This window comes from Equus asinus, chromosome 6 (genome assembly GCF_041296235.1).
Source record: "Equus asinus isolate D_3611 breed Donkey chromosome 6, EquAss-T2T_v2, whole genome shotgun sequence".
NCBI classification, from domain to species: Eukaryota; Metazoa; Chordata; class Mammalia; order Perissodactyla; family Equidae; genus Equus; species Equus asinus.
This window is the reverse complement of record NC_091795.1, coordinates 86,277,505-86,336,464: the sequence shown is the minus strand read 5'-3', so window position 1 is coordinate 86,336,464 and position 58,960 is coordinate 86,277,505. Positions and strand designations below refer to the sequence as shown.

The 58,960-nt window shown below is 43.2% G+C and overlaps 1 protein-coding gene across 1 annotated transcript; it reads right to left on the bottom strand.

Annotated features, from left to right (window-relative positions):
- Nucleotides 1-220: 220 nt before the first annotated feature.
- LAPTM4A (lysosomal protein transmembrane 4 alpha) lies at nucleotides 221-18,119 on the bottom strand. Its single transcript, XM_014848040.3, has 7 exons — nucleotides 16,789-18,119; nucleotides 9,020-9,140; nucleotides 5,847-5,923; nucleotides 5,623-5,745; nucleotides 2,499-2,594; nucleotides 1,864-1,962; nucleotides 221-833 (listed from the first exon to the last, which is right to left on the bottom strand). Exons 1-7 carry the CDS (start codon nucleotides 16,897-16,899, stop codon nucleotides 759-761), a joined length of 702 nt encoding a protein of 233 aa, XP_014703526.1. The 5' UTR covers nucleotides 16,900-18,119; the 3' UTR covers nucleotides 221-758.
- Between the last annotated feature and the right edge of the window lie 40,841 nt (nucleotides 18,120-58,960).

Here is a 58,960-nt window from a genome sequence, read left to right as displayed (position 1 = left end):
AATATCAATTCCTGGCCTGTGATTCAAGTAATATCTTCACCATAACTTTAAATAATACTTCTCAGTTCTTGGATTAAAGAAATGCTTTCTAATTAAAAGTCCAGCACTCCATATTCTCGAAGTACCAAAAAACCCTGGCAGTCTGAATTTATTGTAATGGAAAATGTTAGGTTTTAGCTACAAAAAAAGGGTAATGGCTTTTTAAAAAATGACAACAGTAAATGTTTAAGAGATTTATTAAAGCATCTTATCACAAAGACGGAAACATACAAATTAGAAACATGCAACCGTCATCTTCCACAGTCAAGTTAAAATGTTATATATTTTTCCTGTTTTCATAGCTGAAAACTTCAGATCTTATACCCAACTCACTCGCCCTGAACATCTAACTCATCCTTCCTGAAAGTATCCAGGGCAGCAAATAACCAAAATGCAAACTATTACATAAAGAAAGTGCAAAGTTAAAAAGACAATGTGTAGAGAACACCCCCTCCCACCCCCGTCAAAGGCAAACAATAGCACTTCGCTCTTGCTTAACCTAGATTGTCTTCAAAAACTACTAAAATTTAATAGACTTAACAAAAAAAACTGACTTTTAATAGATGTCCAAAAAGCTTGTTAGTGTTTGATAATAAATGCTTAAACAAAGGAAAACGTATTTTATATCAAACTAGTTTAAGAGCCCTGTATTGCAGCATTCTATAAAATAAACAAGACAAAAAGCTGGTGTAGGGTTTATTGACAAAGGCAGAGTTTCCTCAGGCAGGTATGTAAGGAGGCGGTGGTTCTTTTTCCGGCATCTTCACTGCCATTTCATAGGTTGGCAAAACATACTGAAGAGAGAAAAAAATTATATCGGACTTAATTCTCCTTTAAAAATCCTACCTGGAACAATTAAGCTTTCAGATTTTATGTCCTATCGGGGCATACAACCCACAGGGAAGAGCTGAAGAAAATGTTAGCTCAGTAGTTCCTGAGAGCAGAGATGAATAGCAACCTGGAATGTCACATGCAGGTGACATGTCTGATCCAAGACTGCTGGGATGGAGGGAGGGCAGCAAACGGGCAGAATTTCCCTTCTGATCTGACCCTGAGGGTACCAGGACACCTGAGAGGAAGCATGTGCCACTGCTCTGCCCGGTTCCAGGGTGACTGATAAAGTACCAGTGGCAACTACACCTCAGGGGCTGAGGATCTAGGTTAAGTGCCCCATTGAACCACACTAAAGGAAGCCTCTGAGATGCCAGATCCTGAATTTCATCAGAATCTGTAGTCAGAGCATCAGGTACTTACATCATGTCCTCTATAGGAGTGGCCTTCTAACCTAAGTGACTCCAACTGTGACAGGTTGGCCCTACATGGACCACGATATTCTACACACTGAAAACCTGGGAAGACAGGACAGTAGCGACTCAAGGGCCCCGAGAAGGAAGCCTCCCCACAGACTCAGGGAACACACTGCATTCCTCTCCGCACAGAAAAACCAGCTGCCCTTTGGATCATATGGATGTTTTTTTGAAAGCAACACATGCTTTGATTGATAGTACCCCATCCTTAGAAATGCCAGAAGCCACAGGTCAGGCATGGCTCACACTGCTGTTTCCTGTGACCTGCCCGCAAAATGCAACCCTCTTGGAGACCACTTATGAATCAAATCTAACAGCCAGGGTGAGTGAGATGGGCAGCACAGGGTGCCTCTCACCCGTGTATCCAGGATGCCAACTGGGAAATGCGAATCTTGTGGATTTAAGCTACTCATGCCCTAAACCACAGTTATGGCACTGAAGAGAAAGTCAAGATGCAGGTTCTTGGGAATCATCAGTAATGGCTAGTGAAGTTTTAATATATTAAAAGGTCATTCACCTGTGGCGGTGCTTCAAAGGCAGGGTATACAGCAATCTCTGGCATGTTTCTGTTGTTGATGTATTTATAACAGTTCCAAACACAGTTGATTAGATAAGCCTAAAAGAATACAAAGAAAATTTACATATGCTAGAAACTCAACAGGCTACCTACTCTAAAATTAAGGTGACTTATAATGCTTTCCTCCACATTTTCTCTACAGAAAAGGGAAGTGACCTCCAATTAGACCTAGCACAGGCCAGGCCCTTTCTCTATTTGCTCTCATTTAAATGCCACAAGTTTTATCATCATCATTTTACAGAGAAATCAGAGATCAGTTTCAATTCAGGTCTGATAACCATCGTGCTGCAGAAGAAATTCTGTTTCTGAACCTTGAGAATTTTACTAGATTTTCAATTCAAATCATGAACCACTTCCAAAAACATAATGATATTCCTTACACTTAGGAAGGATCCTGGCATTTCCAACCACTCTCTGGAAACAAGGGGGAGGACATTCCCTAAAAGCTACTCTACTACTGTGTCAGAATAAACACTGTCACTTCCTGTGAACTGAAAGGAGATAAGGCAACAAAAGGTTTAGGTAGACAGTCTCACAGCCTAATTGGCCCCCCACATATTTAGTCTGCAACTCACCTTAAAAATGATGAATAAGGCAAAGAATGTAAGAACAATGAACAGGAGGCTGCTGGAGTCCAATGCCAGGAGGTCATCTTTATAGGGAAAGTCAGGCTATAAAAAAAAAAAAAGGGAGGGATGAACAGGCAGAGTGGGTGGGTGGACAGACTGACTGACTATTTATGTGAGGAAGATAGTCCCTGAGCTAACATCTGCGCCAACTTTCCTCTACGTTTATATGTGGGATGCTGCCACAGCATGGCACGATGAGTGGTGTGCAGGTCTATGCCCAGGATCCAAACCTGCAAACCCGGAGCCACCGAAGCAGAGCTCGTGAACCCCATCACTCTGCCACTGGGATGGCCCCAAGAGGATTTTTAGTGAAACTATTCTGTATGATACTACAGTGATGGATAGATGTCACTACACACTTATCCAAATCTATAGAATGTACAGCACCAAAAGTGAACCCTAATGTCAACTCTGGACTTTCGGTGATAACAATGTATCAATGCAGGTTCATCAATCGTAACCAACGTACCACTGTAGTTTGGGATGTGGATAGTGGGGGAGGCTCTGAGTGTATGGGAACAGTAAGCATATAGGAACTTGCTTTACTTTCTGTTCAATTTTGCTGTGAAACCAAAACTGCAAAACTGCCCTAAAAATAAAGTTTATTGGGCCAGCCTGGTGGTGCATGTGGTTAAGTTCGTGTGCTCCACTTTGGGGACCCAGGGTCCACAGGTTCTGATCCCAGGTGCAGACCTACACATCACTAAGCCATGCTGTGGCAGCACCCCACATACAAAATGGAGGAAGACTGGTACAGATGTTCGCTCAGGGACAATCTTCCTCAAGCAAAAAGAGGAAGACTGGCAACAGATATTAGCTCAGGGCCAATCTTCCTGACCCACCCCCTGCAAAAAAAAGAGTTCATTAATTAAACACATACACACACTCTTATAATTCAGCCACGGCACTTGCACTTTGTGATAACCTGGAAAGCAAGTAAGAATACAAACAAAAGGCACCAAAGTCAGAACTGATATTCTAATAAAAACTTATAAAGAGAATTTAACTCAAAGTGCTTTTAACCCTTATTATCACTAATGCATGCGATGATCGCTTAAAATACATTTGTTTAATACCCAGAATACTCCTAAGAGTCTAAGCCGAGTTCATTTTCTCTTTACTTTTCACTATTTTACATCGTTCTGGCCTGTGGAAAGTACAGGACTCCAATCTGCCCCTGGGTCACTGAGTCAAGAAGGCAGGAGGTGCTGAGATTTACCTAAGTTTTACAGGCCATACAGTCCTACGGGGGAAATAATTTTTCTAAAAACCAATCATCAGTCTCAAAGCTCATCAGAAGGGAGGAAAAACAAGGCATGCCCCTGGTTATAAAGCCAGGCAAAACTGTATGCTTTATTGCAGACATACTATGTTCTACTGAGAAGGATCAGCTCTGTTTAGTCAAATATTTCTTGAGCATTTACTGTGTGCAAGGCAACGAGCTAGGTTCAGGGAGAACGGCATCACAAAAGGATAATTTAGGATTTACAAGCTGGCCAACAGAGAAACGACCCTCCAGTCTGAAAGATCAAATGAATACAAGAGAGGGGAGAAACCACAGGGGTCTGTAAAAGGAATTGTAAAAAATTCATTTGGATGTTTTTCTTTTTATGATGCTCATTTAATTTTTTGAAACATATCCATTTTTAATGGAAATGTCAACACAAATGCCCAAATAATTTCACATTTTCATAAAAAATACATAGAAATCCCAAAGGACAAAAAAAAAAGAAAGAAAGAAAAAGAAAAAATAATGCACATACAAACCCCAAACCCTGGCTAAGTATCTCCCTGGGATAAAACTATTCTTTAAGGCTTCATCTATAAATAAATGAAAAGGACAGAGGCTGTATGGGACCAGGTCATGTGGGAATGCTCTGGATTTTATTCAAAAGGATTGTAATTTTTCAGCCAGCGATGACACGATCAGAGAGAACTACGCTTAGGAAGCCTCTGACCACTGCTGAGCAGGCCAGCAGGCCCTGGCCCCGGTTACTTCTCTCCAGCCTCAGCACACGCTGCTGCCCCTCCCTTACTCTGTGTGCCAGCCACCACGGGCATCTTTTGTCCCCTGACTGTCCATGTCCTTCCTGCCTCAGGTGTCTCTCTTACTTGACCATTTTCCTCTATCTTAATTCGTATTCAGACTCGAGTGCATTTCGAATCTCAATTCCCAGCCCTGGTCTGACACCTGTGCGATATCCACTCACACAGCAGCCTACACTTTTCCTTCACAGCTTGTATTGCAATTTTAATTCAATAACTGTCAGTTTTCCAATTCCTTCACTAGAAAGTTAAGTTCCACTGACATATCCCTAGGACCTAGCAGACTGCCTTGCACATAATAAGCAATCAACAAGTGTTTTTCGAATGAATGACAAATTTGGTGGTATGCAAAATGGACTAGACAGGAAATCTGCAAGTGGGGAGAAAAGCCCTAAAAGACAGCATTTTTTAAATGAATTTTCATTTATCTGGACCCCACACCTCAACCCAGAGCAGTCCCTGCGCCCCTCCATCATTTGGCATTAATCTAAGCCCCTCATTTTCTGCTGTCATGTGACAGTTCTAGCTCGTCACCACAGATAACGTCTTCATGTCTTGCCTCCCCAAATACGTGGTGTGCTCCTTGAAGAGAGGAAAGTTATGCTTACACCTACACCATTCACCAATGGTTCGCCTAGAACAAAGTGAAGGATACAGCAGACACTCAAATATTTGCTACGGATGCCTGCAAAGACAAAAAGCTAATACTTTAACGAGTGCCAAACACAGTCAAATTTTTATACTTGAAGTATACTCAAAACGAAAGCTGAAGTACTCCCCGAGTTCTATGACATCCATTTTAGGGACCTTTAATATTGGATTATCCAAATGGTATGGTAAGAAGATACTCTATTTTCATCTTACTGGTTTCAACATGGTAGTTAAGCGGAGTAACAGTTATGATTTTAAAATACTTTTAAAAATAAACAGGGTAGGTTAAATAAAAATAGTACCTAAAGCTGACTCAGAATTTCAATTCAAATATTTTACTTAAAAAAAAAGTTTAATTAGCATACACACTTACTAATTGATCCAGATATTCTTTGATTCTTGGCAAATAAGTGAGAGAACTGATAGCAACCAGGCAACTGAGAACAAAGTCAAAAAGCCGGTAACAGAAGAACGGGATCAGCCAACCCACTTGATACTGAAAAAACACAACCGCAACATCACATCACATAGAGGAAATTAAGTAAGTACCAAGCAGTAAACGTCAAGCTCTAAAAGGTGAAAACACAGGATACTTACAGAAATTGCTCCATATACCAGCATTGAACTGATTATAAACATAAGAACAGAGACGGCAAAAAGAACACAGGCATTATCTAAGAAAACAAAAACAAAAATCTAATTAAGCTACTTACATAACAAAAAGAACAAACTCTTCATGACAAAATAATGTTTTAAAGCTAGCTTTAAAATGGCTAAGTATTTTCAAGACTGGCTATGAAAAAAAATCTAAGGCCAAGAGGGTTAAAAAAAAAACACAACAAAAAACCTGCCTCAGCATTAAGTAATGAAGCTTGAGAAATTCACGCCTTTGTTTTTCTTGCCTCTTAAATTGCTACAACTCACTGACACTTATTTAGGCGGGCACATGAACCAGGTACTTTGCTAGAGAAACATCTCTCCCCAGAGTCTAAGAGTCTGAGGACATGTAAAGAGATCATTTTAATCCAATGTAGCAAGTGCTACAACAGAAGCAGAAACAATTAGCTTTGCCTGGAAAATCAGGGAAAAATACAAAAGAAATGACACAAGCTGGGTCTTGTGAGACGAGGAGGGTTCAAGTGGAGGAAAAGGCTGGCATCCGCTTAAAAGACAGATGATTAAACCAAAGAATGCCACATACGCCCCTTCTCGCCTTAGACGCATCATTTGAATGCAAGGTTTACCTTGAACCCTCCCACCTCTCCCTCATTCCAACGTCCACACTCAGCGCTCCACATCTCTTCACCTTGGCTTCTCTGCTGTACGTGCATCTGTCGTCTTCTCTGTTCCTCAACTCTTTCTCAGGTTGTTCCCTTTCTCTACATTAATCCACAACCAAGTAATTTCTCACAAAACAACCAAGTAATTTCAAACAATACAAAATCACACATTTTGAGATTCTTAGCACAAATCTACAGTTGAATCTGTGACTATGAATAGACATTAAGAACCCAAAGGGCACGAATAATGATGAAAGATTCACGTAACTGCTGAATATTCACACTACTGGATAAATGTTACATATCATCTTGTCACTTGGCAGTATAAACATCGTCAATATTTGCCACTAAAGTAAGTCAGAATAGTCCTCTTTAAATTTTCCTAGAGGATATAGGATAGCTAAATATTAAGAATTTAAAGGACCTTCCTGCTGCAGCATGCAAAATGGCACTGAAGAGGGAAGAATTCAGATATAAACAAAAGACAAAATCAAACGGGAGAGGTACCATCAAACTTGAAAGCAAAATTTATAATTCAAACAATCAGCTTTCAAAAATCTGTTATGGAAGACTACACGCTTATTTCCATTTCTTAAAGTATCGAAAGAATAATTCAAGTGAAGTTCAACGTCTTCCATTAGAGCAACAAACAACACGATAGGGGGGAAGTGGGGAGGGGGCGGGCAATACATATAACGCCTGCAACAAGAGACGCTCCAGGATTTGGGAATCAATAAAGCAAACAAAATATGAGGGCCAGATGCCTGGAGAGGAAGCTCAGGTTTCCAGCCCCAGCAGAGCCAGGAACCTCCTCTACGAGGCCCCCACGCGTTTACCGATTCCCGAGGTGAATGTAAATAAAGTTAAATTCATATTTGAAAAACAGCTTGCATATGTTGCAGTATTTCAGCATATATCCAGTGTCATATCCTGTTTAGTTGATTAAAAATAACTAACCAAGAACCTCATTATTTAAAATCTGTCACCAGGCCAATGATCAGAAATTAACTTGTTATTTTAACACTGGGACGGAGGCAAAGTCAAATTTCAACTTTCAAAGAAACACAAACTACCAATGACCAAAAACTACGTACTTTTACATTCTCTCAAGAATAAGGGCTTTGGCAGAATTATAATCAACAAAAATATGACAATACATCCGATTCTCTCTACAGCAGTCACAATACTCATGCAACACGCAATAAACGCATGACTTCACACCTGCAGCTCCAGCCAAGAACGCCAGCTGGACAAACTACAAGAATCTCAAGAACCATAAATCTTTTTCTACACCTCGACTTTAAGAGAAACATACATGACAAGGGAAAATGCTGACATGAGCAGGTTTAGTAAAATTTTACAGCCTAAAGTAAAATCATGAAAATACCAAAAACAGCCACTAGAAGCTCAAATTTTATTTATTGTTCTACTTTGGTTTTTAAATAAAAACAGACTACTCAGAAAAAAGCAAATGATAGAAGGGATGTTTCTAATACGTTCCTGGTATTTCTTCTATCACATCTGACAACAAAATTAAAGGATTATACTGTATCTGAAAAGACAATCAGGAGATACTATAGAGTATGACAGGTAGCCACAAAACCCTGGCTCTTAGAAACAGAAGTCAGCCCTGTGGACAATGAATCATTTGAATTACCAACCAAATTTTTTTAAAAAACAACTTCATAAATGGATGGGAGAAGGTCATAAATGTAATGAAGCTCAGAACTTTGTAATAAAAGCTTAGAAATCTAAGAATATGATAATTAAGATCCCATAATATTATAAATATAACACACGTGAACTGGAACATTTTTCTGAAGTGAAATTTTTAAAAATCAACATGCAGAAGCTGTTCGCACTGAAAAGTCTGAAGTATAATTTCTGTTCAAATACTAAATTTCTAACATAATTTGTAGTAATATAAAATCATAGCTACAATTTTTCCCACCTGTACTTCAGAGAAAGATAATGAAAACACTGCTATCGGGGAATAAATAGGTTTAAAAAGGTAATTTCCATGAATGTCCCAGGGTTACACTATTTTTACCTCCAATGTCAAGTCTTTCTTCATCTAAACAATAGAAATATATTTAGAATTGTGACTCTGAGCAAAAGATGTCACCAAATATTCCAATAATTCACATTTTATATTTTACTGTGAGTCTATTTTCCCCACGAGCAAATCTCCCATCCTCTACTACACATGTCAGCTGACCCTCAACGGCTCATGGTCTTCTTGAAATCCTTCTTCCCCTCTTATCTCTACAGTACCCAACAAGGCACATATTTCTCAAAAGTCTTCCGGGACTCCATTCCATTTTCTGGCTGGAAATGCTCACTCTTAATTCTATCTTTGAAAAACCTACAAAAACACTTTTATGCCTCAGCAAGTAGAATAACAAGCATAATTCAATCAATCCTCCCCTAAATAACAAGTGTGTGCGTGCGTGTTTAATTAGCAGGAGATATTTTCAAAGAAAAACATACCAGCCATTCTCTCAGATGAATAATAATTGCCAATGACTTCATACTGAATGTTGACGGCTGGCATTGAGTTTGGATGAGTCACCTCCACAGTCAGCAAAATTGCCATCAATAGGTTTACCACCTGTGAAAGACATTTTAGCAATTATATTATTAACCAGGAAGCAGTCTTCAGCACAATCTTTAGATGTCTTCTCATATTTAAAATTGTTTTACTTGCAGTAGCAAAGATATAAAATAGTAGAAGACTGTGAGATACAATATGCAACACCACCACAAGAATAGTTTAAAATAAACATTTCATAAAGTGAAAATATAAACTTAACGTTAACCATTTCGGAGAAATGATGTTTGATTGCTCCTGTGTAATATCAATATAACAGAATAAAAAGGCACAACAATTAAAAATAAGGGGTCACCACAAACTGTTCATGTTCAGAGTCACATATTTATTTATATACCCATCTCAGAGCGTCTGTGTTTGAAGAAGCTACAGTTCATCCAATACACTTATCCATCAGAGAAACACAATGCCCGTCAGATAAGCCTGAAACCCCTCCACAGTTATCTCCCACCCAGCGATAGAGAACTATGTCCTCTTGAACCAGACTCAAATGCTTAAGAGACTTTCCAAGATTTTGACTACATCACTTAACTTTCACCTACTGTCTTAACTCTGTCTTTGAGACTATCTGCTCCCCCTTCTGAATAAGTGCTCCTCTAAAAACTAAGGGCAGCTGACATGTGTCTCCAAATACTGTCTTTTCTAGAATAAACATTCAAGTACTTAAACCATTTCTCTAACTAGCACATTTTCCAGCTACCTCGCTATCCCTCTTTGCTGTCCTCTATACACATGCTCCAGTTTGTAGGACATACTACTAAAATGAGATAAGCCTAGTCAGAACACACCAGGATCTTGGTCCCCACACCCTAGCCAACAGATTTCAATTCATGTGTCCTGAAATCACACTGGCTTCATAAATTTTTAGAATGTCACATGAGAGTAACTCCCTAAAACCCTCTTTTTCACACTTCATCCTGCTAAGCTACCACCTCTACCTGGACAGCTGGATTCAGAAGCCCAAGCACAAGCCCTAGTATATTTGCAATCAAATTTCATCTTACTACATTCTTGCCTGTCCAGATTTTCTCCATCTAGATTCTGACCCCCTACAGATTCACTCTCTCCCCCAGCTTCCTGCATCTGAAAATATGATCACTGTGTAATCAGTATCTCCACCTAAGCCACCAGCAAAAAGAACGGGCTGAGGACAAAACTGCCAGAGGCCGTCCTCTTCTCATTCATCAGCAACCTGTGAAGAAAACTCTTTATCTGGCCCAGAGGAGCATCCTGAGACTCTGTCAAACATCTTGCTGAAATCTCACAGTTAACAGCTGGTGAATTTTCCTACTCTACCAGAGTTGTAACTCGAACAAGGAAATTATTTATGCTCTAGTTGTAGTAAATCCCTAGGGTGTCCTAGGAGGCATCACATCCTTTAAGTGCTCAAAACAGTCCCGTTTCCGACTCAATACAGAAACCTCCCCTAGGACTGGAGTTAGGCCTCCCTAACTAAAGTTCACAGAATCTGTTCTCTCCCCCTTTGAGAAAATCTGAACATTTGAGACTTTCAAGGGCTATCTGAGCCTTATCAACAGTATTTTAAACAAACTATTATGTAGCTCTTTCCTGTTTACCCTGAACAACACGTATACATAGCTTATCAGCTGAAGGCATTTCACATTCTCAAAGAGAACAGCCCAAACTTTTATCTTTAAACAAGATAAGGTTAGGCGATCTAAACGATGTTACAATATCAAATTCAGAATCAATTCACATTTCTGAGGATATACTATACACTAAGTACATTTACACATATTACTTCACTTATTCCTCGCAACCACCTAGCGAAGAAAATATTCCTAAAGCCCACTTGCGATGGGGAAACTAAGGTTCAGCAAAGCGAAATAACTTGTGTTAAGTTCACTGAGCTGAGAGAGAACAGAGCTAGGACACAAACCTGGTTCTTAAGACAGCCAGCTTCTTAGCACTACATGGTTACTTACCACCATTCCTAAGCAACCCCGGCTTTGAGGTCTTCCCAAAAGAAACCATTATCTAAGGCCATAAAATGTTTATACTTTACTCTCCAAATAAACATGGTCAGTAGCATGCCTCTTTCCTTGCACTGCTCAGAGGCAAGCACTTGAGCTCAGCATTGGTGCTTCAACTCTCATCCTTCAGCTCTTAAAAGGTCTCACAAGGGGCAATCATATTTGCAAGGAGGCTCCCCATTTGAGGGCTTTCTTTATTGCCCATTTTTATTGCAGCGGGTTTTAGCCAGCATATGTGGTGTATGTGTGCGAGTTAACACGATTAGGTGAATTAATTATGGAAGAATCAAATATATCTACTGAAACATTACATACTCTGTGTACGGAAATCAATTTGAAATCAATTCAGCAAGCTCTTCTTTCCTAAACACAATACAGTCACAGTTAAAAAGCCCTGCACAGTACAGAAACACATTCTCATGTCCAGAAAAAGATGGAAACTTAATTACTAAATGAAGGAAATGACACACCAAAAATATTAATTTAATTTTCTCTTCTTAAATATTTTTATCACATGTAGGATTTATAAAAATCTTTCTTCTTTTCCATGGCTAAATCACAGACTCATCCACTATTTTCTTCTTGTAGCATTCGTGACACTCCAAATTTCAATTCATTTTGAGACACACCCCTGAATATGAAACAAAATCAATCAGAGGTCTAATCAAAATGACCAAGAAGTGGTAAAATAAATTTCAACATTACATCATTAAAAGCTCAAACAATTTTTCAAATCTTCACTGAATTAGTAATAGTTCATTAGAATCCTAATTTACATATTAAAGTACTAATTTGGAAAACCTATCCTTGAGATCTCCAAAGATTCACCACTGAGCACCTATCCTGTGCTCATACACAGGCCCCGTGCTATTTACTTTTGATTAGAGTTTATATTTTTACTAAGTTGCATGTAGCATTTATCAAAATATACATAAAATTAACTTGATAATCTTGCAATAGAAAATTCCTCTGAAAAATAGCAACTATGTACAAACAATTCCAGAATATTTATTCCTGATTCATTTTTCCCTTTTACTGCATTGGAAATAAAATTAACAAGAAAGTAATTAAAATCATGATTAACTTCTAAACCTAGTAATATGGAGAGGTATGAAAGGCAGCAAATAATGCTAAAAGCACGGGCAATCAACACAGCAGTCAATGTGGGAGTGGCACTGTCAATGGAGCGGTCAAACAATACAGTTTGCATTATTTTTGTAAGCCTTCTGCACACCTTATATAAGTAAACAAACAACAAACCCAGGTGTGTTCGATTTCACTGGTTACAAAGGAACAGTATCAGATCCATGGAAGCACTTGGCCTCAAGGAGAGTAATTCCTCTTTGCTTTCTCATTTCATTGCCACACCCATCCCAGAAGATTCTTTGAGGACTGGTTTTCGTTTTTGTTTTAAATCATTATTCTTTAGTTTCCCATAGCATATTTTGCCACAACCCAGTATCTGCTGAAACTATAACTAAAACAAAGTGTCTGCTTCAGAGCATCCTGATAAGGCAGAGAGAGCGCATCCACACGGAGCCAGTCTACAACACCACATCAGCAAAGAACAGGCAGCAGATGGAGACCAATATTGACTACCTTTAAAATCTTGTTAAATGTATATTTTATATACTACATATATGTGTTTGTTGTTGTTACCATTACATGCAGTTTCAAATGAGTCATTCCTATCATTTTTTGGAGGAGACAATTCATTTAACAAATGTCTAATGAACACTTCAAGTGTTCTAATTAATAACTTAGCTACTACACATATTTTATTGAGCAAGACCTATCACCTTCCTCCCTCAAGGAGGACATCTTGTTGTAGGGGGAGAAAAATAAGAAAGAGATAATCATACTAATGTGCAACCAGTACAATTTAATAAGTACATACAAAAGGTATGCAGAAACTTTCTAGGTACACAGTGAGGAAACCAGAGCCCTCTGGCTGGGAGGTAAGGAAAGCTCCACCAAGAACACATGTGAGGTAACCATTAAAAAATTAACTGGAATTGACAAAATGTTGTTAAAGACTGAAGCTGGGTGATAAGTAAAAGGAAGATTTTTATACTATTTCACTATTTTTGTTATTTGAGATATTCCTTAATAAAGATTCAAGAAAGGACTTGCGAGGAGAAGGAATAGCATTTGCAAAGGCATTGAGGCACAAAACAAAACGGGAAAGATACTAACTTTGAAACATAAACAAACTATATTTATTTAAAGGAGTCAGGAGTGAGGGAGGAAAGCTGTCCGTGTTTTTCTCTAGGCTACCCAACCTAAGTTTATCATTGAGACACTCATGTAAAATTAGCCATACGTTAAATCTTTCCAAGATCTAAAATTATAACAAATGCTCAAAATGTCCTCTTGCAATAGCCCATTAACCCTGAAGGAGGAGACCCCTGCAGCAGACGTTTAAGCCCACTTTCAATCATTTAATAAACGTTTGAACTTACGCCACCTAAGAAACTGTTGTTTAAAATCATCTCACTTCAAATTCTTTAATAAATGATAGAGAAAACCATTTCAGGAACACCACAATTTAAACTGGAGCTCATTCTGAAATTTAATATTACTTAACCAGGTATTAAGCTAGGCATGCTTCTTTCAAATCTAAAATGCCAAAGGCTAACGCTTCAGGGTTGGTGCACCTAATAACTGGCTCTGGCTTCTCTATGACCTGCTGCACTATTTAATACCACACAACTAATGCTTTAGCATATACAGTGCTGCAGTTGCCTTAACACTAGACCAGTAGAAGCAGTTGCTAGAAAGCAATGATACTGTGTCAGATACAAAGTCACTGACACAACTTCTGGGCCCGATAGGAGGCGGGGGCTGCACCTTCAGGTTCCAAACAGCACAGAGGCAATCTAAAGAGAATCATAAATATTCTCCCACCTAGAACAGAGGAGGAGAGCATCTTGGCAAGGTAGCTGGAGAGGGAAGTGACATTCTACCTCACTCACTTCCACATTGCTTCTCTATTTTAGTAAAGAAGCTTCTGGCAACAAAATGCACTGGTTGGACAAGTTCTCTTTGTTTAGAAATATTATACTACACTTTTGTGCAGGTGGTCTTGTTTTCTAAATGTTACACGTCTCCCCAACTAGGCAGAAATTGTGTCTTTATATTGTTCTGGTACTGAAGCCACACTTTTTGAAAGTCACCAGAAATACCGTGATCAACAAAACCAGTGACCTTTTCCAGTCCTTAATCTGATTTGAATCTGATAATACCGATCACAATCTCCTTCTCTCTTGACACTGTACCATAAGTTTCATTTTTGTACCTGTGCTCCAAAGTTCTTTGTAATGTTATAAATACTATGGACAGATGGATGGATGCCATGTTCAAAACAAGAAACATTTGGGAGCCTCTATTTCACAGGTAATAGTAATACAAAAGACGAATGACACACGGTCCCTGTGATTTGGTCTTGTTCTATGTCCACCACAGCCTTTTACATTGTAGATGATCAATAAATCTCTTAAGACAGATTAATTGACGAAGCAATTTACAATGTTCCACTAAGAAAAGTCCAGCAAAGTAAGAACAGCTATGGCATCTTTTTAAAATTGTGAAACTAAAGCATGGAAAAAAGGAGAGACGTGGAATGTCTTCACATGCACTGCTTCCAGTAGGGAACAGATTTAAACTCTTCACCCCCTATTTTGGGAGAATACATGCCTTTACTAAAGTTTTTCTCTCTGCATTTTCAGGTTCACTATTTATAATTCCCACTTTTCCCTGCTATTCCTTTCATTTTTACGAGCGGACCCCACTGCATAAAGAAAAACCTGCCTACAAAAGACTGGGAAGAAACACAGCCAATTACATTCAGATGGCTGAAATCGGGATGGTGCTTATTTCCTTCTTGAGAAGTTAGAAATCCTTTGTTCTGTGAATGGAGGGAAAAACCCGAGAAGAAAAAGGAAGATTAAGTTTGCAGGCGCGAGTCCCAGGCAGCTGGACTTTCTCAGTTAAGGAGGAGGGAATCATCTTCTAGGGATGAGGGAGGCAGGGTTGAGTAAGAGGCTTGAGGACCCTAAAGATTTGAATTATTCATTTAGGAGAACGGAAGGCAGAGCTAAGGAGGAACAAAAGAAACTGAAGACCCAAACCCTTAGCACAGCGGAAAAAAAAAGGAAGTTAAATGATTGATGTCCAGTATTACAAATCTGTTAAAATACAGAACAAGAGGGGGTCTTTGCATAAAAATGTGATATAATTATACCAATAAGATGATGTTTCTGAAATATAAAGCTACCGGAAATACCAAAATAAATTTAATAGGAGTAAATAAGCCTATACATTCAAGTTTTGTTGTTGTTCTTTTTAATGTACAGTAATGAAGCAGGCCTGCAAAAAACAACAGGGCAGTCAGGAATAATGTGGAGGTCAGGGGGTCCCCTGGGGGTGGGCCATGAAACAGTATCTGCCCAACTGAAGAGGATTCTCATCTGGTGTTTGTGCAAGTGGTAATGATTTCATGGCACTGAGTAGGGAAGTAACGAAGACAGACAAAGACAGAAACAATATCTGTGATAAAGCTCTTCCCTTTTTGGCAGTTCACAGAAGTTATCAGAAACTGTGTGGTATCACTAATGGCACAACCTCCCACACCGAAAAAAAAAAAATCACAAAGTGATTAGCAAAAGTGGCCAAGTCGACAATGTGAGAAGTTTATAAAAGCTTCTGTAAAGTCTTCATAACCTAAAACTACCTAAACAGAATCATAGTGAGAAGTCACAGACAAACGAGCTTCAACGTGTACGAGACTGGAGACAGTAGTAGGAAATCACAAAGTGGTACCAGTGAACCACCAATTAACAACGTCGTCAACTTGGTTATGACATAGAATTGCACAGATCTTGGAATCCAGGAAATGCTAGCATATGTGGGCAAAATACAGCAGGCTCTCAATAAAGGTCTCCTAAAAAACGGACCGGGTCTAACACGAAAAGCGTCTAATAGGCAGGGACGAGTTGCATCAGGAAAAAGCAGATCGAGTGTAAATCCAAGCAAAAGGTACTGCCTTTAACAGAATGTCTAGACTCACAACAGATGCCTTTCTGCCTACATCACAAACACACTGTAACAAACAAGGTCCAGCAACCACAGACAACTGCGTTACAATTGGATCTTTCCTTTCCTTTCAAGCAAGACATATGTCGAAACTAGGCTGCATTTATCAAGCGCTGCTCCCAACTGTTTCGTTAGGGGAAAAAACTCCAGAGACCAATGGTGGCGGTGGGGGGTACGGGGGGGCTTTTCAGATCACGAAGTACAAAAAGAACTGAAGTCTAGTAACTTCCAGAAACCCCCACCAAAAACTAGCACCCTCATCTCCTCCCCCGCGCCCCCCGCCCCCGCAACGCCTCCGCCTTTCCCGATCCCGCTTTTCCCCTAATTCTTGCCAAACAATCTCCCCATTCCCTCCCACCCCCACTCCGATTCCTGGACAGTCTCCTCCCTCAAAGTTAGAGCACCCCAAACAGAAGCTCCCCTACACCTTCTCGCCCCACCCAACACCCCGTTTTCAGTCCCACCTCCTCCCAGGGAACACTCCCTTTCAGCCCGGGCTCCCCCACTTCTCGCTCATGCGCATTCCCCGCAGGGCCCCTACCCTCCCGTCCCGCCCTTACCATGTACCAGGTCCCCAGGATGATGGTCTCGGTGCGGACATGGCAACAGCCGCAGCACCGGTTGCTGTAGAACCGGTCGCTGCGGCTCCGCTTGAAAGTCATGGACACCATCGGGAAATCGCGGGCCTCCTTCTTGGCCGGGCCCCTGAAAAACGCTTTGCGCCCAGCAGTTGAACCCAGACAGCTCAGTCACCGAGTCCAAAACCAAACTACGCGTCTTCAAGCCCGCCCCCAGCCTGAGCCCGGGCCAGCTGCTTCGCAGCTGCGCACTGAGTGCCGAGCGCCGCTCTCGCGCGACCTCGGACTACCCCTCTTCCTCCACCTTCCCGGCACACAGGCCAATGGAAGAGCGGAACGCTGGGTGGACTCGGCCCCTGATTGGAAAAACCTGAAGATTGACAAGACGTCACGCCCAATCAGAAGTGCAGCTCGCCTCAGCGCTAATAAATCCCCCCTTCTTCCGTGAGGGCGAGGGCTGGCTCGTAGGCCTAGGATCGTTTGTGTTGGAGGTAGCCTGGCAGGCCACCATCCCCGAGACCAGAGCGGCAAGAAAAAAGAGGCATTTAATGGAAAGTGGGAGAGACGAGATGAGCGGTGGCAGAAAGCCGGCACGAAGGGATTTTCTGAGTGACATCTGTGCCACGTCCCACTTGGGAGGCCTCACGGGACTGCGGCTGCTCACGTGACCTTTGCGCGCAGCTCGATTGTTGGGCTGGCCGGGGGCGGGGCCTGTGGGGGAAGGGGCGGAGCCAATCACCTCTCTGGGGTCCCCCTCCGCACCGTGGGGGAAGATGGGGATTTCCTGGAGGGATACGCTTTTTGTCACTGTGAAGGCTGTGTGTAGGAAGCAAAGAAATACAATCCAACACTGCCAAAGGCAGCTAAGAGGCAAGAGAATTGAGGAAAGTAAAAGCAGTAAAGCGGAAGAACTGCCTAGGTGCTGGGTGTTTACAGGTAGAATGATTATTATAGGGAAAAATTGTGAAATACATTGAATGGACCAAAAGATTACTGGGTGTCTTCAGTGAAAAACCAGCCATAGTCTGGCAGTGCCTTCCGGGTATTCCGATGGGGGGCTTTCCATCTTTGTTTGTGGAGCTCTGTACAACTCTGAATTGTAGGTAACTAATAGCAAGACGACTTACTCTTGTTCATTGAACTTCTTATTGAATCTTCCCACTCCTTGGAAGAAGCCATTTTGCATCTTTTTGTAAATTCATTTCCTATTCCTGATTAAACAATATAAATGGGTACTTTAAATTCTCCTTTAAGCTATTTCTAACATTTTACCACCCCTCATTAATGAGTAAATAAAATCTTTGACACGTGTTCACTTTGTATTTGTATGAGACTTATGACTTTTACTTTTTAAGGAAATACATGGTTTAACTCTTTGGAAAGTACACTTCCTTTTAGCTAATAGAAAGGCCTTCCCCTCTGCCAAGTATATTCTTAGCTGGAGACCACAGTGAATTCAGAGTAAAGTTTGTTGCATTGGCATGGCTTCAATGAGCACTGCCTGAAATTATATATTAATTTGTTGATTATTTATCTCCTCCACTAAAATGTAAATTCTGGAAGAGCAGAGACTGTGTTTTCTTCTGCTACACTAAAGGAATTGTCCATGGACGATTATCCTGGTTTGGATGATACTTCCAAACTATCTGGGAGGCCATAGTTAAGCCAAGCTACACTGACGGATGGAGTGGGGCGGTAGCAATTTAGCTCATAGTGAATTATGACATTTCCCCACTTAGGGAGTAGACTTTAATAACCCATCCCTCCAAAAACACAATCACATAGCCCTTACTGTGTTCTATGCAAGGATCCAATCACTTTATTTTGTGTCATTTCATCCTTATAACACCAGCTGTATAAGGCAGGTACTTTTATATTATTTAACTCCACAGAGAAGTTAAATTGCATGTCCAAGTTTACAATGCCAGCATGTGTTGGAACTGAGATTAAAACCTGCCATGCAAGTGGTTTCCAAATTTTGCTGCACATTGGAATTACCTGAGGATCTTTAGAAACCACTGATGCTTGGCTACTAACCCCAGACATTCTGATTTAGTTGTTATGGAGTAAGACCTGGGCCCTGGAATTTAAGGCTCTCCTGATGATTCTAATGTGTAGCACTGTTATTCTGTCCTGACACAAAAGTGGTAGACAAAAATAAATATGATACAATCAAATGAAAAATAAGGTAAAGTAGAAAGATAAGATGGGGGAAAGTTACCTGGTTTATCTAAAAGCCAGAATCAGTCTGTATTCTAAATCAGGTATATTTAACATGGCATCAGATCAGCTCTTAAAGTCTGGTTTACCTGTGCTAGGACTATCCCCAGAAAGGGGCCAGGGGACTGTGGCTAAGCGTGAATCACTAGCGAGCACATAACTGTGGATTAAGGGGGGAAAAACATGATTATAGAGTTTTGTGTAGATAATTTTTATCTAATATACATACCATTTTTTTTTTGGAGAAAATAATTTTAAGGTACTATTAGCAAGCAACTTGTCCTTTTGTTATTGTTGGGGGGTGGTATTTCTAGGAGAAAATAGTTTAGAAACATCCACAACAAAGGAAATTAACGTGAGTCTGAAGCTCTTCAACTAACATAGTTTAATCTACTGTTTTCTTTTAAATAATGGCATAGTCTTATTTACGTTACTTTAGCAAATTATTATTGAGGGTCTATTATATACCATGTGGTGGGGATACAAGAATGAATAAGACAGGCTTGTGTCTTTTCTTATAGTTTTTATAGTCTAGAGAGGAAAAGATAATCAAACATTATGGTAAAGCTGATAGCTGCTATCACAGGGTAATAAAGTGTGTTATGGGAGCACGGAACAAGAATACCTAACTTATCAGGATAGGGTACCTGAAGGAAGTGAAACTTAAGCTAATAGTAGAAGGAAACTAGGCTGGCAACAGAGAAAGGATGAGCCAAGGCAGAGGAAATAGTATGGAAAAAGTGTAGGGGAGGGGAAGGACAGAGTAGGGGATGTTTTCGTGGCAGGAAAGGTGCCTGCCCTGCCAGGGGCTACATTTCCCAGCAGCCCTTCTCCAGCAGCCCTTGTATCAAGGTGGCTGTATGAATAGTTACTACCAATTGAATGTGGGCAGAAATGACATGTGTCACAGCTGGGCCAGGGCTTTTAAGAAGTGAGGCAGGGATGGGGGCCTCTCTGCTCTCCTTTTCCCTCATTCCCTGCTTGGCTGAATGCAGAGAACTGAGGCCCCAGGACATGGCAGAGCCACAAGATGGGAGCCTGGGTACTTGAATCACCAGATAGGGGAAAGCCACAGGTTGACACTGAATGGTTACATAAACAAGAAATAAACTCTTATTGGGTTAAACCAATACTATTTTGGGGGTTGTTTTTTATAGCAGCTAGCATAATCCCAATCTAAAAGAAGTTTGGTATAGTTAGAGAAATGTAAGGGTTGGGGAGGGGAATGGGAAAAGAGGAGTAAGAGCTGAGGTCAGACAGGAAAGCTTGGGCCAGATCAAAAAGGCCTAATAAGGGAAAATTAGGAAAAGTCTTGGCATGGACCAAAAAGCCAACTGGGTACCTTGTCTAACTCATCCTAGTGGATTATCTGATTCTGGGGTCTCTGTGCCTTTCTTTGATTTTGGAGCTACTTAAAACTCCTGAATTGTAGATAACTGGTAGCAAGATTTTTGTCCATAGACCTGCAAATGAAGTCTGACCCATAGAGGCATGCAAATTTTGCCACCACCTGCAGAAAAAGCCAGTTTTGCATCTATTGTAAATTATTTCAACCTTCCTGATTGACCTATGTAGGTGTGGTACTTTGAATTCTCTTTTGAACTGGTTGTAACATCTTACTGCTTCCCTCATTAAATAAAGAGATAAAAATCTTTGACATATTAAGTTTATATTTGTGTGAGAGTCATGATTTTATTTTTCCTAAAATAGTATTCTTTAATAGGAGCTATGTTGGACTTTATGCTAAGTATGAGAGACCATTAAAGGGTTAAGCAAGGGAGTTGCAATATCAGATTTGCACTTTGGAAAGATTATTCCAGATGTAATATGGGGAATGGATGAAAGTGGGAGTACTGGAGGCAGGAGTCTGTCACAGAAATATATGTAAGAGCTTATACTGGCATGAACCAAGTAAAGTACCAGTAAGGATGGAGAAGAATACATGGATTTGGGATGTATTTATTCAGTAGGTATAATTGATAGAATTGGTGATGAAGTGATGAGAGTGGGGAATGGCGAGAGGAGTCAAGAATGGCTTCTAGATTTCTGGCTTGAGCAACTGATTAGCTGTAGTTGCTGTATTAGCTGGGGTAGGGAAGACAAAGGAGTAGGGGACGATGAATAACTAAGGTATGAACATGTTGACATTGTTACGATTAAAGGATCTCCAAGAGACATGTCTACTTAGCAGTAGGATAAGTGGACTTGAAGCTGAGGGGTGAGATCTGGGCTGGTGCTGTTTATGGGGGAGTCATCTTGTAAATAAGTGACAATTGGGAGAGGTAAATGAGAAAAGAAAAGGGCCTGATGCAGAGCCCTGAAAAACACCAACATTTACAGGATGGACAATGGAAGAGAGAACAGAGCAGAATGAGAGGGAGCTGCTGGAGAACTACACAGAAAACAAGAGCACGTGGTTAATGGGAAGCCATGAAAAAATGCCTCACACTAAGAACAGTCAACATATAAAATCCTACAAGAGGTGAGATAAAGACTGAAAATACTCATTGAAGTTAACACGAGATTGGGTATCTAATCAAGAGCAATTGTAGTGGAGAGGTAAGGACTAAAGCCAAGCCGTAGCTGACTGAAGAGTAAGAAGACAGGAAGTGGAGACAATGAGGAGAGACCACACTTTCAAGATATTTTACAGAGAAGGAGATAAAAGGGAAAGGATAAGAGCTGGAAGGAAGTAGAGTCCAGAAAGTTCGTTTTTGTTTTCCTTTAATATGCTAGAAACTCGACTACATTATGTGCTGATGGGAAGGTGCCAATAGAGAGAGAGAGATTACAGACAGAAAAGAGAGAGAGAATATTGTTGAAAGAGATTAAAGAAGACCTACATAAAATGGAAAGACATCCTTGTTAATGGATTGGAAAACAGTACTATTGAGATGGCATTACTCCCCAAATTGATGTACAGAGTCAATGCCATTCCAATAAAAATCCAATCTGCCTTTTTTTTAGTGAAATGGACAACCTACTTGTAAAATTCATATAGAAATTCAAGGGACTCAGAATAGCCAAAACATTCTTGCAAAAGAAGAACACGGTTAGTGAACTCCTACTTTTCAAATTTTACTACAGAGCTATAGTAATCAAGATTGTGTGGTACTGGTATAAGGCTAGACATAGAGATCAACAGAATAGAACTGAGAGTTCAGAAGCAAACCTTTACATTTATGGTCAGTTGATCTTTGATAACAGAGCCTTGATAAATAAGTAGTTTGGGAACAGCTGGACATCCACATGCAAAAAAGTATGCATTTTGACTTCTACCTCATACCATACACAAAAATTTAATCAAAATGGATCACAGTCCTAAATGTAAGAACTAAAATTATAACATCCTTAGAAGACAACACAAGAGTAAATCTTCATGACCTTGGGTTAGGCAATAATTTCTTAGCTATGACACCAAAGTGTAAGCAATAAGAAGTTGATAAGTTGGATTTAAATCGAAATTAAAACTTACCTGCTTCACAGGACACCATCAAGAAAGTGAAAGGACAACCCACAGAATGGGAAAAAATATCTGCAAATTCATATGTCTGATAAGGAACTTATATCTAGATAATATAAAGAACTCTTACAACTCAATAATAGAAAGACAACCCAATTTAAAGATGGGCAAGGGATTTGAATAGACATTTCTCTAACGATATACAAATGCTCAGTGAGCACATGAAAAGATGCTCGACATCATTAGGCATCAGGGAAATGCAAATCAGAAGCACCTGAAATACTGCTCCATACCCACTGAGATAGCTAAAATAAAAAAAGACAATCAAAAGTATTTTCAAGGATGTGGAGAAATTGGAACTCTCATACACTGCTGTTGAAAATTAAAGTGATGCATCTGCTCTGAAAAAGTTTGACAGTTCCTCAAGAAGTTAAACAGAGAGTTGCCATAAGATCCACCAATTCTACTCCTACATATATACCCGAGAGAATTGAAAATATGTGTGCACACAAACGCTCCTCACAAATGTTCATAACGGCATCACTCATAATAGACAAAAAGTGGAACCAATCCAAATGTCCATCAGCTGATGAATGGAAAAATAAAAGGCAGTATATCCATAAAATGGGATATAGTTCAGTAATAAAAAGGAATGGAGCATTAATACATGCTACAAAATGGATGCACCTCAAAAACATTATCCTAAGTGAAAGAAACCAGTCATAGACCACATATTGCATAAAAACATTTCTATGAAATGTCCAGAATAGCCAAATCTGTAGACACAGAAAGCGGATTAGTGGATGATAGGGACCGGGAGGGGGAGAACAGAGTCCTTTTTTTTTTAGGGTAAAGGGTACAGAGTTTCTTTTTTTTTAACGGAATTTCTTTTTGAAGATGAAATGTTCTAAAATTAGTTTGTACTGACGGTTGCACAATTCTGTGAATATACCAAACCGTTGAATTGTACACTTTAGATGGGTGAATCGTGTAGGTTGTGAATTATATCACACTAAACTGTGAAAGAGAGAGACAGAGAGAGGAAAAACGGAGGAGAGGACGGGCTACGGGGCACAAATGGAAGGGTCAGCCCTAACAGAAGGAGGGACTCAGTAAACCAAATAAATAAGTAAGAGGAACTCTGGTGAAATAGGAAAAGGTAGTGAAAGAAAAAAATCTCAATAGACTGGAGAAAGTCTTTATTGAGTCATTTTAAGAAAGAATTGGTAAATAGGAAGATTGCACTGATAAATTAACCCAGAACTCAGTGCACAGAGACAAAGAGATAAAATATGAGCAAGATAGATTAATAGGATACATGAGCAGATTCTACTTCCTCAACTGTAAAATAGGGACAATAATACTATTTTTCTGATGGGGTATTGTGAAGATTTCAAGAGTTTATTCACATTAAGCCTTTCGACAGGGCCTACCACATAGTCAGCGCTCAATAAATATGAGCTATAACTGATTTCAAATTTATTTGTGTAAATAGTATAAGGTAGAGATCTAATGTATTTTTAATGTAGACTGTTTAAATTATATCAATGCCCTGAAAAAGATTCCTTGTGTCTGCTCTAAGCTTCCCCACAGATTTTTATAAGCCTATTTCTACCTCATCCCTACTCCCACCCCAACTGATATTATTCCGTTACGTGTTATTTTCATTTGACCTTTCACACCACAATTTATGGTTAAAATATGCTCTTCTATATTATCCTTCTTTATCAACTTTAATTATAGCACTGTTGAAGAAGATAATTTTTAAAGATTACACTCTGGAAAATCTGCCTGCCAATAAAAGCACTTATAGCAGATGAATGAATCTATAATGCAATATAATATATTCATTACTTCCAAGAAATAAAAGGATTAGTGAAAAAATCAATTCAAATCTCTATTAGACTCCTCATTAGACTGTCTTATCAGTTGTGAAGCACCTGGAAATATGGATGAAATATTCAAGAATATTAATCTGTTCCCCCATCCCCTTCATAAGGCAAAAATTGTTTTGGCTGAAAATGCTCCTTAATAAAATAGAACCCAGCTGCTTTCCTTTAACGTCCTATTGCAATATTTCACAAAGAACTTTATTTCCTTTGTTCAAAAGATGCCCACAACCATCTCCTCAAATAGTTTTTCCCTATAAATTCTTGATGTCATGTAGGTTTTTTTAAAGTCCCACTTGGCACATTTCATGATTTTGTTGAAATATTTGCCTTTTTAATCACACAGGGTGGAGGCTTCCAAACAACACGACTTTTTGTAGAAATAATTTAGCGGCCAGCCCAAAGGCTTGGGTTCAATAGAATTGTTATTTCCTTGTAAGTTAGTATGGATTGTACTTAAAGAATTTGTTATATACCTGAAAGAAGCTTAGCAGAGAAAAAGAAATCTGGAACTTTGAATTCTGCTTCATAGTTTATTAGTAAAAATGAGTAGCACATTTAAGCTATATTCTAAATCAATTTCATTTTACCTCCCACCCAAAAACTGAGCTTTAGAATAAGGAACAGTGCCAAAGAAAATGAATAAACTAAGGGTAAACAACAGTGAAAAATAATCTATAGCAAATTAACTGATAGCTTTGCTAAAGAAATCATCAAAATTCATAAATAAAACATCAAAGCAGAAATAGATAAATGGGCAAAAGATGTGAATTGACCATTCACAACCAGTAACAAAACTTCCTAAGAAACACGGAGGAAAATGATAAATCCAAGAAATGAAATTAAATATAAATGAAGGATTATTTCTCTCCCTTTATTAAATGAATAAAACTTTAAAAGAAGAGATAATATCCTGATCTGGTGAGGATATCATAAAATGAATACCTTTGTGAACAAACTTTTGGGACCGCCCCCCCCCCACCCCCCCCACCCCTCGCCACCCGGGTCGAACAGGCAAATCTAGCAAGCAAGCTGCATAGGCTTAGCGTCAGTACAAAAATTCAAGCTGTACTGTGGAGCAGCCGTGCAGGCTGTCTTAAGCCTGTGTTAGAATGACCTTGAACCCCTTAGCTCATGACTGAAGATGCCAACTGAAAAGATCAACAACAGGGCAAGATAAAGGATACCTCTCTCTCACGTGCCCCAGCTGCGTTTCTTAAAGTTTGAGGGAAGAAGTAAAACTCTGGTAATTGTATCCCTCCATGCATAGATAACACCAACATTCCAAGCCTTGTTTGATGTATAACCAAAAGTTCTTGTTATCCTTGAAGTATCTGACTATTAGACGTGTGAGCCCCTTCCTGCACATACACTGCTTTGTTAAAAGGTATGTAAACTGCGCTCAGCCCTGTAGGCCTTGAAGCAGTTCCTCAGAATACTCTGTTGGACTGTTTCCCCAGACACGAGTTCCTCACTTTGATTATCATACACTCCTCCGTTTAACCTTTATTTACCTAGACTCTTTATTTCAGTCAACACTTTTATACATAACTGGTGGGATGGTAAATTGGCACAACCATTTTGGAAAACTCTTTGATAGCGTGTATGAAGAGCCATAATAAATTCACATTCTCTAACCTAATAATGCCATTTCAAAAAAATCTGTTCTTAGAGAAAAGTCTAAAAAATGACAAAAGAATCCGCACAAAGAGATCCTTTATCTCAGCGCTATTTATAATTTAAAAAATTAGAAACGACCTAAATGGCCAGTGATAGAGGAATAGTTTAGTAAATTATGGTATACCTACATGATGAGATGTTATGATGTTATTAAAATTGTAAAACAAGGAAAAATATTTGTTATAATGTTAAGTGAAAAAAGAATACAAAATTGTCTATTCTATGTTTATAGCAACACTAAATATAAACCAGAAGTAAATATATCAAAGTGAAAACCAGTGGCTGTTAAGCTAGTAGAAATTATGCATTTACCATATTCCTTTTATCTATTTTCTATTTCTATTCTCGTGTGTGTGTGTGTTTAGTTGCTCAAGAAGTTTATTTTATAATAACACAACAGGTACCCTTAAAACACACTAAATTCTTACCAAGGGTCCAAATTAGTGAAAAGAACAAGTTATAGAATGTTTTAAAAGAAATCTAGGGGGCCGGCCCCGTGGCTGAGTGGTTAAGTTCGCATGCTTCCCTTCGGCAGCCCAGGGTTTCGCCTGTTCAGATCCTGGGCACGCACATGGCACCGCTCATCAGGCCACGGTGAGGCGGCGTCCCACATGCCACAACTAGAGGGACCCACAGCTAAAATATACAGCTATATACTGGGGGGACCTGGGGAGTAAAAAAGCAGGAAAAAAAAAAAAAGATTGGCAGCAGTTGTTAGCTCAGGTGCCAATCTTTAAAAAAAAAGAAAAATCTAACTTTCTTTCTAGTACATAATTAATGAATAGATACACTTGATTGTGATCAGCATGTTAGTTGCCTAAAATCATTTTTACAATGGGAGTAAGATTTTCCTTGTCCAGATTCTAAGTCAGTTAGTTAGTAGGGAACTCTGTGGTGCTGGCTCAGCTCCTATCTGGGGAATTCTGAGGAACACTCTCAATTGCTGAAATTTCTTTATTGTTACACATGAGGGTTTTACATTACACCACTTTCCTGGGCAACACTCTATAGTTCAATACGCTCTATTTTCTTCATGGGAAAAACTAGTGGGTTAAGTTGAATGATGTCCAATTTCAGATCTAGAATTCTGATTCTAAATTAAGGCTCTCAAAGTGCTTTATGTCTACTAATTCACAAATTGTTTAAGACTTTGATCTAACAAGCTTCAGCTTCAGGATCCTTCTCTTTCTTAGGCCTAGAAAAGCACCTTGCTGTATGTTAAAAATGATCATATGTTTTTGTTTAATTTGCAAAAGCCAAGAGACTTTGACCCACATTGGGTAAGACCCCTGGCTCTTTCCACTTCTGCTTCTCCTTTGTAACACTTCCTCTCATATCAGCTGGTGTCCTAGTGGCTGTGGGGATTTTGGGCATCCAAATAAGGAGAAGTTGGAGTGGGGTTTCATTATTTGGGGTGTAGTGGATATTCATGCATCTCAGTTGCGTTTCCCTGTTGTGGGAATGGCTTCCAAGACCGCTCTTATTCGTGCTGTGCTGGTTTACCTTGTGTTTTGCCATGAAAGACAGGGCTAAAGACACCATTACGTTATGATCTTGTCCTTCAGCACCCGGCCTTGGAATTACCCGGGTCATGGAGGAGAAACAAGGTTTGAAGTATTCAGAGGCAGAAACTAGTCCCTGCAAAATACTTCAAATCTCCCAGCTTTGAAAGAAACCATATTGATGGAGTTTTTTTATCAAGCTTAATTGAGATATAATTCACATACCATACAATTCACTTATTTAAAGAATACAATTCAGTGAGTTTTCAGTATATGCACAGAGTTGTGCAACCATCACTACAATAAGTTTCAGAAGATTTTTATTCATTGCCTCCGCCAAAGCCCTTGCCTTTAGCCATCACATTCCAGTCCTCCATCCCTCTTATCCTTAGTCAACCACTAATCTACTTTCTTGATGGAATTTTCCCAAATTAGACAACAATCCTAAAAACTTACATGACATTATGACGTTGATAAAATCTTTTCTTAAACTGTCAATAAAAAAACAACAAGAAATATGATCAACCATGCTACAAGAAAGATTAAATTCTTTCTTCTTTATTTATGGATGTTACAAAATTATTGTCAAACAAAGAAGCAATAAAAGAGTTTGTAAAAATGAAGGAAAAAATATTATAGATAGATGTGTCTTAAGTACTTAGTTCATCTAAATATTATGTTTTAAAAAATATTTTGTCATGTGGTGGTAGTTGTCAGCTTTTTAAAATTTGTGAATCATTGTGATTTCTATCTATTCTAAGTAAATATTTACTTTCGTATTTAGTTTTGATATTCTGATTTTGAAATCTTTTTCTTAAAAAGTCCCCCCATTTGTATAAGTTTCTATTTCACAAAACTCAAATTCACCCCATATCTAGCCCAAGAGAATGACCTAAGGATAATGACATTGATAGTTTCCCAATAAATGAGCCACCCAGATTAACACACAGTGAAGCTCAAAGTTGATAAATCCCACCAATATGTTCAGAGGTCGCAATCAGCCTTTTAAGTTCCCACTCTTAACATAGAACAGATAATGGAGGGATACCAGGCTCTAAGGAAAGACTCTAGCATGAAGACAGAGGCCAAACCATCAGGAAACAGGGACTAGGAGGAAATAGAAACCAGGAAAGGAGAGAAGTGTCCAGAGAACCCAGGAGAGAAGAGAGAAGACACTGTATCCATACAACAAGAATAGGATGCCATAACAATGAAGATTCACAGGACAAAAAGTTCTTAGAAATTAAAAACACGACAGCAGAAATGAAAACTTAATAGGTTGGAAAATAAGGTGCAGAAGATCTTCCAGAAAGCAGAGAAAAAGACAAAGGTACACAAAATAAGACAGAAAAAAATAAGAAAATTCAAAGATTGGTTCAAGATATCCAATATGTGAGTAAAAGGAATTCCTGAAAGAGAGAAGGAGGAAATAGAAGTGAAGAAACCATCACTACAATAACATTTCGCAGAAGGAAAGGAATGAATTTCCAGGACTAAGAGGGCTTGCTGAGTGACCATACCATTGGGGTAAAGTAAGTCCTTGTAAAGGTGCATCAGAGTGGAGTGTCAAGACGCTGGGAACAAAGAGAAGGTTCCACAAGCTTTCGGAGAGAGGGAAGAAAAACAAGCCATATAGAAAGAATCCGCATCAGGTGGCCTTGAACTTCTCAACAGTGACCCTGGAAACTCGAAAACAACATAGGTTTTCCTTCAAAACTCTGAGGAAAAAAATTATTCCCAACTTATGTCCTATTCTACACACAGCCAAACTATCAATCAGGTATGAGGACAGAATAAATACATTTTCAGGCAAGTGTCAAAAAATTTACTTCCTACAATACCTTTTTCTCAGAAAGCCACCAGAGGATGTGCTCCATCAGAACGAAATGAAACGAAGCCATGAAAGGGGGAGATGTGAGAGATAGAAAACAAGAGATTCAATATAGGTGAGACGTGAATGAAGACTCCAAAAGGTGATGAAGGGAGACCCCAAGATGAAAACTGTGCATCAGGGGCAGAGGTCAACCAGTCCAGATTGGAGTGCTGTGACTCAAGAGAAAAACATGTTGAGGAGTATCATTGTTTCTGTCCTCTGCAATTGTACTGGATTTTCATCCTGATGAAGCTACTCGAAGATCCATCATCTCTCCGTGTTTCTGTCTCTCTCTTGGTTTTTCTAATGATCACGTTACAGAAAGGTTCCAAATGGCAATTTCTTAAATACTGACTGTGCTCAGTGTTCACTCAGGTGAATTACCTAAGTCAGTGGTTCCCAAAGTGTGGTCCACTGACCCCTATGGGTCCCCCAGACCCTTTCGGAGGATCTGTGAGTTCAAAATTATTTTCGTAATAATATAGTATTTATCTTTTTCAGCGTGTTGACATCTGCACTGATGGTGCAAAACAATGGTGGATGAAACTGCTGAAGCCTTAGCATGAATCAAGACAGCGGGACTAAATTGTACTGATCATCATGGTATTCTTCATTGCCACACATCAGCAGTTAAAAAATGCTAGTTTGGAGGCTGGTCCAGTGGTGTAGTGGCTAAGTTCGAGTGCTCGGCTTTGGTGGCTTGGGGTTCACAGGTTCGGATCCCCAGCACGGACCTAGCACCACTTATCAAACAATGCTGTGGTGGCGTCCCACATAAAATAGAGGAATATTGGCACAGATGTTAGCTCAGTGACAATCTTCCTCACTCACACACACACAAAATGCTAGTTTGGGTTCAGTATGCTGACAATGAACAGAAAATTATTAATTTTGCTACGTTGACCCTTGAGAATACATATTTCTAACATTCCGTGTAAAAAATAGCAAGTACACATAAAGCACTTCTGCAATTGTTTAACTTGGGAATGGAACTATCTGCTTTTTTAGCACCATTTTCACTTGAAAGAACAACTGACAGGCAAATATTAATATTTAGATATGGGCATTTGGCAGTCGTTTTCCTGAAAATGATGAAGTAAACTTGTCCTAACTGGAATATTTGTTGCCAAGGATAAAATTAGAGCTTTCAAGGGGAAAATTAGAATTTTGGAAGACTTGTATGCATGACCATGAGCTTGACAGTAATAATTAACGATTCTTCTGATGAGACTGGAGGTGAAACAGAAAAATGTAATTTTTTGATGTTGTACAATGTTGTCGACATTTGAATAGCTGCATAATTCAGTGAACCATTTCCCAGATAAACAATGCATAGTGTTACAAAATCATGCATAGTAAAAGAGCCAGTCAAAATACATGGTAGACCAATAATTTTTCATGTAAGGGTTTGAAAAGTTCCTTCATATAGTTTCACATTCTACATTGCAACTGACCTTTAAGGAATTACCACTTACTAAGTGGTGGTGTCAAATCAAAGAAGAATTAATTGTGGCTACAATTATCTAAAAGGGCTATTAAAATGCTCCTCCCTTTTCCAACTACATTTCTGTGGGCAGCTGGATTTTCTTCACATATTTCACCCAAAGAACACGTCACAACACACTGAAGGCAGAAGCAGACACGAGAATCCAGCTCCCTCCTATCCAGCCAAATATTAGAGATTTTCAAAATATAAAATGGCGCCACACCTCTCACTACATTTTTTAAATTTTGGAAAATATAGTTATTTCTCATAAAATTATACTGTCTTTGTTAATATATAATGGACTTATATTGTCCTTTTAAAATTAGTTTATAAATATTTTTTAAATTTTCCTCAGTTTTAATTTCTAATATGGTAAATAGCAATAGTTATAAACTAGATAAACAAAAGTTTTTTGGTGTTTTCTGTCATTTTAAGAGTAGAAAGCGTTCTGAGAGTAAAAAGTTTGAGAACCACTCACCTGAGCCTTCTAACCACCGCAGCGGACAAGGGTTACTGATATTCAGAATGGGGACTTTGGAGGACTAAAAGCTGCCTTCAGCAGATTTTTTTTTAACAGAAGAGGAAAGTGGATTTAGGATTTAAAAAATTCTTAATACTGTGAGCTTATACTATACTCACATTTACTTCAGTTTAGATGATTGGCTAATCAGTGCCACCCCGGACAAGGAGCTTCTGGCCTGAATCTGTTTCTTCACCTGCAAAATGGAAATAAGGTTTGCTTCCTACTGAAGCCTTCATTTCTTTACTCGGATCAACCCAGAAGGCAATCAGAACTTGAAATATTTTTACCACGATTTAATTACTCATCTCCAGTCCCTCAAGGTATTTCTTGTCTGCTAATATTGGTAATTATCTCCTTCAGCCAAATTAAATGTGCGGCTTCTATTTTTAATTGCCCCTAGGTATTGGAAGGAGTAATTGGTACATGTTGCCCAAGTATCTTGAAGATGAAAAGTACTGTGTAATTATCACCATGGGAAAATTACTTTCCATGCACTTGGCTAAAATCACTACTTGGGCTTGTGGAATTAAATTTTAACCTTTGAGACTTCTGGTATGAGTGTGGTGGCAGAGGTTTAGCATTTTTCTGTTTCTTCTTCTTTAAATCATACAAAAGCATCAAGCAGGATGACCAACTCGGTGAACTTGATATTCGGCATTGTTGGGAGCAGCTATCCATAGCCCTCAGAATACAAGTCAGGGCCACCAGGGGCGGCTGAGATTAGACAGAAGCCATGAAGGAGGAAGCGGTGAAGAGGTATGAGGCCCAAGCAGCAGCGGAGTCCAGAAAGCATCAACAAGCATAAACTTCCTAAGGTGAGGTTCTCACCTCGAAGGGGAGGTGCGTGTCTCCTCTTGTCAACCGATTTCGGTGCGCAGGGCTGGTGGCAGCCGTCCTTCTGGAACCTGATTTATTTTACAGTAGCCGAGGAAGTGCTCTACGCAAATAACTAGAGAAGCCACAGGCTTTAGTGTGCTGGGGCTGTCATAACAAAGCACCACAAACTGCGTGGATTAAACAACAGAAATGTATTGTCTCCCAGTTCTGGTGGCCAGAAGTTTGAGATCAAGGTGTCAGCAGGGTTGGTTCCTTCTGACGGCTGTGAGAGAGTATCCATTCCACGTCTCTTGGCTAGCTTGTGGTGATTTGCTGGCAATCTTTGGCGTTTCTTGGCTTGTAGAAGCATCACCCCGATCAGTCTTCATCTTCATGTGGCATTCTCCCTGTGTGCATATCTCTATGTCCAAAGTTCCACTTTTTATAAGGACACAGAGCCCTTTGGATTAGGGCCCATCCTAACGAGCTCATCTTAACTTAGCTTATTACATCGGCAATGACCCTATTTCCAAACAAGGTCACATTCTGAGATACGGGGGGTTAGGACGTCAACATACGAATTTTGGGGGGGGACATCTTTCAACCCATAACATCATACATCCAGGAAGAATTCTGCAGCTGCAACAGCAGAAGAGAGAGGCTTCTGGCAGTAAAACCCGAAGGACCACCTTTGGCCTCACCACACAAGTCAAATTATTGTGTTTCAACATAATTTGAAGTAATTCCTCTCTGTGTGGTTCTGTCATCAACTGGATAGACAGCTACATTTGTTTGACTTTTTATTCAACTTTTTTTTTTTTTTTAAGATTTTTTATTTTTTCCTTTTTCTCCCCAAAGCCCCCCAGTATATAGTTGTATATTCTTCGTTGTGGGTCCTTCTAGTTGTGGCATGTGGGACGCTGCCTCAGCGTGGTCTGACGAGCAGTGCCATGTCCACGCCCAGGATTCGAACCAACGAAACACTGGGCCGCTTGCAGCGGAGCGCGCGAACTTAACCACTCGGCCACGGGGCCAGCCCCTGACTTTTTATTCAACTTTTAAGAACAGCTTTTTCATTTTAACTTATTTTTTTAATTAAGTAAAACTGACTTGTTTCCAAGGTCAAATCTACAAAAGAAAATATATTCCTAGGTGTACAGTTTTACCCCTGCCTCCCATACATTGTCCCCCTCTCTTGCATGGGCATTTTTAAAATTAAAAAGGAATGTTAATCTAAGCATATATGTACTTATGTTCCTGTCACTCCCATTTATTCAACAAATAGTTGCGAACTCAACTTGTCTCTGTCTTGCTTTTCTCAGGTAACAATATCTCCCGAAGATCACCCCTTAGCAATAAACACAGATCTCGCTCCCTCCGTTTTCTAGCTGCGGAGGAGTTCATCGCGTGGATGCACCGTGGTTGATCAACCTGTCACTTATTGATGGATCTTTGGTTTGTTTTCAGTTTTTGCTGTTACAAATAGAGCAACAGTTAATATTCTTGCAGACATATTTTTGTGTCTTTGCAAGTATGTCTTTGGGCTCCCTCTTCTCTATTATCGCCAAGTGTTAAAAAGTACCTCCTCACACTTTCTGCTGGCTCTGCTTCTCCGCTTCACCGGACCTCCTGCCTCCTCTGCGCGTCGTGTTCCTGTTTTGTTCCGTTTGGATAATATCCCAGCAGTTCTTTTTAACGCGGGGCTTCATCTTGGAAGAGATCTTGGGTAGACGAGTTTGGGAGTTCACGGGGTTGTCTCAGCACCGGCCAACCTCACGAGCCGCACGTAGCTGCGCTTACCCACAAACTGGAGCCTCAGGGACCCTCCCAGTTTGGGTGCTGTCCTCGGGGTGGCCTGCTGACCCTCCTGAGAGTATCCGTTGGCGAGTGTAGGGTCTCCAGCTTGCAGGGCCCTCAGCAGTCCCCCGCCTTTGCCCTGATTTCCCCTGCACCGAAACTGATACCATGCAGGTCTTGCTGCTCTCAGTAATTTGTCCCATCTGCTTGCATTTTGGCGTCCATAGGAGCACCTGGCATCGAGCTTTGCTGCTGATGTCATCAGTCAGTTCTTTGGCTTTTCTCACAACTTCACTGTTAATTAGAAAAAATGCAGATTAAAGCTCAACCAAGAATATATAGAAAGTCTTTGTATATTCTTACACATTTTGTCAGTTTTAAATTGTATCAAAATTAAAAGTTACCCCCCAAAAAATTGAACTGAAATCCATTTTTGACTTAATACCTTGGCCAAAATCCAAAAGTTTGGTAATACATACTCTTGACAAGGCTGTGGGAAAATAGTCCCTCTCATACGTTGCCAGTGGGAGTGCAAACTGGTGCAACCCCTGTGGAAGGCACATTGACAAAATTCATCAAATTTCAAATGTATTCACACCTTTTGGCCCAGTAATCGAGCTTCCAGGAATTTATAGTACAAACGCATTTGCACATGTGTGAAATGATGTATGAACAATGTTATTCATCATAGTGGTGTTAGTAACAGCAAAAGTTTGGAGATTGTCCAAAGTGATTTAGATTGTGATCACTAGAGACTGGTTTAATAAACAATGCTCTGTCCTTTTAATGGAAAGAATGAAGAAGATTTCTGTATAAATAGGAACAGTAAGATCTCTAAGATATTAGAAAAAAGGTACGGAGCAATGTATACATATCATTTTATAAACAAAAAAATGAGGAGGAATAAAACATATTCATGTTTATGTATATTTGCATAAATATATTCTGGAAGAAACTATACAAAACTAATAAGTAATAACCTGGGACGGGTGGAGCATAGGGTACTGGGTGCCTCGGGAGCAAGCATGGGAGGAAGACTTTTCATTGAGCGCTTTTTGTAGTGTTTTGATTGTTGAGCCATGTGAATGTATTACCTAATCAAAAATGTAAAAAGTTGGGAAGCTTATTTTTTCAGTGTATTAGTTTGCACCTGATTCTAGACTTTCTTTTGGAAGAGCAAGCAACTGGATGTGATCTGGCTGCTTCTAAGTCCATCAAGAAGCAGATGTAATGTCATAAAAGCTCGACGTTACAAAACTTGCCTCACACAAGCGGAATCAGATTCCTCCAAGCTGTGACAGTCAGGCCCTGGGGAGCCTCTGACCTCGGGGAGACGCACCATCTAGAGAAGCTGGGCCACGGCCACCCACACGCACATCATCTGCTGCCAGGTCCTCATGGTGTTGAATCCACCTGTTGGAGTGGAAGGGACAGGAATGGACAGGAGACTGAGGGAACCAGAGTCCCGCCAGACCCAAGCATGTCTCTGGTGGACCAGAAGAGGGGAAACTCATTCTGGGAGTAGCTTTCTGATAGGGTTGTGCCTTTCCCTTCGTCATCCTTCTCCCGTGTACATCTCACTGTGACAGGATGTAGACATGCACCGGTCCTGCTGTGCAGCTCCACTGTCCTGCCTCTGTGGCGTCATCTGCCTCTCTTCTCTGCCAGCCCCTGTGAAGTGCCCGATTTGGTCTGACGGTTCCGGTCATTACAACATCATGGGATTATAACAACACCATTTTTCTCAAAACAGTTTCAAGCATAATTTTTTTAATCAGGAAATATATTTACACCTGGCTCAAAAATAAAACAAGTTTTCTTCAGCCTGTCCTCAGAGGATAAGATTTCAAGTCTCCCCACCGCCCTCGTTTTCTCCTTTTTGCTATAGGGCAGCGGCTCAACATCCCTTGGAAGGTGCCCTTCCCAGTGTGATCCAGAGCAGAGAGACCCAACGGGGTGGCCCCCTGCCTTTTCTGGAGACCATGTTTCTATTGATACAGCAAATCTGAACAAATGATTCACCCCAAGGTAACAGTGACTTCCCTCCCCCCACCTTCTTGTTGGTGTTTCAGAACAGAAGGTTAGAGACGATGCCCCTTAATCCCACCAGAATTAAGCTATAATGGTAAAATTTCAGTAAAATTTTTAGGTAAAACTTCCCCTCTGGAAGGCATTAAGGGGGTACGTGGGAAGGCTAGCATCTTACTTTTGCCCCTTATATCACCTGATTGGTGAGAGAAATGGGAAATGGCAAGTGGTCTCTGTAGGCATGGTGGAGAGCTGGCCCTGGTAAACCTGCACCTGGGCACTTGCCAAGGGGCCAGTGGAGTGGACTGAAGGCTGGCTGGCTGTGATGAAGTGACGCTGCGGGTAACAAGGAAATCTGCACGAATGCCGAGCGTGGCTTGCCAGTGGTCCTCCCCCTGTCAGGCTGGTGCCCTCCTTTGTCCAGTGCTTCACCAGACTATAACCAGGCCTCCGACCTCTGTCATTGACAAAAGGCCCAGCCAGCGACTGCCAGCAGGAGGAAGGAAGAGGAAGGATGTGGTCATTGAACAGCCATATTCCCTGACCGGCCCAGCCCAACAGGATCCACCCCTCCTCTGAGCTCTCAGCCTTGACCACAGTGGCCAGGGCTGCCATGATGCCAACTCCTGAGGGCACCACTCATGTGGCGTTCCAAGTGCACACGGGACTGGTTTTATTCAGTTCCTGCATATGAGTTTGTCTTACTATCTCAGCTAGACAGCTCCTGGCAAGCTGGGACATGTTTATAAATCTTTTTATACACCAAACCACCTAGCACTAAACCCAGCTTAATAAATATTTGCTGATGGACGGGCAATGTAGAAATGGGGTCATTGACCCTGGATCTCAGATAAATGGACCATTAAACTGGTAAGAGCATCTATTTTGGAGCTCTGCAAACCTGAATCTGCCCAGCTTTGGCATCTGGTGCTAGCATTAGTCATTCAGAAATGTGACCTTTCATGACACAGGGTGTCTCCCAGCAGCAGTGTGGTGTGACCCACTGTGGCTTTCTGCCCCTGCTACTAGTGTCGGTTTCCTACTCCCTGAAAGGGTCCCATTTTGAGGAGGGATTTCACAAGCCACAGGGAGAACTGACGTACTCTGAAAAGTCCAGAATGGGGTTTAGATTAGTCACGGTCGTGACCACTGTTTATGCAGCCTCGGAGCAGGCCGACTCTCAGATTTCCCTCAGAGGCTCATGGCATTTCTCTGTGTGATTGTTTTTGAAGCATGAGACCTCAAAATCATACTTGGATACTTCTCCTCTGATGTAAGAGTTTGAGTAGCTAAAGTATACCTTGTTGAGCCCTCTCGAGCCTGCCTGCCTTCCATCTGGCCACTAACACGCAGTAAGACATTTTCGGGCCCTTTGACGGCATTGTCTATGTGCTGGGCTGCCCTGCTGGAATCAAATGAGTGAAACGAGTGAAAAATAGAGGTGAGGGAACAAACCAAAAACAAAGACCCCGAACTGCGAATTGGAGGACTGGAGTTTTTAGTCAGCAGCTTGTTGGATGACCTTGACCCAATTATTTCTCTGTGCTCCATGTTGCCATTTGCAAGATGCACGAGAAGCACAAGAGGAGGTTGTGTCTGCCCGCCATCCAGAGGACGCCTGTTCTGAGGCACGTGTCCCTCTGGGGCTGAGAACTGAGGAGGGTGGGATGGAGGTGGCCTGCACGGAGCCAGCCAGCCTTTCCCTGGTGCCCTTGGCATGGACGGCTGAGGTTAGGATGTCACCTGTGGACACAGGAGGTGTCATATTTTTTCAGAACAGAGACTGAGTTTGGAATTGTTCTCATGGCATAGTCCCCAAGCCCTCTGGGTCCTAACTAATTATCTAGATTAATGAATTGATCCTTCTTTTCCAAGAATGCGAAAATCCAAATGCCTGAGGATGAGAGGGGCAGCCTTTAGTGTCTGCAGCTCCCTGGGAGGGCAGAGGGCCAGGTGGGCAGTGGTGATCCAGCACTGTCCCAGGAGGCATGGGCCTGGCTTTGGTTCCAGTTCTACCCTCAACTCACAGAGCGACCTTGAGGAAGTCCCTTCCCCTCTTAGGGCCTCAGGTTCCCCATCTGTGCAATGAGGGGGTGGACTCTGGGATCCCCAGGGGCCCTTTCAGCTCTGAGCTCTGAGGCTCTATTTGCCTTTATTTTTCCATCAGGCCTTTTCCCTTCCTTCCTTCTTTCCTTATCCTCTCAGTCTCTAATTCTTTCCCCCATTCTGGCAGATGGGAGAACATGATTCTTTTTCCAGCTGGTCTTGCCTATTTCACTGATCCGGGCCACAGTTTTCTCAGTGGACAATGAGGGAGTTTGACTAAAGGCTCACGCAGCTCTCATGCTCTGGTCTCCCTGGTATTCTGTGGTGTAAAGTCCCAGATGGTGAACGGTGGATGGTGCTGGATAATCTGGGCTGGGGCCCCTCCATTCACCCACCACAGGGGAGCTCATCCTTCAGATGTCCAGCTGTCACTCACCTGCTGGCCCACCAGACTTCTCAGGAGGACTCTATGGAAATGGTTTAGCCTGAGGCCACAGGCAGAATCTGCTGTGATGGTTTTTTTATGTGTCAGCTTGATTAACAGTCTCCACTTATTCAATCAAACACTAATCTAGGTGTTACAGTAAAGATATTTTATAGATATGATTAAAGTCCATAATCGGTTGACTTTAAGTAAGATGGATTGTCCTAGATAATCTGGGTGGGCCTGAAGCAATCAAGTGAAAAGCCTCAAAAGCAGAACTGAGTTTCCCTGAAGATGAAGAAATCTACCTGTGGACAGTAGCTTCTGTCCATGCCCCTGAGCCCACCCTACCTGATGGCCTTCCCTTCAGATTTCAAATTTGGCCAACCAGCCCCCACAATCACATAAGCCAATTCTTTGCAATAAATCTCTTGATATATATTTCCCACTCATTCTGCTTCTCTGGATGAACCCTGACCAACACACTGTTCTATACTACCTGTACTCTGACCTGCAGTCTCCAGGTTGTTTTGGAAAATATAACACAGGGAGCCCTAGTTGTTTAGTCCAGGCCCTCAACCTTGACAATACATGTCAAACATTTCCTATGGGGGCAACATAACTTGACCTCCTACCCTCATTCTGGCTGAGGTAAAATGAAGCTCTTGAACTCTTTTGCCTTTGATGGTTTTTTAATACTTCGCAAGTTCTTGATCTTGGGATTCTTTGTACATTTCATTTACTTGATGTTACTCTTAACGGTAGAATCTTCTGAATGCATCTTACTGAGAATGGAATATTCTACCACCCTCACCATTCAACTTAACAGCTATTCTTGAACATATGAAATGAAGACAAATAGCCAAGTGTAACCAGGCATGTGAGTCTCCTGGGAGTCCAAGGGTCCTGTGTCCATGAGCTAAAGCAATCCCCCAAATTAGGAGAGTCTGCAGAATCATGGGCCAGAAATGGCTTTAGGGCCAGTGAAACCAAAGAACCTAGAAAGATGAACTTGCCAAACACCTAGACTATAATTTTTAAAAGTAATAAATGATGCAGATTCCACTCATGTTTGTCCCTGCTGGGTGAGCAGGGGGTCGGCAGGAAGTGTTGACCTTTTTTGTACAGTTCATCAAATGGAGAGTATTGTCCTCTGTAGTCCAAGAGAAACAAAATGAGCCCAGCAGATCCTTCTATCAGGGGGTGGGGGACTAGGATTGGGCTGGGATGTGGAGTGAGGGGGTCCGTTGCACCAACAATGGACATCAGTGAAACTTACATAGAAGACAAGCAAAGTTTCTGGACAATCCTAGGCCATGGGTTTAGGGCTTGCTGGAGCACAGTGACCATGAGACTTTGAAAAAGCTCCTGACCCCCTCTAGTATGCAGCCTTGAAGCAGGGCTGGACCAGCTAGTGTTGAACCCTTTCAACCCTAACCTGCAGCGTGCAGCTCTTCCTCCTCCACTCGGTGCATCCATTCTCTTGCTTCTTGCCTGTGCTGACATGTAAGAGGGACAGGCTCCTTCATAATAGGAGCTTCCGATTGCTCATCCAGCATCCAGCCCTGTATCTGGGGCAGCTGCTGAGGGCCTGTCTGGGCCTGGCAGGAGGGCATCTGCACAGGCTGCCAAGCAGTGAGGAGTGCCCCGGTCTCTCAGCTGGCATCTTGCCGCACTGTGGCGCTGACTCATCTCTCCTCCCACAGCTTGGAGCCAGGTAAGGAGAGCCCAGCTCAGAGCAGGGAAGGGCATCAGCCCCTTGGACACTCTCAGGCTTCTGCCCTCAAGGCTGGAGTGAGCTCCTGCTCTGGAGACTCTGCAGCTGCTTTCAGCTTTGTCTGCTCAACAGGTCACAGTGACCACAGCTGGTGTATGTGGGGAACGGACAGTTCAGTATGGTGTAGTTTACTTGGCCTTTTGAGTGTGATAGGAGACGGGGCTGAAGAGCAGAGTAGGGCTGGGGGCATACTCACAATATAAGCTTGTAACTGGAGTGATATTTTAGAAAAATATTCATGCGCTTTTCTCTTTTGCCTTTCTGAGTATGTGACATTCTCTAGTCTGCCTAGAGGCATTCATTTACATGGGGGAGATTAAGGTTGTCCTAAAAGGAATAAAGAAAAAAGAAAGTATTAACATTCACCTTTTGACTTTCAAAATAAGATTCTTATAGTTTTGTTGAAATACAACAACTGCACATATTCAACTCAGTGTTCAATCTAATGAGTTTTGAAATATGCGTAAATCAAGTGTAAGGAAATGTCATTAGAGACCAAGGCCAAGATTATCCAAATCCTTGTATTCCCAGTTACCCTGTACGGGTGTGAAAGCTGGACAGCGAAGAAGGCTGACGGGAAAGAAACTAATTCGTTTGAAATATAGAGTTGGAGGAGAGCTCTATGGATGCCCTGGACTGCCAGAAAGACGAACAAGTGGGGCCCAGAGCAAATTAGGCCTGAACTATCGCTGGAGGCACAAATGATAACACTAAGGCTGTCCTAATTCGGGCACATCATGGGAAGTCAGGATCCTTTAGAAAAGAAGTAATGCTGGGAAAAGTAGAAGGCAGCAGGAAAAGAGGAAGCCCAAATCTGAGATGGATTGGCTCCATAAAGGAAGCCATAGGCATGAGTCCACAGGAACAGAGTAGGGCTGCTGAGGACAGGGCGTTGTGGACATCACTCATTCATAGGGTCACCAGGAGACGAAGTCGACTTGACGGCACGTAACACACACATATTTCTGTGAAATGGTCATCACAATCAAGACACAGAACATACCCGTCACCCCCAAAAGTTTTCTTGCTCCCCCACTCAGTTCCCAGGCAACTCCTGATTTGCTTTCTGTCACTATAGATTAACTTGCCTTTCCATAATTTTAGGTATATGAAATCATACAGTATTTACCCCTGTTTTGTCTGGTTTCTTTCCCTCTGCATAATTATTTTGGGACTTATCTTTGTTGTTGCATGAATCAGCAGGTCACTCCTTTTATTGCTAAGTAGTATTCTATAGCATGGATATCCCGCAATAGGTTCACCCATTGATGGGCATTTGGTTGTTTCCAGTCTTTGGCTGTTACAAATACAGCTGCTGTAAACATTTGTGTACAAGTCTTTGTGTGGACATATGCTTGCATTTCTCTTGGGAAAATACCTAGGAATGGACCGGCTGGGTCATAACATTGGTGGCTTTTCAACTTCTTAAGAAACTGCCAAATTGTTTTACAAAGTAGCTGTAGTATTTCTTCCTCCCACTAGCTGGGTGTGAGAGTTCCAGTTGTTCTACCTCCTCACCAACACTTAACATGGCCAGTCTGCCATTTTAGCCATTCTAGTGGGTGTACAGCAGTATTTCACTGTGGTTGCAATTTGTATTTCCCAAATGACTAATGACATTCAGAATGAGATTTATAGCAAGGCGTTTCCCAAGCTGGCCTGGCTATTGCTTGGGGAGAGGATTTTCTAAATTCCTTTATACTGAAGCAAAATATCATAGTGGTTAAGACATGGGTGTGGCATGTGCCTAACGGCATACATAGAAAAATATTCATCTTAGCATTGCTTGTAATAGCAGAAAAATGAAAAACATTAGGTTCATGAATAGAGGCCTGGTCAAATAGATTATAGCATTGTATTAGTCAGGTTCACCAGAGAAACAGAACCACAGGATGTATGTATATATAGAAAGAGATTTATTTTGAGGAATTGGCTTATGTGACTGTGGAAGTGAGTACAAAATCTGATGAAGGAGGCCAGCAGGTGGGAGACTCGGGAAAGAGTTTCAGTTCAAGTCCAAAGGCAGTGAGGCTGGAGACCCAGGAAGGAGCCGATGTTGCAGTTCAAGTTCAAAAGTCTGCTTGCAGAATTCTCTCTTGCTCAGAGAAGGTCAGCTTTTTGTTCTATTCAGGCCTTCAACTGATTGGATGAGGTCCACCCACAATATGGATGAAAATCTGCTTACTCAAAGTATACCAATTGAAATGTAAATCTTATCCAAAAACACCCTCAAAGAAACATCCAGAATAATGTCTGACCAAATATCTGGGCACCGCATGGCCCAGCCAAGATGACGTATAAAATTAATCATCACAGGTATGAAAGGAATACTATGCAGCCATTAAAAAGGAAAGGCGGTTCTATATGTACTGAAATGAATGTATCTCCAAGATATATTAAGTGAAAAGAGCCAGATATAGAAAGTATGTAAAACATGTTACCATTATTAATAATTTTTAATAATATATGTGGTTATGATTGTAGATGTATATGTATATATCATAAAGGACATGCAAGACATTGGTATGGGGGAGGAGGAGGTTACCTCTGAAGAGGGGAGCTGAGTGGCCAGGGAATAGGGAAGAAAGGAGACATTTTTTATTTCACTCTGCATCCTTTTGTATTTTTGATATTTTATGGCATGTGCAGAAGAAGCTTTGGCTTTGAATCCCAGCCACATTCATCAGAGATGTGTCGCAGCCTTCCCCCTTGAGGGCTACAGGCACAGGGGCAGCAACTTTAGAGCAAAAGTGCTGGCAAGGGCAAGGGGCAGGGATGGAGGCCAGAGTGTGCTCGGAGCACATGGACAGGATTGCAGAATGCAGCCCATCCTTTTGCTGTGGGGCGGACAGCCCAGGCTGGGGACTGGGGAAGACAGGGCTGGAGTCGTGGGTTCCTGCGAGAGCCGGGATGCGGCTGCCTCAGCCAAGGAGCACCATGGCTCCACCAAGCAGTGCTTTTCGCTTTGCAGTGAAGTCTGGCCTACTCGCTTCTTTGGTCCGAGGACGGAAAAGATGACACAGGTCCCACGGGCCTTCAGCCCCACCCAGAGGAAATCTCTTTCTGGTTACAGACTAGCCTGTGCTCTGACATTTTTGGGTTTACACATCTGTGTAAAGAGACGCCCTCCTCCCTGGGGTCCTACCGAGGAAATCCCTGCATGGGCCGGACAGGGAAACCTGCTTTGCCGGCTCTTTAAGATTCAGACTCCACAATAAAAGGGCTCTGCTCTCCTTGCCCCCGTCCCCCAAAAACCAGCCTATGTTGCCACTTCATGAAGAACACAGTCCCGGTTAACAGCATGTGTCATATGCTGGGTAATTCCAAATGCCCACAGTCTTCCTCCCTCTTTCCCATGCTCCCACCTCGCTAACGCCCCTCTCCCACTTCTCCTAATTTTCCCCCCAGACTCTAGGCTGACTTGATTTCCCACTTCCCCTCCTCGCTCCTTTGTCGGATGTTTTCAAAGCAACAAAACAGGGAACAGAACCCCGGCCGTGACTGCCTCTCACCGAGTTGACCCACTTGCACGTTCTAAAGCAGACCTTTGGTGTTTTGTTTGTTTTGTTGGAGTTTATTTTGGGGGGCAAAGGGAGGGCATTCTTTAATAGATTCTTTTTCCTTCTTTTCCTTTCCCTTCTTTCCAGAAAGCTAGCACTTCATGACTCAGGACCCACTGAAGAATGAACTGTAAAGTCCCAATAAAATCAGAGGGAGAAAGTTAAAAAAGGAGTTTGCCCCACTGGTCTAGCTGTCTTTAAAAATATAAGCGTTTTTTTTCAATGTAACAAAAATCCTATTTACTTTCTGAACCCTTTTAAGAGGTTTGAGCACATTTTGGTGCATTCTTGAGAAAAGCACAGCTTATCTCTTCACTCTCCGGCATTGTGTGTGTGTGGTGCCACATTCCAAAAGACATGCAGAACGAAGGCCTCTCAGATCTTCCGAGGTACAACTGCCACCCGCGGCTCATTCATGATGCTGTAGCCGCTGCCCTCCTGTGACAGGGCTATCCCTCAAAGAGACAGCCATTCCGCATCCCCTGCCACAGCTTGCCCACCTGAGGAAGAAGTGCAGTGCCTGCCATGCATTCTTATCTGGTGTGTGGGCACAGGCCCCTAGTCTCCAAACCAGAAGTTGTTTATGCCAAGTGCTCAAGCCAAAAGGATGACTCAAGATATGATCCCTGAGCGGCCCTGTCTCCTCATCTCCCACGTGCGAAATATGTTTTACACCTATTCCCTTCTCTCCACCTTGACTGCCGTCACTCTCATCCAAGCGACCACCTTCTGTCACCTGGAATATCCAATCGCTTCCTAGCTTGCCTCTCTGCTTTTGCTTGTGGGAGAAAAACTGATCGAAAAGTTCTCTCTGTATTTTCCCCTTCTTTGCTTCTCTGCCTCCTCCACTTCATTTTTCAAGGTAGACAGACTTTATAATCTCGTGGTCCTGGAATTATAGAAAGGCCTAATGATGTGTGTGTATTTGTAGAAGCTTGAATCAGATTCCTTTTTGCTAGATGCCCTGGAAAGTGTGGGGAGAGAGTATGTCTGGACCCAGCAACAGAGCCAGAGATGAGATTTTTCCCAAACTTGGAAGAGAGAGTTCTGTGAGCCCTGAGAGCAGTGAGGAGCCCAGCCAAGGCTCCGGGGAAGGAGGCAACCCGATCAGACAGCTTGGCAGCCTGGGACGCCAAGGAAAGGGGACTTTACCCACGGCTGGGGCAGAGTCACTGAGGGTCCCATTCTAATCTTGAACAGTCAGGGTACCTGCTATAACCATGCCAAGTAGACACCCTTGCCCAGTTTTCTGAGTGCCTAATGATTCCCTTGTGGTCCTGAAAGGGCGAGAGGTCTCAGTAATGACCTGCCAGGAAGGAAGGGGCTTAGAGAAAAATTAGACTGAGCTACTGGAAATAAAGCAATGTTTCATGAAGACCTGAATATAGACCAGGATTCATCCCTATGATACACTTAGGGTGACCAGCCACCCCAGTTTGCTCAGGCCTGAGGGGGTTCCCAGGACATTGGACTTTTTAGTACTAAAAGGCTGTCTGGGATGAGTTGGTCATCCTCTTCAAAATTCCTTCTACAAAATGGTAAATTAAAAAAAATCAGATCACGTTACATCCCTTATTGATATCCAGATTCCTAACCATGGCCTCTAAGCCCTTTGTGATCTGGATCTCGCCCCCCTCTCTCCTCATCTCCTGCTCCTGGACCACTCTCAGCCTCCCTCCTTCCTATCAGCCACCCTGCCTCCAGTCTGCCCTCAACAGACCAAGTTTACTCCTGTCTCTCAACCTGTGGCCTGTTGTTCCTTCTGCCTGCTCCTCCTTCTTCTCTTCCTCCTGAACCTCCCCAAGGCCACCTTGTCCCCTCCTGCAGATCTCAGCTCAGAGAAACTGTCCCCTTTAGAGTAGCTCCTCCCACCCTGACTGCAGTCCCTTGCTCTGATACCACTCTCTTTAATTTACTCATGGTAATTTTCACATGGGGAAATTTGCCTGCCTGTGTACTTGTCTATTGTCTGCCTCTCCTTAGCATAGAAGCTCCCAGACTCCAGCTCAGAGCTTCACACAAAGCTGGTGCTCAATAGTTGTTGCCTGGCTGACCGCAATTTTTTGCAATTTTAGTCTTTCCTCTTTTCTTTTTCTTATTTTACTAAAGAAGAATAGTGAATAAGCAGATTCAATTTTTTGAGACAAATGCTTATTTTGGTGGATCAAATGAAAACCAGTTATTTGGCCTGCTTAGTGCAGGGGTTTAGTAGAATAAGTATTGTTTTCTTCTCCTTGGAGAACGTTATAGCTTATTTCCCTTTACGCCAATCCTCCTTTGGGATTTTCTTTCTAATCTCTATCCATATATAAAGAATCCATCAAAGGCAAGACAGGAGAGGGGAAAAAAAAACAGAACAATGGGGCAGTCAGCACAAAGTAAGATGGTTAAAACCAAGACCAAATGTATCAAAAAGAGTAATAAATTTAGTTGTTCTTAATTTTCCATTTGAAAGATTGCGCTTATCAGCTTGGATAAAAAATTCAGCTATATGTTCTTTACATGGGACACACCTGGAAATAAGGATGTTGAAAATCAAAGAATGGGAAAAGATAGGTCAGGCAAACAGTAACCAAAAGAAAGTTGATGTCAGACAAAATAGATTTTTAAGACAAAAAACATTGTTAGGAATAAAGAAGATCACAACATAGTGCCAAAATGTTCGATTTACCAGGAAGATATAACAATTCTAAACCTGTATGCCACTGATTTAAAAATTGCCTTAAAATATATAAAGCAAAAATAAGAGGACTCCAGGAAGAAGTTAACAAATTCACCATAATTGTGAGGGATTTTGACATACCTCCATCAAGTATTCATACATCAAGCACACACACAAAAAATTAGAAAGATTTGACAAAGTGATTAACGACTGTGACAATATGCTTACCTAGCATTGGGAGACACTTCTCCATCGGTCTCTCACACTTCTGCACTCCTTGGGAGTGCAGCTTTTGTTCCAGATATCTGTTCAAGGATGTTCAAGGATATTTGTGTAGTGAACAGCCTTGGAATATAGAGACAATGTCTCTCTCCAGAGCAGAGGAAAATTGTTCATTGTCCTGTATAATAAAGATAAACATCTCCCTCCAGGGAAAAGTTTGAGCAGGTTTGCTTTCAGTCCATCATAGAAATTGGAGGCTTCCCAAGCTTGGGGTTCCTCAGCTGTGAAACAAACCCACTGCATGTCCAGCATCCACCTGGGCCCCTCCACATGACCCTCGTGGGACTTGTGGGGCAAGGAGAATCAGGCAACCGTGCAGCGCCTGCTATGCCATGAGTAATAAAGCCCTTTGCCTCTGATCCAAGAGTCTCGTGTCTTCTGTCAGCATCCATGAAACTGTAGCAGGCTTAGTTACTAAATTTCAAGTAGGATAAAATATTAGACCCTTCACAGTTCTTGATATGCAGACTCTTGCACCCAACTTCAGACAATACACCATCTTCTGAAGCAACACATGGAATATGTAAAAATTACCTAGCACCTTGCCTGCCACATGAAAGACAGTCAATAAATGCTACTTCTCACTTCCCTCAAGCTCTCCTGTTCCTCTTCCTTCCTCGAGCAGTCAGCAGCCTCCGGGAAGACATGAACCAGGTGAACAGAAATCATAAACGTGTGTTAAAACCATCTGAGAGATGGTTCTGTCCATCTCGAGCATGAAGCAGGAGCACAGGGGCTACAGGATATAGAACAGCCCCTTCTGTGTTGGTCCTACACTGTGGGACTTCATTATTTGAGCTGAGGCAAGACCCTTTCCACAAATATTGTGTACTTATATTCAAACATTGAGACACTCTCCTAATTTTAATTTCCTATGGAAATTAAACCTATATTATTAACCATTTTCTTATAGCTCAGATCAGCAATAATCTGGTTTATTAAATCATTATACACTTATGTTTTAAGGACCTTCTGAGAATGTGACATTTCTTCATCCTCTCTCCTCCTAGATCTACAAAGTTTAATTAATCTTGGATTAGCTCTATTTTTTTTTTCTGAAGCAGCTTCTTTTGTTTCTGTAGCAACTTTTTACCACCTGTACTCTCAGATAGGAAGGAGTCACGTGTGTGTTATGACTGGAGCAGGATGTCCTGGTGGACAAAAGTCTAGATGTCTACAAGACACCTACTCTGTAGCCACACTTCAGGGAAGAGGGGGGTTGAATGGCCCAGGCGTTGACTACATGGGGAGGGCTGTCACACCTCTATTACCCACCTGCTATACTCCTTTTCAAATCAGCTGGGCTCTGTGCAGTCCAACATGACCAGGTCTTTTGTGACAGCCATGCTCTTCATCGCATTTGCCTCATGACCAATCTCAGCTGATCACTGTAGCCCCTTAAGTCATACATCCACCACCAAGGCCCTGGCGCACAGGGTAGATCTTACTGAGGATTTTATGGGAAGCCAAGATGTTATTCAGCTCTCACTCAGACAAGCTTACTATAAATCTATTCTTGCCTCCATGTTCTTCTCCCTTAGAGCAACTCCTCCTTCTTTCCCTCTCTTTCCCACATCTCCTCTTTTTCCATCTCAAATCAAAAAGTTCCAGCCCCTCTGCAAATCCACCCTCCCCAAATCCTGGGCCACTTGTGTTCTCCACTCAGGAAATCCAAAGCTGAACCCAACAGTGCATTTACTGTTTTGTCAAACACATTCTCAGAGGGCCACCACTCCCTTCTAGCCATACAGCGTCTGCGGGATTTGCAACACTAGGGCTCACTTAGCTGGACTCCTGTCCTTACCCAGAGTCCTGATAGGAGCGTGCTCTCCAACTCCAGAGGTTTTCTGCACCCGTTATTGTTTTCAGTTCTTCTCACAGGTGAGGAAATTGCGAGGCAGAGAGCTGCAGTCAACTGCTGAGGGTCACCCAGCTGCAAGCGGTGGAGTTGGATTTCGGCCCAGGTCTCTGGACTTGAGGTCAAGTGCTTCTTCCACTTATTAATCTCAGCAGCAAAGAAGCCTGTGAAGTGAGCGAGTTTTCCAACCATTGGAAATTCTAGGATGTTTCTGGTCCCCACTGGTCTTCAAGAAAGGCAAATGAAACTGACAGTGAATTTCTTGGCCTTGACCTCGGGCAAATTAAATTTGAGGCAAATTCAGGGGACATCTAGAAAACATTGACTTGCCTGATCCAACCTATCCATGGTTTAGTCTTTCAGTCTAATTAGTGGAAAGTGTTCATGCCCTCATTCTTTCATTCCACTGCTATTAAGCAATGAATGAGCTGAGGCCTGCCTTTGAAGAGCTCCCAGTCTCCTTGGGGATGGCTGTGGGTTAGAGGAGAGCACTAACTTACACAATGTGATGTCCCCAAACACCACAGAAGCATGATCCATAATTGATTCTGCTGAGGAAAAGAGACCTCACTGAGGAGGTGACATTTGAGAAATGGGCTGGATCTAGAACCATTTTGTCAGGTGGGGAGTGAGCAGACTCTTCCAGTTTGCAGATGCCCAAGGTGTGAAGTTCCCTTGGTTCTTCTGGAGCCTGGCTCACCCCAGCCTCTGCCACGTGTGACCCAAATTTGACCCCAGTGCTATTCTGATCATATTTTTGAGGTAGCGGTGGTGATAGTGGCGGTAAAGTTGATGCAGTATCTTCCCAGAGTCCTAGGAGAGATTCAGTGGATCTCTTAGAAAGGTTGCAATGATTTTGCAAAGCATCCAGTAGCTAGAAGGTCTTAGAATGAGACAGAAGGTGACTCCTCTCCACAGACAGGCCCGGACTGAGGCAGCAACTTCCAAACCTTCTCAGATCATCAGACTTCCACAAACCATCCCAAGGCGGTCGAGGAGGGGAATCTGAGAAATGTGACAGAATGCATCAACATTGCCCAACAGCTGAGACCTAGTCCTTAGCTTGGGGTTTTTCCAGAACCACTATAGAGGCCCTGGGGTGTTTAGTATTTTAGATGAGCAGTGAGGAGCCCTCTGAGGCTGTCTTCCTGGCAGGAACTCATACAGGTTTAAGGGAGCTAGAGCAATGTCAAATCACCCTAGGACCAGCATCAGAGGAAGCGTGAAGGGACCAGGAGAAGGAGCTGTGTTACCTGCAAGGAAGGGGAGTATATGTGTGTGTGTGTGCACGCGCGTGTAGAGATGGAGATGAATACCCAGCCCTTTCTCTCCTCCTGCCCTCCCGTCTTCTGCTGGTGCCTCTCGTTAACCAAACCCAAGCAGAAGCCAGAGAGCAGGGCCATACAGGTGATGCAGCCCCTAGGTGTCAGCCTCCCAAGGCAGATCAGGGCAAATGGAACATAACCAGCAGCCCCAGTGTGAGAGCATGGGGAGGGTTGGGAGGAGAAGCTTATAAATTGGTGGGGAGAGAGAGACTACATGATCTCCAAGGTCCTTAATAAAAAAGGTTCAGGGCACTGTGCGAGGCTCCTTGCCATCCTTTGAAAAAGAAGGAAACATCTTTCAAAGATCCCGCCGGACACATAAATGGGTCCAGGATGACGCACTTCAGGGGCGGGCTGGTCGTGGGGGCTGTTCTAGCCACGGTCAGCAGAAACCCCCCCAGCTCTGCAACAGTTCTGTAGCCACACACAGTTGCCCTCGTCCTCAGAGCTGCAGCCACCTGCAATCACACCCTGAGCCCTGCTCCTCCGCCACTGACTTGTGGCCGCAGAGACAGCTTGTGAGTTAAACAACCAAACAGGGAGAACTGAGAAGATCTCCTTGTCACAGCTCATGTCCACCCTATAACAGATGTGAAAGTGTGCAGCCCTGGATGTCAGCCTCAAAAGTGTCCTCAACACACCCCTCAATGGCCCCTTGACCCTGTAATTCTTCACTTTATTGAAACACTTCCTCCATTGCCACAGGGTTCGGGGTGATCTACACCACAGCTCAGATTGCAGAGAAAACAGCTTTTTAAATTTTGTACAGGGTAGATCCAATCTTCCTAACCTAGTACTAACCACTGAGCAGAAAGAAAAGCAAAATACCCTTACTCCATTTCAGAGACTTCATCATGCGTTAGTTTACATTATTGCTCTCATCCTTGTCACTCGGGCAGCTCAGTGTCAGCTCTCCATCCCCTGCTCTTGCCTCTGCTGAGTGGGATCTGGGATCTGGGTGGGTGGGTCTGTGGCTTGTGCCCCCATGGCAGAGAGATGGGCTCTCACATCTGTGAGGTGGCTCTGACCCTCCGTGGACTCCGCTGGTTTGCCTCTGGCCTGGTCTGGCCTGGCTCCAAGAATAGGATTTCAGTGTGGTAGGGACCTGGGGAGGTCTGAGTCCAGGAGGGGGTCTGGCCTTTGTGCAGCCAGGTGTTGCTCACTGTGTTTATTTTGCACAGCCCAGATGAGGTCTGAGCTGGGTGGTCTGTGACGAACCCACACCCAGCCCGACATCAAACCAGGAGTCAGCTGGTCGCAGGGCAGACCCAGGGTGCTCAGAAGCCCCATTGTCCCCTGGGGGTAGGGGTGTCTGAGCTGCACTTCTGGGCTTCCTAACTGGGCCCTTTCATGCCACTCCCTCTACAATCCACCCAAAACCCCTGGGCTTCTGGCCCAGGACTCCCAGAGCTGATGAGTGGGCTGTGGCCCAGGAGAAACCAGCCAAGATCAGGCTGACTCTGCCGGGCTGTGGCCTGGAGGAGAAATCCTGGCTCTCCTGAGGAGTGGAAGGTGGCAGAGGGCTGCAGGAGGGCCTGACTATCGTCTGGCGGGAGGCCCCCTGCCCTAGCCCCACCTCCCAGCACTGGATCACATAATAAATGGATAAAGCTTGTACTTAATACATTAGCAAAGCTGGATCACATACCCAAAAAAGGTGGTGGTAGGGGGTCTTGATAGCTGAGAAAAATCATCAAAACAGTGATGTCAACTCTGTTGTACTTTACAGTTAGGCCTCAGGGCCTGTAAAGGTCTGAACATGGTCCCTCACACTGACCTCTCCCTGCTCAGAAGCCCGATACATGGCAGTGGCTCTCTGTTGCCCATTCTGTGACCTTTGGCAGATGGTTAACGCAGCTTAACTCATACTCCATTGACATTTCCCAGCTGCCCTCTGCCAGGCCCTGAGCAGATGCCGAGGAGACAGAAGTGGATAATACACGAGGGGCTCACAGTCTCACAGGGGAGACAGGCATACACAACCAATGATAATGAGAAGAATTGCTATTTTGAAATGCCTTCTATGTGCCCAATTGTTACGTACGTGATCTCTATTCCTCCCGATGAGCCTGGGGGTGAGTATATCTCCAAGTTATTGATGGGGAAACTGAAGCTCAGAGCAGTCAGGACCACCCAGCCAATAAGTGTCAGAGCCCGGATTCAAGTGTACGGCCGCCCGTCTGATCCACGGCCCTGCGCCACCTGTAGCCACAACGCTTCGGGCATCAGGAGGGTCTCCTCCCAGACGCCCAGGCCTGTGGCAGAGGCTGAGTCTGTTCAGCTGTCGTTCTCAGGCACAGGCCCGTATGGGCCCTGCCCTGTGCAGGTAACTGGCTCCCCTTGATTCACCTGAGGGGCTCCCTTAGGCCTCCGTGTATCGTGCACTGCAGGAGGCAGCAGCAAGAGAAGGGGTGCTCGCTGGCAGATCTGGACACCAGGGGTTCAAGGCCTGGCAAAGCTCAGCCTCCGTGTGGGGCAGGGCCTGCTGCTTCCACCGAGAACCACAGCAGAAAGCAAATGGCTTGCGTGTGCGTCGGAAACACCAGGGAATGGGTTCCCCTGTAAAGGTTTGATGAAAGGACCATTGTGGGCAGAGTGTAGGCAGGATCAGGGAGATGAAAACAGGATTACCAGATTTAGCACATAAAAACACAGGATGCCCAGTTAAATTTGGATTTTATATAAACAATAAATAATTTTTTGATAAATACTTATAGCTATAATACTTAGGACATACTTATACTGAAAAATTACTCATTATTTATCTGAAATACAAGTCTAACTGGGCATCCCGTATTTTCTTCTGGCAATAGGAAGTTAGGGACACTTGTGGACTACCTACAGCGGGCAGCTCAGCTGGGAAGGTGATGGGAGGGAACTGCCCCCAGGGACCCGGTGGATCTAGAGCTCTCCAAGGGCAGAGGAACAGAGCCAGCACCAGAACTCAGCAAGGCAGAGAGGGAATGAGCAGAGGGGTGAGGAGGGGCAGAATAAGTACCCCCATCTCACTCTCTCCCCGCCTCTGATCTGCTGGATCTCTCTTCAACAAGGGAGGCCCTTGATGCAGTCCTCAGGGGGTCCTTGGCAAAGAGGAGGGCAGAGAATGGCTCTGAGCAGAGAGACAAACAGAAAAATATCCAACACAACTCACATGCAGACTTCTATCCTCTCCTCACTGCGTCCTTAGCGATTTGGACTAAATGTAGTACTACTTCCCTCCTCTAGGACCCACCATGGCTCCCACTGCCTACAGCAGCAAGTTCAATCTCTTCAGCGTTCAGGAGTCTATCCCTCTGCTCCCCTGAAGCACCCAGTGCTCTGAGCAGGCAGGAATCCAGGGAGAACAGTGAATTCATTGTGGATAATCCAGCCTCAGGGCCTTTGCTCTTGCTCTTCCCTTGGGCAGTCAAGGAATTTAGAACTGAAAAGGCCCTCAGGGGAATCTGTCCTCACCCGCTTCTGGGCAAAACAGGAAATAGGGGAAGGACGCACTTAAAGCTACTTCTCTGCCCAGCCAACCCTCCCTGGCCTTTAAGGCCCAACCACTGTGTCCACCAGGAAGTCCTGGAGGGCTGCTGGCACCCTCGGACCTGCCGCTGGGGTTCTCTCCCCTTCTCCCGGGCTGCCCGGTCCCTCCTTGCTGCCCGTCTCCATGTTGCTTCTCCCTCACCAGAATACAAGGGTCTTTTTCTAAGTTTGCCCTCAGCCCAGTGCTGGGAATGTGAACGCAATGATTTTCTTTTTAAATTACATCCTTTGATTATAGTTCAACAGTTTAATCATAGTTATTAAATAACTAAAGATCTGCCTAATTTGGTACTCGCGGTACAATGAAAAAAAAGCACACAGGCTTTGGAATCAGATAATCTGGGTTTGTTTACATTTTTTTCTTTCAATAAATCTTTGCTGAGTTTACTCTGGTGAAAGAAGTGCTTATTTCAGCTGGAAGTGTCCCACAGGATCGGGGATGCAGGGTCCTTCTTGGTAGAGTGAGGACACTCCATTTGCTGTCTGCGCCACTTCCTCCAGGACACAAGAGCTTTTTTGTGTGTGAGGAAGATTGGCCCTGAGCTAACATCTGTTGCCAATCTTCCTCCTTTTTTTTTCCTCCCCAGAGCCCCAGTACATAGTTGTACATCCTAGTTGTATGTCCTTCCAGTTCTTCTATGTGGGATGCCGCCACAGCATGGCTTGATAAATGGCATGTGGGTCCACACCCAGGATCCAAACCCGTGAACCCTGGGCCACCAACAAACGAGGAGCAAGCGACTTGAACACTACACCACCAGGCTGGCCCCGTGAGAGCTTTTTAACAAGATTAACTTTTTAATATAAAGTTTAATTTTTTAATTAAAATCAAGATTACCAAACATCTTTTTCATGTTTTTTTCTTGCAAGGACTCGATTCAAATGATTTGTGGTGCTTTTTCCATGGGAGAAAGAGTTTTCGCTAGTGTTTGTTGTTCTTAACTTGTGGTCCCTGGATGGGTTTCAAGGAGTCTGTGAGGTCTTCTAAAGAGCAGAGAACGTCGTGTTTGGTGTTGCCTGCAGCCCCTTGGCCTCTTCCTCAGCTTGGCTCGCACGTCCCCGAGAGCCCTCTCCACTCAGGGTGGCCAGATGTCCCCACAATGTGCCAGAGGACCAGCTTGGGGAGGTGGGAAAGGTCTAGAGTTTATTGACAATATATCTGCACACACATCAGCTGTTCATTTATGCTCGTTGATAGTGCAGCTTCTATGATATTATTTTTTAGAAACAGTTCTTTGACTTCAAAACAACGTTATGCAGTTATCTGTTAGCATGTTTGTGGTGTCTATGTATTCCGAATTTTCATATTTCTGAAGAAACAGCTTTTAAAACAATCTGGCGCAATCTGTCCCCTATTTTCTATTTCAGCCATCATCTATTTCCTTAGGAACGAGTGACAGCGGAGGTACAGTGCTGTTATCAAAGCTGCTGGCAGTGTGCTGGTGGTGGTGCTGGGGAGCAGGAGGGCGGGACGGGAAAAGCTTCTGCAAGTGTGCAGGTTGGATGACAGCCGCATGCACACACAGTCCTTTATGAGTTAATCACTTAACAGTTTTCCCCAATAACAATGGTCACATTATATTTGTGGGACTCGAGGGCCCTTTTTGGTGATGAAGAAAAGAAGGCAGGAGGCAGGAAAGAAGGAAGATAGGAAGGAAAGGGAGGAGGGGAAGGAAGGATCTGCCCTCAAGGCTAATTGAAGCTTCCACCTCTGGCATCAGAAGCTACTCGCCACCCTTCCCCACTATGGCGGCATTAAAGCTCTTAGGGTTCAGCCTTAGTTAGAAGCCTGTGTACAGGTGTGAGCGTGCAGGTGTGTGATGTCAGCCTTCATGTGAGGTTTGCATGTGCTGAAACAGTGTGCTGGGTTACATTGGCATATCCCCAGGATGCTCTGCCCACGCTGCCATCTGTGCCTAAAATAGCCTTCCTCTGCCATTTTCACGTTTTGAAAACCTCATAGTCCTTCCAACCCACCTCCTCCTTGGAGCTTTGTCAGACATTTTCCTTCCATCTACTGCAATCACTTTCTGTCATCTGCTGGGACCTTTAGGGTAATGGCAGAATCTAGTCCTGAGCCAGTATAAAGGATGTTGCAAAAGGCAGAACACAGCACAGGAGTATTATGGGACGAATACTGGGACTGACCGCTGGAGAGAAACAACATAAAACGGATCTCTGGCATGCAGTGTGATTGTCTCGTGGGGGCGCCGCCCAAGGGAGGCCAGGCTCTGAGCAGGAGGAACAGCTGCAAGGAATCAACAGCTGGCCACGCAGGCAGAGGGGGAGGGACCCAACCGTTCGTTCCTTTCTACACGCTGTGATTTTTTTTCCCGAGGGTAAAAATGGGGCAGAGGAGGTGCTCAGGAAATATTCTTGAAAGAGAATGAATCAATGGTTTTCCAGAGGTTGGGGGGTTCCCAGGGGCTGTGAGCCCCAGGAATCCAACACACTGGGTCTTACGAAGAGAAATGGAATTCCCAAGTCTCGGCTGCAGAGGAAGCAATAACTTTGTTCGGCATAACTTGTATGTCAGCAGGGCCCCCAGCCCAGGCTGCTGAGGGAGTGGCTGGGTCCGGCATCCCACAAAGGCCCTGGTTTGGCGCAAGACTCAACAGCAACATCAAAGGAAGGGCTTTAAAGGATCCTCTGGATCTGATTTCTCTCTGCATCAAATTTGCTGAGGCTTGAACATCAAAGATTGAGACTGGGGTGATTTCAACTTTCTTCTTTATACTTTTCTGGGTTTTAAAAACATTTTGTTCTAATCAGAGTATTTTACCACCCCCACCCCGACACACACACTTTCATGACAGCTCCCATCCCCTTCTCTGCACATCTGCCACTCCACTGGTGTTTCGTGGATGTCCAGAGTCATTGTCCAGAAGTGCCTGGCCGCGAGGTGAGGCCGAAATTCAGCCTGAGCCCCATCTGTCAAGCCCCGCTTCAGAGCAGAGGAGGGCCGCCTTTTCGTGATTCGTCTGCCCAGCCGGGCGCCTGTGTCTAATTCCCACACAGCCCTGTGTGTGCCAGCGGGAGCCAGGCTGGGAGTCACCAGGGAGCAAGTCCAGGCGAAGAGACCTGGTGCTGTCGCCTTTACCCTCGGGCTGTGCTGTCAGTCCCTGGGGTCTCAGCCGCCTTTTCTGGGCAGCCTGCCTGCTGGGCAGCACTGTCGTCACTTCGGGACCCCACTGTGCTGGTGAGCAGGGCTCTGCAAAGGGTCCCACAGCGGCACCATAGCCTCTGGGATCCTCAAAGCCACATCATTCCAGGAAAATCGCTACACGTTGCCTCATGGTTTCAAAGCCGGAGCTGCAATCAGTCAGGGCTTTGCCGCAGCCCAGCATTCTATTTTAGCCTAACTCTGGGCTTCACGGAGCTGTTGAGGACATAGGGGTGCTGGGCAGGGGGACAGGCTGTGGGACAGCACTCGCTGATCTCCAGTCGGTCCTCCTCGCTGAGGGCCGAGGCTTCATACTGCTTCAGACTCACCATGTTGGGATCTCTCCTTGAGGGTACGCTCTGCCTCTGATGTGGATGCTTCCCCGGGGGTTCCTCTGACCCCCAGGCAGACAGATTTCTTCCCCACCAGTGACCCAGACAGACCCACACACGTCTGCCCCCAGCTCAGGGACAGCCATGCTGCTGCTCCTCCCAGTGTTACTTTTATTATCAGAAAGAACAGGTTGGTCTTCTTTCCCACCTTCTTTCCTTTCAGATTAAATGGCAACATACAACAGATTTCAGAAATTCTCAAGGTAGAGCGTAGGTGTGAGCAGACATGGCCGCTTCCTACCCAACAGCCTTCTCTGTCCACCTTTCTGTCTTGGTCCAGACCTGGTGGCCACAAACTCAAGGTCCCCTTCCCAGCCTAGAGAGATGAATCTCAACTAGTTTAAACCATTCGTGGAAATTCCTTCTTCTTGCCAGTGGTCTTGGCACCTCTTGGGCACCAGTGTCTGGTCTGGCCTGGCCATCCTCTTGGGAATGGCCACCCAGGAGCAAAAGTCTTCCCCACACAGAGCCCAAACCCCGTGTGGTCAGCTCCAGGGAAGCCCTGACATGCACCTGGTTCGAATGGCTCCATTAATTCATATACCTTTAATTCTTCTAAATCAACTTTAATCTACCCTAGTGCTCTCACACCCCTACTAGAACTGTGTGGAAACTTTCGGAGTTTCCTCCTGTCATCAGTCATTGGCCGCCCCCAATTACCACTTGGACTCCCAATGACTTAGTCTGACATGGACCCTTCACGTCAGGTGGTTCTGTGCTTTCTGTACAATATCCCCAGTGCAGGAATATCTAGCAAGACTGGAAGCCCCAGGTTCTAGGGTCCAGGAGGCCCAGGCGCGCCCAGGGACGGGCCTCTTCACAGGCCTCACTGTGAGCTCCGACAGGCTAGGGGATAAAATCTCTTTTCAGTGCTACTCTCAGAGGCGCCCCCTGCAGGACATCAACCAGCTCTTCCCGGAGACTCCTCAAGACCTGCTTTGCAAAATTCCCTCAGGCAAGAACATAGCCAGGTCTGGCTACCTGCTTGTAATGGGGAGGAGAAACAGCGAGAGAACACGTATTAATATCTCAGTGAATTGTCCCTTCATCTTTTCTAGGAAATCTGACTCCTCCTGTCCCGACCTGCCTTCTAAGAACAGTGAGAGTCTAGAGGCAGAGGGACAGAGCTGTGAGGGGTGGTGCTGGGATTGGCCGGTGAGTGAGCCGTCTTGGAGGAAGCCTGTTGGCCAGCCCAGCAGGGGAAGGACGGCTGTCTTGGTCCTGAGGGCAGGAAGAAGTCACAGTCAGTTACCCTTACAGGCCAGAGTTTGGGTTTCTAGAGCTCCAGGGATCACCCCACATATGTATGTGTCTGGCTCTGACACCAAGAACTGAGATTCAACAAGTCCAGAGGGGGCCAGATGCAGTGGTGCTGGGCCCTGTAGGACAGACGGACAAGGATCAGGATCTCAGGACCCCAAGACCTGGCGGGGAGGTGGCCTCGTGTGCTGATTCATAGACTGTGATAAGCAGGATAGCCTCAGTCAGGGCGCCTGACATTCGGACAAAGAAGCCTAAAAAGTTGATTCCAGCTTGCGGGGTGGGGGCGGGGTCTATGGGATCTTAGACGGCCTCTTGGATGAGGTTGGGTTTAAGCTGACTTTTGTTAGGAAGCTGACAGGAGACAGATGGGAGAATGCATCCTAGACAGAGGTGACAGCTTCTGGAAGGGAGAGACATCACAGCTATGTGGGTAGGAGGAAGAGCAGTGGAAAATAAGTTTAGTAAACCAGCCTGTGACCCAATCACAAAGATCACTGAATGGCTGACAGAGGGGTGTGCGTTCAACTTCAGTTGGCATTTTTATCAGTCTACATGCTTACAGTTTAAAGGTCCTTGTCCCCAGCCCCAGCTCTCACC

Coding starts and splice junctions, on each gene's coding strand:
- LAPTM4A (XM_014848040.3), bottom strand. CDS start 16,899: ATGGTGTCCATGACTTTCAAGCGGAGCCGCAGCGACCGGTTCTACAGC. Junction 2,595..5,622: donor AAGAATATCTGGATCAATTA/GTAAGTGTGTAT, acceptor TTTTTTTTATAG/CCTGACTTTCCCTATAAAGA. Junction 834..1,863: donor CCTTTGAAGCACCGCCACAG/GTGAATGACCTT, acceptor TTCTCTCTTCAG/TATGTTTTGCCAACCTATGA.